This window comes from Coregonus lavaretus (genome assembly GCF_964263955.1).
Source record: "Coregonus lavaretus genome assembly, chromosome: 15".
Lineage (NCBI taxonomy): Eukaryota > Metazoa > Chordata > Actinopteri > Salmoniformes > Salmonidae > Coregonus > Coregonus lavaretus.
The window spans coordinates 21,064,805-21,136,893 of NC_140002.1; the positions used below are offsets into that span (position 1 = coordinate 21,064,805).

The following is a 72,089-nucleotide window of genomic DNA, read 5'->3' on the forward strand; positions in this document are numbered from 1 at the left end:
AACAAAGTCCACCTTCACTATTAGTGTCTCGGGATTCTTCTGCTGCATGGCATTCAAATTTGGAGAACCACTACATCAAATGACAGTAAAACCGATAGCCCTTGCTCCTTCTTTCCGTCTATCATTCGATTCAAGCGATGTGCGTATAACAGTCCTGGAATGTTTTCCCTAAATCACACAGCCTCTATGTCCAACAAGACACCAGAGATGACACCTTTAACCGGTGCCCTACTCTGAAAATCATAGCTTTCATAGCTTTCCACATCATACGTCGACATGTTGAGCCACACAGAGCTTTCTCCTTTTGCGCCTTGACACACACGAAATCAACATCATACCGCTCCTGTCCTGGTCACTCTGACCATTCCACTTTACCCAATTCGTCCTTCACCATCTTCGAGACCACAAACGGGTCACCCAAAAAAATACATCCTTGCTCGTGAATGGCACTCCAACCATAAACTGCTGTCCATTTCCAAGTAGCCCTTTTTACTCCACTCTTCTTCACAATCGTCCACTCATGCTCACCATCTGTACTCGCGCCAAGAGAATCACACAATATTTCCGCTTCCGCCATTGCTCCCCCTGACTCCCTCGCTCTTTGCTGTGAAAGATGCGAGAGTTTGTGTTCTCGAAATGGCACCGATATTGTTGGCATTCCAGCACAGCTGTTGTTTCACAAACTTTTTCTCAATTTCCTCCATTTTGTCCGCATATCTGGATCCCTTCTAGCCATACCCTCATATATACAGTGGCGACCCAACCGAACACTTTTTCGGTGCAAGGAGTTCCTATGACCCGCCCCTTTTCAAACGAACATTTGATTGGCAGTATTTTTTGCGTCATTGGTCTGAGACGGGAATTTATTCGTTTGAATGACAGTCGTCATGGTAACGTTCTTGTTCAGCTTCCATTTTGTTATCCACTTTCCTTTCCCCACACCCCCCCAAAAAAATGTACCTTCCCGCCGGAATAGTAAATTCACTAATCATAGCAATGACAGAAATGATGCCCAGACAGAAATGGATTCTAATAATCAAAAGGGTTGGTTATAACGCAGTGGATGTGTTACAACGGCGCTAAGTGAGTACGTTGGTGGACTGTAGTTTATGGTCTGCCCGGCCGGTTCGATGCGCAGGTTTGGAACGCGCCATTTTGTGAAATGTACAAAAAAAAGCCTTCAAGAAAACAGGGTCTTCAAGTTTGTAGCCGCAATTTTTAAACATGATTTGGAAGCAATGCTGCTCTCGTTACAATTAAGGTATCGATCAGCTAACAGTGTACATGCCTAGCTACATCGAAATGTTGATTTCCCTATGGTCAGATCGAATAAGTTTCTGCTGTTGGCGAGGTGACTGAGAGGCGCTGTTGATTTGGAAACAGAATTGACATCTATTCAGAGGAGTGAGGGTTGTACGTTGGGAAATCTGGTGGGCTCCATGGAGGAGATACTGGATTCAATAAATCGCCATAAGGCATTGGGGATTGTAAATGAGGATATTTTTCTGGAATAGGAAGACTGACAGGCAGCGACAAAGGTAAGTTTGCACTGTAGCTCTGACTAGCCAGTCACATTGCTACCATTGTAAACAGACACAGCAAACTAGCCAGCTACGTTACAGCTAGCTTTAGCGCCAAAGCTAGATATATAGCTAACGTTAGCTGGTAAACGGTCTGACCAACGTTTTAGAATGTTGCCTCTTTTGGTGGGAAAACGTGCACCCCATATAAATGTGACATACAATAACAAGCATTAACAATTAACATTAGGCTTATATGTATCGTTAATCACATTACTAGCTCGCTAACTGCTTAGGCCATGCTGGTGTAGTTGGCTAGTTAGCTAACTTTCCATTGCCACAGTTAACGTAACGTTAGCAAGTTAGATAATGTTAGAAACCTAGCCTTAATCCATTCCAGTAACGTAAGGTTAACTATCTAACGCGTTAGCTACTTCAATTCAGCTGGCTAACTTGGATAGCTAGCTAGATGTGAAAACTTAGCGTAGCAGCTACAAATGTAATTCAGTGGAAGGAAGTCTTGCTAGTTAACGTTTAATTAGTTTGATAACTCTGGTCCTTTGCTGTTTTAACAAACTGAAGTTAGTTATGTCATATGTTTGTGCCACACTTCTAGCTAACGTTAGCTACATAGTGTGAAAACATTGCAAGCTTGCTAACGTTACTGTTTGCTAGCACGTCATTCAACGTAGCTAAGCTAGCTAACATTAGCCGGTCCACTTTGTGTTTATGGTCTTGTAGCTAAGTAACACGATAAGGTAACGTAAACTAGCTACAAATACACTACACCTCGGGAACATGTGTTCAATAGAGACTATAGCAATCACACGTTGCCTTCCAGCTAGCTTGGTTTGTAAGCAAACACACTAGCCAGCTGGTTGGCTAACTTGACAAGTTGTCAGTTGCCACAGAGATGCGGGCATGGATTGATGGCCAGCTAGTCATATGGATGGGGAGTTTAGCCACTTCAACGCATTCTGTCTTGATATTGTGTTATCAACTAGCTAGCTTACTTATTTAGCTTACTTGTTTAACTTGGCCTGTAACGTTAGCTAATGTTAGCTAGCAAGAGATGCGAATGTTAATCCAGGGCACTTGATAGCTCAAGTTTGCATCCTTGGCCTCCTAATGGCTTAAAGCCTTCTAAAGCTAGCTAGTATAGATGAGAACGGCATAGGTACACTTTACTTTTTTCTTATTAACAGCCACAAGGTCATTGCTGGTTAGATGTACAGTTGGGTGCGTTCATAAACACAGTTTAATGCGAATATGCTAATGTTGACCAAGTGTGTCTGGTGATGGAGTTGGCTAGCTAGCAAAGTTCGATAGCTAGCTAACATGTTGACCCTAGTCTAGTGTAATCATGGTTCAATTGGACTGATGATAGCCACTGACTTGGCTATTTAGTAATTGAATGAGGAATTTCGTAGCTGACCCAAATAGTTGAATGTAAATTCCACATCACAAAATGAACATGACACAATTGATGTCAAAAGTATACGCTGACTGAAGCAGCAAGTTCAGTAGGGGAAACTAAACAAACCTCACATTACTAATTTGAGGAGAACTCACAAGAGAGGTAGCCCACCTCTGCTGTCATGCAAGTAGCCATCCCCATGACTTTGTAAATGAAAGGTGTACAAAGCTGGTACTAGTGTGTTTTTGATGGGTCAAATAAGAAGTGTTTTATTTTGTTTTTGTAGAACATTTAATGGCTGTGTTTAATCAATTCAGAAATTGAACGATTTTAGGAGAATATAACTTGAATAAATTCCTCCTCTTCAAAGGTCTTGGAGAAGGCCCATATTTTACATGTACAGTCGTGGTCAAAGGTTTTGAGAATGACACAAATATTAATTTTCACAAAGTTTTTATGATGGCAATTTGCATATACTCCAGAATGTTATGAAGAGTGATCAGATGAATAGCAAAGTCCCTATTTGCCATGAAAATGAACTTAATCCCCAAAAAACATTTCCACTGCATTTCAGCCCTGCCACAAAAGGACCAGCTGACATCATGTCAGTGATTCTCGCGTTAACACAGGTGAGAGTGTTGACGAGGACAAGGCTGGAGATCACTCTGTCATGCTGATTGAGTTAGAAAAACAGACTGGAAGCTTTAAAAGGAGGGTGGTGCTTGAAATCATTGTTCTTCCTCTGTTAACCATGGTTACCTGCAAGGAAACACGTGCCGTCATCACTGCTTTGCACAAAAAGGGCTTCACAGGCAAGGATATTGCTGCTAGTAAGATTGCACCTAAATCAACCATTTATCGGATCATCAAGAACTTCAAGGAGAGAGGTTAAATTGTTGTGAAGAAGGCTTCAGGGCTCCCAAGAAAGTCCAGCAAGCGCCAGGACCATCTCCTAAAGTTGATTCAGCTGCGGGATCGGGGCATCACCAGTGCAGAGCTTGCTCAGGAATGGCAGCAGGCAGGTGTGAGTGCATCTGCACGCACAGTGAGGCGAATACTTTTGAAGGATAGCCTGGTGTCAAGAAGGGCAGCGAGGAAGCCACTTCTCTCCAGAAAAAACATCAGGAACAGACTGATATTCTGCAAAAGGTACAGGGATTGGACTGCTGAGGACTGGGGTAAAGTCATTTTCTCTGATGTATCCACTTTCCAATTGTTTGGGGCATCCAGAAAAAAAGCTTGTCTGGAGAAGACAAGGTGAGCGCTACCATCAGTCCTGTGTCATGCCAACAGTAAAGCATCCTGAGACCATTCATGTGTGTGGTTGCTTCTCAGCCAAGGGAGTAGGCTCACTCACAATTTTGCCTAAGAACACAGCCATCAATATAGAATGGTACCAACACATCCTCAGAGAGCAACTTCTTCTAACCATCCAAGAATAGTTTGGTGACGAGCAATGCCTTTTCCAGCATGATGTAGCACCTTGCCATAAGGTAAAAGTGATAACTAAGTGGCTCAGGGAACAAAACATCGACATTTTGGGTCCATGGCCAGGAAACTCCCCAGACCTTAATCTCATTGAGAACTTGTGGTCAATCCTCAAGAGGCGGGTGGACAAACAAAACCCCACAAATTCTGACAAACTCCAAGCATTGATTATGCAAGAATGGGCTGCCATCAGTCAGGATGTGGCCCAGAAGTTAATTGACAGCATGCCAGGGTGGATTGCAGAGGTCTTGAAAAAGTATGGTCAACACTGCAAATATTGACTCTTTGCATAAACTTAATGTGATTGTCAATAAAAGCCTTTGACACTTATGGAATGCTTGTAATTATACTTCAGTATACCATAGTAACATCTGACAAAAATATCTAAAAACACTGAAGCAGCAAACTTTGTGAAGACCAACACATTCTCAACTTTTGACCACGACTGTAGACCAGGATGAACAGTCAACTGAGAGCAGCATCATTGCTATGTAGTAGCACCTGTTCACCATTAAGTTTTCCATTCCTAGTCACTCTCTTGGTCTCTTTTAGTATATCATATCAACATCATGGTTAAATCGGTGAGTTGGTAACTTAGGCCTAATATAACAGCTACAAGAGTAGTGCACAGCAAGAGCAAAGCACCTTTTTGAATAGTAAAGTTTGTGAATGGTAGGGCGGCAGGTATCTTAGTGGGTAAGAGCGTTGTGCCAGTAACCGAAAGGTCGCAGGTTCTAATCCCTGAGCCGACTAAGTTAAAAATCGGTCTGTGCCCTTGAGCAAGGCACTTAACCCTAATTGCTCATGTAAGTCGCTCTGGATAAGAGCGTCTGCTAAATGACTAATGTCAAATGTAATGTATAGAGGATGGATGATCTCAAGTTGGCCTTCGTTTGAAGTTTGACTGGTTGGTCAATCAGTTATCTTGTGAAGCTAATTGCATTTAAAGGGGCTTCTGGTTCATTCATGACATGGTTAGTTCCTTGGAAACAGAATGACCTCAGGGACACATTCTCTAACTATCTAGGCTACTTATAGAAACATTCTATGCTGAGTGTACTTTACAATAAACATTTACATTCTCCCTGCCTTTGACTTTATTCACAGTAGCAAACTCCTCAACAAGTGATTATATGGTCATCTGTGTCCCAAGATTCCTACCAGTAATTTCTATGCTGGTTCATATTTGGCTGTGTATGGGTAATATCCATGAAAGTGAAAGTAAAAACAGCTATTTTCAATAACACAAGTCTAATAAATGGGTTAGCTGACATCACAAACGATTTGTGCGCTTCCATGGGGCAGAAGTCAGCGTGTTGTGATTCTGGGCAGCCAGATTGCTAGTAAGAATGACAAACTGCCATGTGGGGAATCGTAAGTAGCTCGTTACATCTTGATCTTGATACCATGTCTTGTTTTTGAGGTGTTTTGATGGATATGCTAGCTAGCTAACCAACAACTGTAAGGATGTATTTGAGAGACAACAAGTGCTCATTGTGTAATTATATATATAAAAAAATCAATAAACATTGTCAACAATCTAAGCCAACCCGTCTGTTTTGCTCCATAGTTGCGCATGCTTTGTTTTGTTGCTAAACAACCAATCATTTATGAACGTTACATAAAAAATGAATGAGAATGGCCTGTGCCCGTACACACATAATAATTTATTATACTTTTATAGCGCTTTTCATTACAGACAGAATCTCAAAGCGCTTGTTAAGCAAAATAAACAAGTAATTAAAAAATCAATATCGGCTACAACATCAGCTAGATCATGTATTTTTCAGTGCTTCTGCTACCCAGGTCACACGTGTGCACGTAAACGGATATTGCTGCAGCAACTTTGGAATGATTTTAAAATGTAGCTAGGCCTAACCTTTATTTGCCCCATATCATAATCGGTTGAGGTTCCATGACTATCTGTGATGGAATGTCTATTTTTACTGTAGAATTGTATCATTTTCAGAAGTCCTCTCTTAGCCCTGCAATTGACCCATTGTCAAGTCCCGCCCTTCTTACTTACTGTTGCTACCCAGGTCAACATTTTCCCAGGAAGCCCAATCCCCAATTCAAGCCAATTGAGAAATACCCTCACAATGATCTCAAATTGTGTTTTTTAATACACAATGAAATTAAACCGACTGCCCCTTGCTGATCAGGAGGTTGTGGTGGACTGTCATTGAAATCGCGTTGAGAACCTATAAAAAATGAAGTTTGTACTGTGGCTTATCAAGGTTTATACACTTTTGGAATTAACTAGTGTAGGGCCCTTTAAAATCTGTGATGCGGACGGAATTGTGAAATCCGGACATTAAACGGAATTAAATAATATTCCAAATGTATTGAACTTATTTGAAATTTAATTAAATGCATTATTTTCATGAATTATGAAAAACGAGTACAATTTAACTACTTTTCTAATAATACATCAGTGATTCGTATTTCCTGCAAACATTCTGAAGAAGTAGCCTACCGCATGGGAATGAGCCTTTGTTTTGTGTAGCCAGTTAGCATGACGAAACAGTCATGTATAAAGGCTTTCACAAAAAACCTTCCCTATTAAATGTTGACTACAAAGTAGGCCTACCTGGCAAAATGATATCATGATGACTTGTATCAATCTGATGGGCATTTGTTTTGCGAACTCTGCCATCACATGTGCACTACAGAAACACTGCAAGCCAAACTCAAGTCTCTTGCAAGATGCGTACTTTAGTTAAAGGTAGACTCAGCGATATGATGTACAGTTGAAGTCGGAAGTTTACATACATCTTAGCCAAATACATTTAAACTCAGTTTTTCACAAGTCCTGACTTTTAATCCTAGTAAAAATTCCCTGTCTTAGGTCAGTTAGGATCACCACTTTATTTTAAGAATGTGAAATGTCAGAATAATGTAGAGTGATTTATTTCAGCTTTTATTTCTTTCATCACATTCCCAGTGGGTCAGAAGTTTACATACATTCAATTAGTATTTGGTAGCATTGCCTTTAAATTGTTTAACTTGGTCAAACATTTTGGGTAGCCTTCCACAAGCTTCCCACAATACGTTGGGTGAATTTTGGCCCATTCCTCCTGACAGAGCTGGTGTAACTGAGTCAGGTTTGTAGGCCTCCTCGCTCGCACACACTTTTCAGTTCTGACCACACATTTTCTATAGGATTGAGGTCAGGGCTTTGTGATGGCCACTCTAATACCTTGACTTTGTTGTCCTTAAGCCATTTTGCCACAACTTTGGAAGTATGCTTGGGGTCATTTTCCATTTGGAAGACCCATTTGCGACCAAGCTTTAACTTCCTGACTGAAGATGTTGCTTCAATATATCCACATCATTTTCCTTCCATCTATTTTGTGAAGTGCACCAGTCCCTCCTGCAGCAAAGCACCCCCACAGCATGATGCTGCCACCCCTGTGCTTCATGGTTGGGATGGTGTTCTTCGGCGTTAAGCACCCCCCTTTTTCCTCCAAACATAACGATGGTCATTATGGCCAAACAGTTATATTTTTGTTTCATCAGACCAGAGGACATTTCTCCAAAAAGTACGATCTTTGTCCCCATGTGCAGTTGCAAACCGTAGTCTGGCTTTTCTATGGCGGTTTTGGAGCAGTGGCTTCTTCCTTGCTGAGCGGCCTTTCAGGTTATGTCGATATACGACTCGTTTTATTGTTGATTAGAGATACTTTTGTACCTGTTTCCTCCAGCATCTTCACAAGGTCCTTTGCTGTTGTTCTGGGATTGATTTGCACTTTTCGCACCAAAGTACGTTCGTCTCTAGGAGACAGAACGCGTCTCCTTCCTTAGCGGTATGACAGCTGCGTGGTCCCATGGTGTTTATACTTGCGTACTATTGTTTGTACAGATGAACGTGGTACCTTTAGGCATTTGGAAATTGCTCCCAATGATGAACCAGACTTGTGGAGGTCTACCTTTTTCTTTCTGTGGTCTTGACTGATTTCTTTTGATTTTCCCATGATGTCAAGCAAAGAGGCACTGAGTTTGAAGGTAGGCCTCGAAATACATCCACAGGTACACCTCCAATTGACTCAAATGATGTCAATTAGCCTATCAGAAGCTTCTAAAGCCATGACATCATTTTCTGGAATTTTCCAAACTGTTTAAAGGCACAGTCAACTTAGTGTATGTAAACTTCTGACCCACTGGAATTGTGATATTGTGAATTATAAGTGAAAACAATTGTAAACAATTGTTGGAAAAATTACTTGTGTCATGCACAAAGTAGATGTCCTAACTGACTTGCCAAAACTATAGTTTGTTAACAAGAAATTTGTGGAGTGGTTGAAAAACGAGTTTTAATGACTCCAACCTAAGTGCATGTAAATTTCCGACTTCAACTGTAGGTGCAGAAAGTAAACAGAATAGTGGGTCAATTTCCGCAATGACTAAGAGCGTTGAAGGGCTCCTGCTCTTTTCAATTGTCATGAAAACTGTTGTATTTTCCAGAGATTTAATTTAAGAATGTTGCGCAGTGACTGGCCTTATTAGGATACATTTATTTCTGCGCAGCAATCAGCTGTGTGAGGAGTTGCGCAATCTTGCCACCAGACAGTTGTTATTCAGCTGGTAAACGACACAGCTCATGAACAGCTTCGGGAATTAATCTGGTTTTTAAACAATTATATAGGCCTAGATTACAGAATAGCATTGTTACAATATTAATTTTCTATTTGACCAAGCGACTTGTGTAAATAATGTTCATGTCTTGACAAGCAAGCAGCTCCAGTGTAGGCCTACGTAAACCTTTCTTTGCTAATAATGACATCACTGTATATGAAAAAAAGACTGAAAAGCAGGTGGACCTTTTTGAATGTGCGTGCCGATGTTCAACTCTGAATTGATGGGCTTCCCGCCTCCGCTGAAACGGGTTTTGTGCGAGTATCCAGGACGTAGCCTACTGAGGCGGGTTTCACTCGAGGCGGAGAGAGAAGGCTTTGACATTCTTGCCTCCACTTGGAAACCGAATGCTGGTTGATAACAAGTGTGAAGGATTAAATATAAATGTATTTTTTCTGTTTTTGAAAATGTACTGGCCCAAGCGGGCCATATGAAAGCTTGATTAACTGGCTTTGTGAACTCTGCAGATGTTGCCGGGCCAGCGGGCAGCCCTGAATGTCTAGCCCTGATAGTGGCTATAAATAGGCTGAAGCATAGGGTTACCTATCTGCATTTACCCTATTGAGCTAATCATTAGCTAGATCCCAAATGTGATCTTTTAACTAGTTGACATCATATTGATGAATTTTATGTCCCAAAAAACTTGCATAAACACCAGTGAATATTTTATGTAGGCCTACCTGTTAGGGTAACTTGGGGTAACACACCTCCTGTCTGTACATCTCACAGAAACCATTTCATGTTACAATTTTTTCTCCCCAACACTTTCCCTGGTACTCTTGCTCAACAAAAAATGTAATGTCTCCTCACAATTTTAAGTCACTCCCAAAAAAATGATTTTGAGGTACCCCAAGTTACCCTACAATTGAACCGTGTTAGATTTGGCCCCACTCCCCTATGCACGCACTGCAAATTGTGTAGTGCTAACATGCTTAACCATGCTGCTGCTAAAAAAATCTGGGTTTAAAATGGTGCAGTTCATGCATATTTAGGAGTTGATAAATAAAACAGGAATGGAAAGCTGGGATCCCCCTCTTTTTAACAAATGCCATTTAAAACAGTTTTCCTCGCAATTGCAAGAATTGTTGTGCATTGACTTCTTGTCAGAATGCATGTTTCTCTCCCTATGTCCTCGAGAGGAATATTTATCTTGTATAGAATACGCAACAACAAGCTGACTAGGTAAAATAGATAAATCAGACAACCCCATAGTAGAATAGTGTTTCTATTCATTACTCGCTTTGTTTGCAGAGAAGAAGTAAATGGACTGTTCTAGCATCTTCAAAGTGCGCCTCGGCAGAAATATATGTTTCATTTTTTGGGCCGTGACGGCAATGATGGTCCTCTGTAGCTCAGCTGGTAGAGCACGGCGCTTGTAACGCCAAGGTAGTGGGTTCGATCCCCGGGACCACCCATACACAAAAGAAAATGTATGCACGCATGACTGTAAGTCGCTTTGGATAAAAGCGTCTGCTAAATGGCATATTATATTTATATTTATGATTTTGCGGTGGCGCAGCGGCACAGCTAAATTACTGCAGTGGAAACGCTGGGCACATTAACCCTGTTTTGTAGGAACTTTAAAGTTAGAGCTCTAGCTGAAAAGGTGAGATGCATAGGGGCCTATAAAATCAGCATTGAGGAGGGAATCATGGAATCCAGACATTTAAAAACAGAATTCAACAATATTCCAAAACGTATTTAATTTAGTAGGAAATCAACTAAATGTATTGAACTCATTAGAACATTAATTAATTTACCAGAGTTAATCATAAGACATGAACAAGATGCATCAGTGATTTGTATTTTCCTGCAACTTTCTGAAACTGCACAGGAATGCCCCGGTCTGTTTGTGCTGTGCGCATGTAAGTCTACACTTTGTGTAGCCCTTAGCGATGATGCTAATAATAACCTTCTTCTGGTATAGATTGGAAAAGCTTTCCCAAAAACCTAAATGTAAATGTTAACTACAAAGTAGTCCTGTGTAGCTCAGTTAGTAGAGCATGGCGTTTGCAACGCCAGAGTTGTGGGTTCGATTCCCACGGGGGGGGGGGCCAATATAAAAATAAAAAAAATTATGCACTCACTACCTGTAAGTCGCTCTGGATAAGAACGTCTGCTAAATGACTAAAATGTAAATGTAAGTAGCCAATGCCTGCCTGGCAGATTTATATCATGATTATTTGCATCGATCCAGTGGCCATTTTGTTTTATAAACTCATCTAGCTATCTATCTATCTCCGTTCAAAAGTTTGGGATCACTTAGAAATGTCCTTGTTTTCCATGAAAACATGCATGAAATGAGTTTGAATAGGAAATATAGCAAAATGAATAGGAATTGTAGTCATTGACAAGGTTAGAAATAATAATTGTGTCCTTCAAACTTTGCTTTTGTCAAAGAATCCTCCATTTGCAGCAATTACAGCCTTGCAGACCTTTTGGCATTCTAGTTGTCAATTTGTTGAGGTAATCTGAAGAGATTTCACCCCATGCTTCCTGAAGCACATCCCACAAGTTGGATTGGCTTGATGGGCACTTCTTACGTACCATACGGTCAAGCTGCTCCCACAACAGCTCAATAGGGTTGAGATCCGGTGCTGGCCACTCCATTATAGACAGAATACCAGCTGACTGCTTCTTCCCTAAATAGTTCTTGCATAGTTTGGAGTTGTGCTTTGGTTCTTTGTCCTGTTGTAGGAGGAAATTGGCTCCAATCAAGCGCTGTCCACGGGGTATGGCATGGCGTTGCAAAATGGAGTGATAGCCTTACTTCTTCAAGATCCCTTTTACCCTGTACAAATCTCCCACTTTAGCACCACCAAAGCAACCCCAGACCATCACGTTGCCTCCACCATGCTTGGCAGATGGCATCAAGCATTCCTCCAGCATCTTTTCATTTGGTCTGCGTCTCACAAATGTTCTTCTTTGTCATCCAAACACCTCAAACTTCGATTCGTCTGTCTATAACACTTTTTTCCAATCTTCCTCTGTCCAGTGTCTGTGTTCTTTTGTCCATCTTAATTTTTATTTTCATTGGCCAGTCTGAGATATGGCTTTTTCTTTGCAACTCTGCCTAGAAGGTCAGCATCCAGGAGTCGCCTCTTCACTGTTGATGTTGAGACTGGTGTTTTGAGGGTACTATTTAATGAGGCTGCCAGTTGAGGACCTGTGAGGCGTCTGTTTCTCAAACTAGAAGCACTAAAGTATTTGTCCTCTTGCTCAGTTGTGTACTGGGGCCTCCCACTCCTTTTTCTATTCTGGTTAGAGCCAGTTTGCACTGTTCTGTGAAGGGAGTAGTACACAGCGTTGTACGAGATCTTCAGTTTCTTGGCAATTTCTCACATGGAATAGCCTTCATTTCTCAGAACAAGAATAGACTGATGAGTTTCAGAAGAATGTTCTTTGTGTCTGGCCATTTTGAGCCTGTAATTGAACCCACAATTGCTGATGCTCCAGATACTCAACTAGTCTCAAGAAGGGCAGTTTTATTGCTTTTTTAGTCAGCACCACAGTTTTCAGCTGTGCTAACATAATTGCAAAATGTTTTTCTAATGATCAATTAGCCTTTTAAAATGATACACTTGGATTAGCAAACACAACATGCCATTGGAACACAGGACTGATGGTTGCTGATAATGGGCCTCTGTACGCCTATGTAGATATTTCATAAAAAATCAGCCGTTTCCAGCTACAATAGCCATTTACAACATTAACAATGTCTACATTGTATTTCTGATGCATTGTAGAATAATAGTGAAGATATCATAACTATGAAATAACACATGGAAACATGTAGTAACCAAAAAATTGTTAAACAAATCTAAATATATTTTATATTTGAGATTCTTTAAAGTAGCCTCCCTTTGCCTTGATGACAGCTTTGCACACTCTTGGCATTCTCTCAACCAGCTTCATGAAGTAGTCACCTGGAATGCATTTCAATGAACAGGTGTGCCTTGTTAAAAGTTAATTTGTAGAATGTATTTCTTTCCTTAATGCGTTTGAGCCAATCAGTTGTGTTGTGACAAGGTGGGGTGGTATACAGAAAGATAGCCCTATTTGGTAAAAGACCAAGTCCATAATATGGCAAAAACAGCTAAAATAAGCAAAGAGAAACGACAGTCCATCATTACTTTAAGACATGAAGGTCAGTCAATACGGAACATTTCAAGAACATTGAAAGTTTCTTCAAGTGCAGTTGCAAAAACCTTCAATCGCTATGATGAAACTGGCTCTCATGAGGACCGCCACAGGAATGGAAGACCCAGAGTTACCTCTGCTGCAGAGGATAAGTTCATTAGAGTTACCAGCCTCAGAAATTGCAGCCCAAATAAATGCTTCACAGAGTTCAAGTAACAGAAACATCTCAACATCAACTGTTCAGAGGAGACTGCGTGAATCAGGCCTTCATGGTCGAATTGCTGCAAAGAAACCTCTACTAAAGGACACTAATAAGAAGAAGAGACTTGCTTGGGCCAAGAAATATGAGCAATGGACATTAGACCGGTGGAAATCTGTCCTTTGGTCTGATGAGTCCAAATTTGAGTTCCAACCACTGTCTTTGAGACGCAGAGTAGGTGAATGGATGATCTCTGCATGTGTGGTTCCCACCGTGAAGTATGGAGGAGGAGGTGTGATGGTGTGGGGGTGACACTGTCAGGGATTTATATAGAATTCAAGGCACACTTAACCAGCATGGTTACCACAACATTCTGCAACTACACGGCAGGACCTGGTCAATGACCTGAAGAGATCCGGGACCACAGTCTCAAAGAAAACCATTAGTAACACACTACGCCGTCATGGATTAAAATCCTGCAGCGCACGCAAGGTCCCCCTGCTCAAGCCAGCACATGTCCAGGGTGACACTGTCAGGGATTTATATAGAATTCAAGGCACACTTAACCAGCATGGTTACCACAACATTCTGCAACGATACACCATTCCATCTGGTATGTGCTTAGTGGGACTATCGTTTGTTTTTCAACAGGACAATGACCCAACACACCTCCAGGCTGTGTAAGGGCTATTTGACCAAGAAGGAGAGTGATGGAGTGCTGCATCAATGACCTGGCCTCCACAATCACCCGACCTCAACCCAATTGAGGTGGTTTGGGATGAATTGGACCGCAGAGTGAAGGGAAAGCAGCCAACACGTGCTCAGAATATGTGGGAAGTCCTTCAAGACTTTTGGAAAAGCCTTCCTCATGAAGCTTGTTGAGAGAATGCCAAGAGTGTGCAAAGCTGTCATCAAGGCAAAGGGTGGCTACTTTGAAGAATCTCATAAAATATATTTTAGTTTTGTTTAACACTTTTTTCGTTACTACATGATTCCATATGTGTTATTTAATAGTTTTGATGTCTTCACTATTATTATTACAATGTCGAAAATAGTAAAAATAAAGAAACTCTGGATGAGTAGGTGTGTCAACTTTTGACTGGTGCTATATAGTGGCTAGCTTTCAAGTGCTTATGAAGACCAGCTGACAACAGTTGAACTTGAGTCCTCACTGGTTACATTTAGTCTAGCTATTACAATAAATAAACTAGGGATGTAATCTGTTAGCCGTCAAATACATTTGACCGGTCATGCTTATCGTTAATAGGGCAGAAATTACATCCACCACAGACCCGCCACCAATCATACTTTCCTACCACAGCACTACTTCAGCTGCTGAGCCATCCAGTCATCCACACTGCACTGTCTGGTCTAGAGGCTAGGCTAATTTGCATAATTATGTGAAATTACTTTCGTTAGTCGTCATGCATTTTTATTTATCACGCGCACAGCATACAGAGCCTAGTTTGAGGAGCGGAAAAGCCTACCAACTGTCAGACAGCGCGGGAGTAGCTACTCAAAAAGCCTGTAGGCTACTGGAGTGAAAACTGCTTTTGTAAGCCCAGTCATTGCGCCACAAATAAGATTTCTAAACGCAATTGCGTGTTAACTTTGGTGGCCACAAAAAATATATAAAAGGGAGCTATTTTTATTTCTCTCTCAACTCGTAAAGCGCACCTTTTACGTAGCTCAATTGGTAGAGCATGGCGCTTGTAATGCCAGGGTAGTGGGTTCGATCCCCGGGACCACTCATACGTAAAAATGTATGCACACATGACTGTAAGTCGCTTTGGATAAAAGCGTCTGCTAAATGGCATAATATTATTATTATTATTATTTTACCTCCCATTCGGATGCGTAGGCTATAGCCTGCCTACCGTTGACTATCAGCGCGTCACCCACCACTTTGCAATGTGAGCTTGAAGCAGTATAATTGTTTGAACCTGAACATTTTACTTTACTCCAAATAATGAGGCGTCTTACCTTGCTTCAAAGTAGCCTTGCGAAAATCCATCCATAGAAACATGGAGGCAGTTATTTTATAAAGACTTCCTCATGCCATTAACCAGCATTTCTCTCCTGTTCTATTGGTTTTCATATCAACTTTATTTTTGTTGTCCAGAAGCCAAAGGCACAATCCAAGTCATATTAGCAACCCATCATAGTAGTTGCTATTAGATTCCTCCTTTTCGCATTAGGTGCACATTTTAGAACTGTTTTTTCTGGAAATTGCATTTTGGGCAAATGTTTGAAAATTGCATTTTATTAGCTGCTTCGTTATAGGAGTTGTATGTTCAATAATAGGCTATAGCCTTTGGACTGTAAGACAATAGACTTGCTATTGTTGCATGTTTCCATTAAGCTCTTGATGAAAAATGGCCGGTCCTTGTATGCATGCTTAGTATCAGAGGTTTCACTCTTGCCAAAATCTGTCCAAAATGAGTCCAATGCGTTTCTTTGGGCTTATTTTGGGCCTAAGCTTGTCGCCTGCCTTTCCGTTTTTAGGATGACTCCCAATTTTAAGGGCGGAAACATAAGCATCTCGTCATTATACAGATCTCTGATAGTGTTTTCTGTTGGTCATGTCATTTTACTGTTTGGAAAAAAGGTAGCCGTTTGTTGACCGGTTAACTTCTACGGGATCGGTGTCCCGTATACGGGATGGTTGAGCTAACGTGCGCTAATGTGATTAGCATGACTGTTGTAAGTGACAGCAAACTTTCCAGGACATAGAAATGTCTTATATGGGCAGAAAGCTTAAATTCTTGTTAATCTAACTGCACTGTCCAATTTACAGTAGCTATTACAGTGAAAAATTGCATGCTATTGTTTGAGGAGAGTGCACAACAACAAAAAAACGTATCACGGCATCTGGTTTGATACATTCACCTCTGAAGGTAAATAATGTACTTACATTCAGTAAGCTCTGATTTGTTATCCTAAGGGTCCCAGAGATAAAATGTAGCATCGTTTTGTTTGATAAAATCAATTTTTATATTCAAATGTAGGAATTGGGTTCTACAGTTTGAACCCCTGCTGTCTCTGGCGCCACACCCACCCCGCCCGGCCATCTAGATGTGTGAAAGTTAGTGTATAAGCTAATGATCTACAGTGGGGAGAACAAGTATTTGATACACTGTCGATTTTGCAGGTTTTCCTACTTACAAAGCATGTAGAGGTCTGTAATTTATCATAGGTACACTTCAACTGTGAGAGACGTAATCTAAAACAAAAATCCAGAAAATCACATTGTATGATTTTTAAGTAATTAATTTGCATTTTATTGTATGACATAAGTATTTGATCACCTACCAACCAGTAAGAATTCCGGCTCTCACAGACCTGTTAGTTTTTCTTTTAAGAAGCCCTCCTGTTCTCCACTCATTACCTGTATTAACTGCACCTGTTTGAACTCGTTACCTGTATAAAAGACACCTGTCCACACACTCAATCAAACAGACTCCAACCTCTCCACAATGGCCAAGACCAGAGAGCTGTGTAAGGACATCAGGGATAAAATTGTAGACCTGCACAAGGCTGGGATGGGCTACAGGACAATAGGCAAGAGAACAACTGTTGGCGCAATTATTAGAAAATTGAAGAAGTTCAAGATGACGGTCAATCACCCTCGGTCTGGGGCTCCATTCAAGATCTCACCTCGTGGGGCATCAATGATCATGAGGAAGGTGAGGGATCAGCCCAGAACTACATGGCAGGACCTGGTCAATGACCTGAAGAGATCCGGGACCACAGTCTCAAAGAAAACCATTAGTAACACACTACGCCATCATGGATTAAAATCCTGCAGCGCACGCAAGGTCCCCCTGCTCAAGCCAGCGCATGTCCAGGCCCGTCTGAAGTTTGCCAATGACCATCTGTATGATCCAGAGAAGGAATGGGAGAAGGTCGTGTGGTCTGATGAGACAAAAATAGAGCTTTTTGGTCTAAACTCCACTCGCTGTGTTTGGAGGAAGAAAGATGAGTACAACCCCAAGAACACCATCCCAACCGTGAAGCATGGAGGTGGAAACATCATTCTTTGGGGATGTTTTTCTGTAAAGGGGACAGGACGACTGCACCGTATTGAGGGGATGGATAGATGGGGCCATGTATCGCGAGATCTTGGCCAACAACCTCCTTCCCTCAGTAAGAGCATTGAAGATGGGTCGTGGCTGGGTCTTCCAGCATGACAACGACCCGAAACACACAGCCAGGGCAACTAAGGAGTGGCTCCGTAAGAAGCATCTCAAGGTCCTGGAGTGGCCTAGCCAGTCTCCAGACCTAACCCAATAGAAAATCTTTGGAGGGAGCTGAAAGTCCGTATTGCCCAGCGACAGCCCCGAAACCTGAAGGATCTGGAGAAGGTCTGTATGGAGGAGTGGGCCAAAATCCCTGCTGCAGTGTGTGCAAACCTGGTCAAGACCTACAGGAAACGTATGATCTCTGTAATTGCAAACAAAGGTTTCTGTACCAAATATTAAGTTCTGCTTGTATCAAATACTTATGTCATGCAATAAAATGCAAATTAATTACTTAAAAATCATACAATGTGATTTTCTGGATTTTTGTTTTAGATTCCGTCTCTCACAGTTGAAGTGTACCTATGATGATAAAAAGTACAGACCTCTACATGCTTTGTAAGTAGGAAAACCTGCAAAATCGGCAGTGTATCAAATACTTGTTCTCCCCACTGTATCATGTATGACATTCCTGGGATTGTGGGAATTTACATTTTGTATTACCATATCATTTTTGTATGTTCGGTATAGTTATGTACTTGAAAATCTATGAATTGACCAATTCGGCACATTTGGGCAGACTTGATACAAAATAGTCCAGTATTGCAATGCTTCACTGGATCAATCTGCAACTTTGCACACACACTGCTGCTATCTAGTGGTAGTCCCGTGTAGCTCAGTTGGTAGAGCATGACGTTTGCAACGCCAGGGTTGTGGGTTCGTTTCCCATGGGGGACCAGTATGGGGGGAAAAAATTTATGCACTCACTAACTGTAAGTCGCTCTGGATAAGAGCGTCTACTAAATGACTAAAATGTAAAATCTAAATTGTGCCTAAACTGCAATATTATATTGTGACCTTTCTCTTGTATTTCAAAGATTATGAAATTTGAAACCGCATGTTTTTTTGTTTGTATTATGTTTTACCAGATCTAATGTGTTATATTCTCCTACATTAATTTCACATTTCCACAAACTTCAAAGTGTTTCCTTTCAAAAGGTATCAAGAATATGCATATCCTTGCTTCAGAGGCTGAGCTACAGGCAGTTAGATTTGCGTATGTCATTTTAGGCGAAAATTGGGGAAAAAAAAGGGGTCCGATCAGTAAGAGGTTAATGAGGATCAGTTAGTCGGCAGCAAAATTGGCCAACATTTCCATCCCTAAAATAAACCCTTTGGCTGTTTTTCCTTGTTTGCTGCATGGGGTTTGTTGGTGTTTTTTAAATTTATTTTATTTGCATTTATTTTTTATAATAGAAGAGGTCCCCTGTAGCTCAGTTGGTAGAGCATGGCGCTTGCAACGCCAGGGTTGTGGGTTCGTTTCCCACGGGGGGCCAGTATGAAAATGTATGCACTCACTAACTGTAAGTCGCTCTGTATAAGAGTGTCTGCTAAATGACTAAAATGTAAATGTAAGAGTTTGATTAAACTGAAACAGGGTTTATTGGCTATGACCCCACCATGTGACCGGGAAGAAACTGTGGGACGCCCTGCTCAAATCGAACAGTAATCTGCGCCACTTGGTCATCATTGTCAACAAAGCAGCATCATGGGTTGTTCTGAAACAAGCTAAGTTTCGATAACATTTAAGTTCTAATTCTCCAACTAGTTGTCTTTTTAGATAATGTGATATGCGTTTCTATCAAGTGGAAACACTTTTTGTGAAAATACTGAATCCTAACTCATTAGTCTACTCCACTTGCTTAACATGTCACTTTGTTTTGAGCCAGCCTAGCCGTCCGCTCAAGTGTGGCACCCGGCTAATGCCCGGAAAGCAGCCGGTTACAAAATGTAATCACTTTTAACATGGTGTAAAACTCTGCCCACCCAGTGCAACAAAAAAAATCAACCTCATTTTGTTTCGGCAAGCGTGGGAATTGTAGGTTGGTTTTAGATTCTTTGTCACAGTTAGCTTGTTTGCATTTTCAAGTTATGGCACTAGGAAGGTTAAGATATGGGCAATTCCACGATAACGGAATTACGCAGAGACTCTGATTATTATGATTATTTTTTTACTTTAAAGTGTATACCAAACAAAAACCATTTGATTTCAAAGTTTAACAAGCCATATAACTACTTTTAACAATTTCCACAGAACATTTTACAAAAACACATTTGCAGGATGAGCTGTTCAGATTAAAACTTTGGTAACATAATAGAACTGATGGAGATTTTACTGTAATTCTGTTACCAAACCTTGTTTTTCCAGTAAAGGTGTTAATTTTCTTTTGCTGTGTAAATTGTCCAGAGTAGTCATTGTGCATAGTTGTATGATTTGTTAAACTTTAAATTCAGTGTTTTTTGTTTGGTATTTTGAAGTGAAAACTCGGGAGTCGCTGTGTAATTCCGTTATGTCACTAGGAAGGTATGAAAATATGTATACCGCCCAACCCTAGTAAGCAGGCATGTGCTAAATCCCAAACCAGTCCCCCCCCCCACCGACCCCTCGATTTGCATGTTCAAGGCACGCGCGCTTCCGCTATATGCAGAGGTGTACCAAAACTGAGGGGGTCAGGGCTAATTAGACCCTCCGATAGTAACTCAGATGAGCTTCTACAATAAAGTGGTATCCCAACACGCACCAGAATAGTTTGCACATTTCAATAAAAATATTGAGATGCATGCCCCAGGCACTGTTGCTGCGAGAGGTGGGATATACAGTATGTAGTAGAGAGTTGACCCCAAAATAATAGACTACTTGCCCGTCGACTTCCATTTCTGGGTGACAAGCGTATATTCCACTAGGAATTCAGTATTTTTGCAACTGAGGAGACTGCGTAGGCTAGTTGCCTTAGGCTAGTTACGTGAACACAAACTCGTGCATATTTCACAGCAAAATAAAGAGCGCACGAGGGAGAGAGGGGAGGGGCACCGCCAGGCATAGATACAGGGCATTCGGAAAGTATTCAGACCACTTGATTTTCCCCCCACAAAAAATGTCCTCGTCACTCTACACACAATAAATACCCCATAATGACAACGCAAAAACAGGCTTTTAGAATTGTTTTGCAGACACCTGTCTATAAAAGTCCCTCAATTGATAGTGCAGGTCAGAGCAAAAACCAAGCCATGAGGTGGAAGGAATTTTCCGTAGAGCTCAGAGACAGGATTGTGTCGAGGAACAGATCTGGGGAAGGGTACCAAAACATTTCTGCAGCATTGAAGGTCCCCAAGAACACAGAGGCCTCCATCATTCTTAAATGGAAAAGTTTGGAACTACCAAGAATCTTCCTAGAGCTGGCCGCCCGGCCAAAAGCTAGAAAGTCTGGGAGCATGGACTATCCACAAAAAAGGAATACAGGAGTATTTTGCCGGCAAGGCATTCATTATACAAATGTCACATAAGCTTAGTTCAACTGTCGTACCCCCATCAGAACCCAAAATATACCTTTTTTGTTTTTAATATTTTATAAACAAAAGAAAGTCGCACACTATATTAAGTGCCTTCAGAAAGTATTCAATAACTTTGACTTATTCTACATTTTTGTTACAGCCTGAATTCAAATTAGATTAGATCTCACCCATCTACACACACTACCCCATAATGGCAGTGAAAATGTTTTTAGAATTTATTTCAAATTGATTGAAAAAGAAATACAGTAATTCATTTACATAAGTATTCACACCCCTGAGTCAATACTTTGTAGAAGCACCAGCAGCGATTACGGCTGTAAGTGTTTCTGAATAATAATAATAATAATAATAATAATAATAATAATCATTTAGCAGACGCTTTTATCCAAAGCGACTTAAGTCCTGTAAGTCTCTAAGAGCTTTCCACACCTGGATTGTGCAACATTTGCCCATTTTTGTTATTTTCAAAATTCTTCAAGCTCTGTTAAATTGGTTGTTGATCATGGCTAGACGACCATTTTCAGGTCTTGCCATAGATTTTCAAGTAAATGTAAGCTACTCAGGAAAATTCACTATCTTCTTGGTAAGCAGAAGTAGATTTGGCCATGTGTTTTATGTTATTGTCCTGCTGAAAGGTGAATTAATCTACCAGTTTATGGTGGAAAGCAGACTGAATCATGTTTTCCTCTAGGATTTTGTCTGTGCTTAGCTCCATTCAGTTTCTTTTTTTATCCTGGAAAAACTCCCTAGTCCTTAACGATTACAAGCATACCCATAACATGATGCAGCCACCACTATGCTTGAAAATATGGTGAGTTGTACTCAGTAATGTGTTGTATTGGATTTGCCCCAAACATAACACTTTGTATTCAGGACAAAAAGTTAATTGCCTTGCTCTCCACTCATGCTGCACAGAAGAAACGCACTTGAATAATGCGTCACGGCATGTAGAAATGTTGAAACTGTTAATTACTGTTCGCAAAACAATGTCCATACAGGCTAGAACACTTTACCATGCAAGAAGATACCGGTAGCTTCCAGCTTTCTAGGCTAACTTTCCTTGCTAGCTGACAGCTAAAGCTAACATCAATTCGCTACCCTACTACTTTGTTTCTGATAATATTTCAGGACATAACTCATAATATGCTGATTTCAAAGCTGATTGCCACCAAAAACTTTATTCACTTATTAGGTCTCTCTCACGTCTCTCCCAAAGATTATCAGCAAACTGACTGTGCTCCGATGTGCTGCCCCCCTCTTGCCTCGTAAATTACAACATTACTGGTTAGAGAGCACACTTTTTATTTATTTAAATAAGCTACTTCTATGCAAATGTTGTTGATCAGTACAGTAAAATAAGTACCAAATAGAAGGGAAACAGATTGTTTTGTCATCTGTAGCCCCATGAAATCAGCCAAAACAAACGCAATTTTGACATTTGACATTTTAGTCATTTAGCAGACGCTCTTATCCAGAGCGACTTACAGTTAGTGAGTGCATACATTGCAATAACACAATGCATGCTCACACTTCTATTGAATATGCATTCACCTTTATTGTGGATAGGCCTAGGCTACATCTTGATTTACACAGTTTATCAATATAGATTTACCATTCAAATAAATTGCCAATATGTAGTTTGGTAAAAACAACAAAGTAAATTGATTGTATAATTGATTCATTAATGCATACATGGCTGTCTCTGAAAAATGGCCGTAAAGATTTTGAAATGTAATGATATTGAACTCCAATGCCCAACAATTGAATGGAGCAGTAGCTGAGTTTCTGACTAGATCAAGTGCCATTCTGTGACTTTGGCTTGGTATTGAGTATCGTGATGGTATTGAGTATTGTGATGCTAAACATGGTATGGGTATTTAAGTAAAAATTCTGGTATCGCGACGCAACTGCCTTACCTTTTAAGACCAGCTTTGGTGGATCTTGAATATCCCCACATACGCTGACTGAAATTGGCACCTTGTCACACTTTTTTAAGGACATACCTCAGATATTGCCACTCCTCCCACCTCGGCGCGAGCTCATGTTAGACCGGTAAATGCCAACCCTGCTGCAATGGTTGGAAAATGCCAAAGCGGCAGGTATTACAATCCGAAATTGCCAACTAACGTGCGTTTCACAATTGCGCTGCCTTAACGCAAGCCGAAAATAGAGACCTCTAACTTTTGTAGCTAGTAGTAGCGACCATAAGGAGTTCTGCAAAGCCGACTAGCCAGAGCAAGTGGAACATATTTAAGTACCACTCCTTGAAATTGATTTTTTAAAATAGTTTTTTTATTTAACCAGGTAGGCCAGTTCAGAACAAGTTCTCATTTACAACTGCGACCTGGCCAAGATGAAGCAAAGCAGTGTGATTTAACAACAACAACACAGTTACACATGGGATAAACAAAACATACAGTCAATAACACAATAGAAAATCTATATACAGTGTGTGCAAATATAGTAAGTTATGGAGGTAAGGCAATAAATAGGCCATAGTGCAAAATAATTACAATTTAGTATTAACACTGGAATGATAGATGTGCAAATAGAGATACTGGGGTGCAAATGAGCAAAATAAATAACAATATGGGGATGAGGTAGTTGGGTGGGCTAATTACAGATGGGCTGTGTACAGGTGCAGTGATCGGTAAGCTGCTCTGACAACTGATGCTTAAAGTTAGTGAGGGAGATGTGTCTCCAGCTTCAGAGATTTTTGCAGTTCGTTCCAGTCATTAGCAGCAGAGAACTGGAAGGAATGGCGGCCAAAGGAGGTGTTGGCTCGTTGTGCAGCCCAATCAGTCACACAAAATGGTCTTGAGTGGCATCAAATCTGCCCAATTAGCTTATTCGCTTTCTATACACAGACTCCTTTCGACACACCCGCTCTCCGGTCGCCATATTGGGCTGCAGCTACCCATACTTGACCAGGTTAGAGTCTTAAGGCTGTCATTTGTTTAATTATGATACCTCCTCCCATGATTTGATGAATCAATTAAAACTGCTGTAGCTATAGTTTCAATTGACCTCTGGTGGACTATAGGTCAACTGCACTTTAGTTGCCACTGAACTTCGGCACAGCTATTTTCAGAGTGTTTTCTGCTAGATTACACCTGCCTGTCAAGGAGAAATTGGAATTCCAATTTACTGTAAAAGCAGTCGTAAATGTGCTATCTCAGCCTGGTTGGATTTCCCAAAAGCATACTCATGCGGTCTAGTAGAATCAACCAAGAGAGCGTTAAATTGTGCATTAAAAAGCTGATATGTCTTTTGCTAAGATTGTATTGGTGCAGTCCAAAATGCTCCCCTCTATTAAAAAGAACAATAGCCTAAACTAAAAGTTAATAGGAAATTATTTCAAATGTGTACTCATCAAATTAACTTTGTTTATTTTCTTCTTTAAAACTGTTATTCATGTTGTATTGTCAAATGGAAATAGCCTACATTGTGTTCTGGTATCAACTCTAGATGTTTTCTGAAAATAATTTTAATTCTGATTACCAAATTCATAATATCAGGCAAAAAAGCATTCAGAATATAGGTCATTCTTTCCCATCACAGCTGTGGTACTCGGCTCCACTCCCTTTGTTAGAGCTCTGTTCTTAGAGACACTGGCTCCAGGTTCTAAACTGCCCCATACATTTCATTTAGTGAATAAGGTGTTAAAAACAGCTTGGAAATGTGACAAAGTGAAATTTCATTTCTTTATTACTTGTTTCCTATTGGACAATAGATCGGAGCTCTGCCCTGGCAACAAAAGTAGGTTATTTGCATACTGTCTTCTGATTGGCTTGTGCTTTCTCTGGCTTGCCCAATCACACAGTTTCTTCCTGGTGGTAGGCTATGCTAATTAGGTACTGTTGCTGGGGTTCAGAAGGGTGGTTACTCTGTGTGATTCTGCTGCATTGTGTTGCTTGGTGAGAGACGTTGATAAATGAGTACTTAATGATCTGCAGAATTCACACTCACTGCAGACAGACTGAGATTTCAAAATAGAACTGAGAAGATTCGATTACAGGGCTATAGCCTTGTTTTAACTGCTCGGTTGAATCAGTCAAGTAAAACAACTGATGCAACTGGAGTGTATCATCTATCTTAGCTACTACTACTTATTCACCTTATTCCCTCTTTAAAAAATGCAGTTGGGTAAATACAACCATAGATATTCTGCAAGTGGCATTTTTTGATAATTTGCACAAATTGTGTTGGCATTTTTTATTGCCAGATGCGTGTGTACATGCCTTAGAATTATAAATGTATTTACATGTGATCAGACATTAGATTATACTGTGTGTGTGAATGCTTTTAGTAGACAGTTGATCAAGTGTGCTTAGTCAAAAGCACCAATATTATTTTGGAGAACATGCCAAACCACAGAAGTCTGCTAAAAGTCACCTGTGAATTAATGACAGAATAGTTAAAATCTTTTTAAGTGCCTTTGATCAAATATAAAAAAAAAAGTATTGCTGTGATATGTGTAATGTATTTCTACTTCATCTCAAGCCTGTTTAAAGCTATGGTCCTTAGTCAGTGGCGGCCATGATTTTAAAATGCTGCTAAATATCGGGGAAACACTGTAAATATTGAATCGGTAGCAAGGTGTCCATCTTCTATGGAATACATTTATTTTCATTTTGGGTAGCCTAGTTAGTTAATTGAAGACTAATCACCTAAGTGTTTTTAGATTTTAAAGATTAAGATATATAGATTTTTATCAAATCTAACAGCCAAATCACTTCAATCACAGGCCAGCAAGTATTGTGGACTCTCAATCTTGGTTGGCTTCTGGTATAAATGGTAAAACATTTCACTAATGTAATATATAAAAAAATCTAAATCACTCTCATGCTGTTGTCGATTGATCCAGACAGATTTTTTATGTGCATATTCAGCAAGTTTGGATTACTGAAGTTCGTGATTACCTTGTATTCTTGTGCTGTTTAGGCTACATAATATCTATAATTTTGAGGCGTTCCACTGGAGGTTTTGTGGGTATTACAGCGTTTTTGTGCATTGTGCCTGTCCATGTCGCACACAAAGTGACATTTTTTCGGTATATTACAGGGATTGTGCTGTGATAAGGATTTTAACCTTATCATGACCATCTGTGCATATTAGTAGGCATACATTTGCTTGAATACAAAGATGCTAACTCGCGGTAATGCTAACAATTAGCATATATGCTAGCTGCCTGTTTTTGTAGAAAATGCTACTCTGTTGCTTACGAACTGTCAATGCCAAAAGTAATGTCTTGAACCTCTAATGTTATTTTGTTGCTAAAGGGCCAATATCGTTACCATCAAAACATTTGAATATACTGTTATTAGAAATGTAGGCCACCGCTAACACGGTCATTGATTGTACTCTTCAATTATATAATTTAAGGTCCCTCTACAAAAACAAAAAAAGGTATGTGTGGTTGGAGTAATTTGAAGCAATGTTCACGCCAAGCATTATTCTGTTGGAATAGCTTCTTGATTTAGTGAGGCGTTGTCACAAACCCAGAAAGCATATTGCCTACTTGATAAAAGCATGACCGTTAAATCTGCTTTAACTTTTTTAAACGTTTTAAAACGATCTTTCATTTTGAGGATTATTTTTGCAGTGGTTTAATTTCCATCACTACAGCAATGGGGAAACTGAATAGTAATTACAGCAGCAGGGATTAGAAAAATATAATCCAGAGTGATGCGTTGAAAGATGAGTTACCCAGGGATTTAAGGGAATATAGCATTGTGCTCGCTTGTTGTCTCACTCTCTCGGCTAGGCTGCCAGAGCAGTATTTGGGAATGAGTTGTGTGTGCGGTGACGCAGCAGTTTCTCAGTGTGAGGTGGTGGAAGGGTAGGTAAAAGGCAGGCCTGAGTTCGGCTGATGCTCCCATCATGATGCTGAGTCACTAGCCAGCAGACGACCCAGACTGAGCCTCCACAGCACCCCTCATCCCTCGTCTTTGATTTCACCAAGCATGATCAAAGATACACCCCCCCCCCCCCCCCCTTCAGTAACCCTGACAATAAAAAGAGCTTCATGCACAGATCTCTGCATGTGCCTTATAACGTTTTATTTTCCAGTGTAACTGACTGCTGATCATTCCATTTACTTTTACTGGCAAATCTCGCCAGCTAATTGAGACACCATCCGGAATGTTATCGAGAGCAACCGTGTGACAAAAGCATGACTCTGTGGGCTGTGTCCTCTGGGTTCGTACTGTTTGGGCTGAAACCTGATCTGAGGGCGATGGAGCAAAGACTCCAACGAGTCGCGCTGCGCTGTAGGACACATTAGACGCTGACATCATGTGCTGCTGCTTTTTGTGATCTGATTTCACCCTGCATGCCACTGGCCATGGAGCAACTCTCTGTGCAAAAGGACAAAGTACGTCACAGTTCATCTTTACAAAGCAACTTGGGGCCATTGATTGTGATTTGTAGTTTGTGTGGTGTCTGGGTATGTTTAGGATTTCATTTAAAAAGATATCTTAGATTATAAAACGGGTTGTTTGCATCCTGGATGCTGATTGGTTGATAGCAGGGAGTTATAGCATCACAATCCCCGTATTCTCCGGGTAATGCCTGTTAACAGTTCTATTAGATTTATCAATGTCCCACAGCCCAGCCAGTCATTTCCCCATGCTACTAGGCTAGCATTTGGTTTGCAACAGTTGGGGTTTGTCTAAACCAGGGCCAACCAAATCTCGCTTAGGGCCCCCAAAAGGCTGTCTAATGAGCTTCCCTGATATTGTCCTGAACTGTCCAATACCTTGCTGATGCATTTCAGTGACTTACTGCTGCAAATACAAATTGTTACACCTTTCCCATATTCAAGTCATTTGAAACATATTAAAGTTATTAGCCTTATGATCATAGAGCTCGCCATCTTGTAGTCCTAAAAAACGGAAATGAGTTACCTCTGGTTTGTTCAGCAATTCATATAGGGAAAATGTATGGGGAAAGAATAGGGTTTTGGTAAAACGCTGAAAATAAGATCTGAGGTTAACACATTCTTATGAGATCTTATACGTTGTCTGCTAAATGACTAAAATGTAAATGTGTTCTATGAGATATCAGTCAATTAACATTACCTTTATGAATTATGAAGCCTTTTATGTGCGTTGTGCTTTTTTTGATTACATAAATACTATACAAATGTTACATTAGCTGATGAAGATTATCTTATAGAACAAAACTTAAGATCTCCTAAGGCTGTGTTTACCAGACCTACACAGACCTTATTTTTGGCGTTTATGCCTGCAAATAGACGCCATTTGTATTGCTCTCTATAGAAAGTTGGTTGCGATTTCTGTGCCACAGTGGGTAATTCTTTAAAATAAGTATTTAATAATACTGGTCAGAATGTGTTGTGTCAAGTTATATGGCTACAATTTGATTGTTTGAAGTGTGATTTTACGACTGCTTACTAAAAAGCTATTGTTTACCTTTCCAATTTCTAAATAGATAGTCTATTTGTTTGACCCGCGGCCCCCCACTCAGATTATATTTTGGCCCACCAAGCCCAAAAGTGCATATGAACGTGACGAGACTGACAGCGTCTCTGAGCCAAGCGAAATTAATTTATCAAGATCATTATCATGTCTATATGCAAAGAAATTGCAATATAAAGAAAGGTAAAACAAACGAAAGTGCACAGTTTGCTGTCATTTTAGCTGCTTGATGTGATTGTTCACTTTAGTTGGCTAGCTAGCAAAGGATAAGTACACTATATATACAAAAGAATGTGGACACCCCTTCAAATTAGTGGATTCGGCTATTTCAGCCACACCAGTTGCTGACAGGTGTATAGAATCGAGCACACAACCATGCATTCTCGATAGACAAACATTGCCAATAGAATGGCCTTACTAAAGAGCTCAGTGACTTTCAACGTGGCACTGTCATAGGATGGCACCTTTCCAACAAGTCAGTTCGTCAAATTTCTGCCCTGCTAGAGCTGCCTCAGTCAACTGTACCGCTGAATCACGTAGCCCGTAAAAATCGTCTGTCCTCGGTTGCAACACTCACTACCGAGTTCCAAACTGCCTCTGGAAGGAACATCAGCACAATAACTATTAGTCAGGAGCTTCATGAAATGGGTTTCCATGGCCGAGCAGCCGCACACAAGCCTAAGATCACCATGCGCAATGCCAAGCGTCGGCTGGAGTGGCGTAAATCTCACCGCCATTGGATTCTGGAGCAGTGGAAACGCGTTCTCTGGAGTGATGAATCACGCTTCACCATCTGGCAGTCCGACAGACCAATCTGGGTTTGGCGGATGCCAGGATAATGCTATCTGCCCCAATGCATAGTGCCAACTGTAAAGTTTAGTGGAGGAGGAATAATGGTCTGGGGTTGTTTTATCATGGTTCGGGCTAGGCCCCTTAGTTCTAGTGAAGGGAAATCTTAACGCTACAGCGTACAATGACATTCTACACAATTCTGTGCTTCCAACTTTGTGGCAACAGTTTGGGGAAGGTCCTTTCCTGTTTCAGCATGACAATGCCCCCATGCACAAAGCGAGGTCCATACAGAAATGGTTTGTCGAGATTGGTGTGGAATAACTTGACTGGCCTGCACAGAGCCCTGACCTCAACCCCATCAACACCTTTGGGATTCATTGGAACGCCGACTGCGAGCCAGGCCTAATCGGCCAACATCAGTGCCCTACCTCACTAATGCTTTTGTGGCTGAATGGAAGCAAGTGCCTGCAGCAATGTTCCAACATCTAGTGGAAAGCCTTCCCAGAAGGGTGCAGGCTTTTATAGCATCAATGGTGGGACCAACTCCACATTAATGCCCATGAATTTCTAATGATGGGTTCGACGAGCAGGTGTCAACATACCTTTGGTAATGTAGTGTAGCTAGCCTGCATAGCTACATGCTAATGAATTTAGCATTTCAACCATTGCAAATAGAATGGATAGAATGAACAACCAGCCCATTTGGCTAGCAACTTCAGAATCTCAGAACTATCAACTGGCTTTTGTCCGTGCTATTTTGTATGGTGGAAGGATACAATGAGCACACCACATTAGAATATTCCCTGGAATATTATGTTTCCTTCAAAGGTCTCATAGGCCATGAGTCCAGCCGAGGGTCATGGTACCGTAGAAGGAAGACCCAAAATGTGTCATCATTCATTCACAGTTCGTTGACATTTTAAATGCAATGGCAATGGTCAGCTAGCTGTTTGGGACTGACTTTGTACTTTCTTCCCCTGGAGCACTTTGCTTCTGCTTTTCTTTAATCAGCCTCTTCTGTAGTTGAGTTACATTAAGGCCTACTGTATGTCATAATGCTAAAAGGTGTTTGTTATTAACATTTGTGGAAAAATCTAACATTTGCGGTATGCTGCTAATCTTTGTGTGAATATGATAGTGTAGTGTGTAAAGAAGGCTATTTGAGGGGTTAAAGAAGAACATATTTTTCAACCTATTTTCATAGCCCCATGTCTCAATTTATTGCACAGCATGGCATTTGACATTGTTGTGCTTCTTTTCTGCCCAATGAATAATGTTGCAGCTATTGCTTTGAGTCTTTTGTAATAGTTTTCCTAATCAATTATTAACTTAAAATCTGGTGAACACGCCATGCTTTCTTATTTCTGGCCATAATGCAGGGATGTGATTAAATATTCTAGTAGTGTGCAGGCATTAAATAATCTCCCTGACATGGTCCTTTTGGTAGCTTTTTTTCTTGTTGGTAAGGTTATGGTGGCGCTTGTTTTTGTGTATACAATTTGGGTCATGTGTAGGATGCAGTCTTCCAAAATTGCTACAGCTTTATGGGAAATGGGAAGTGATTGATGGTAAATGGAATAATCACTGGTAAAAGAATGATGGCAAGACTTGCTCTGATATACAGTGAGGGGAAAAAAGTATTTGATCCCCTGCTGATTTTGTACGTTTGCCCACTGACAAAGAAATGATCAGTCTATAATTTTAATGGTAGGTTTATTTGAACAGTGAGAGACAGAATAACAACAAAAAAATCCAGAAAAACGCATGTCAAAAATTGTATAAATTGATTTGCATTTTAATGAGGGAAATAAGTATTTGACCCCTCTGCAAAACATGATTTAGTACTTGGTGGCAAAACCCTTGTTGGCAATCACAGAAGTCAGACGTTTCTTGTAGTTGGCCACCAGGTTTGCACACATCTCAGGAGGGATTTTGTCCCACTCCTCTTTGCAGATCTTCTCCAAGTCATTAAGGTTTCGAGCCTGACGTTTGGCAACTAGAACCTTCAGCTCCCTCCACAGATTTTCTATGGGATTAAGGTCTGGAGACTGGCTAGGCCACTCCAGGACCTTAATGTGCTTCTTCTTGAGCCACTCCTTTGTTGCCTTGGCTGTGTGTTTTGGGTCATGGTCATGCTGGAATACCCATCCAAGACCCATTTTCAATGCCCTGGCTGAGGGAAGGAGGTTCTCACCCAAGATTTGACGGTACATTGCCCCGTCCATCGTCCCTTTGATGCGGTGAAGTTGTCCTGTCCCCTTAGCAGAAAAACACCCCCAAAGCATAATGTTTCCACCTCCATGTTTGACGGTGGGGATGGTGTTCTTGGGGTCACAGGCAGCATTCCTCCTCCTCCAAACACGGCGAGTTGAGTTGATGCCAAAGAGCTCGATTTTGGTCTCATCTGACCACAACACTTTCACCCAGTTCTCCTCTGAATCATTCAGATGTTCATTGGCAAACTTCAGACGGGCATGTATATGTGCTTTCTTGAGCAGGGGGACCCTGCGGGTGCTGCAGGATTTCAGTCCTTCACGGCGTAGTGTGTTACCAATTGTTTTCTTGTTGACTATGGTCCCAGCTGCCTTGAGATCATTGACAAGATCCTCCTGTGTAGTTCTGGGCTGATTCCTCACAGTTCTCATGATCATTGCAACTCCACGAGGTGAGATCTTGCATGGAGCCCCAGGCCGAGGGAGATTGACAGTTCTTTTGTGTTTCTTCCATTTGCGAATAATCGCACCAACTGTTGTCACCTTCTCACCAAGCTGCTTGGCGATGGTCTTGTAGCCCATTCCAGCCTTGTGTAGGTCTACAATCTTGTCCCTGACATCCTTGGAGAGCTCTTTGGTCTTGGCCATGGTGGAGAGTTTGGAATCTGATTGATTGCTTCTGTGGACAGGTGTCTTTTTATACAGGTAACGAGCTGAGATTAGGAGCACTCGCGTATGCTCCTAATCTCAGCTCGTTACCTGTATAAAAGACACCTGGGAGCCAGAAATCTTTCTGATTGAGGGGGTCAAATACTTATTTCCCTAATTAAAATGAAAAATCAATTTATAACATTTTTGACATGCGTTTTTCTGGATTTTTTTGTTTTTATTCTGTCTCTCACTGTTCAAATAAATCTACCATTAAAATTATAGACTGGTCATTTCTTTGTCAGTGGGCAAAAATACAAAATCAGCAGGGGATCAAATACTTTTTTCCCTCACTGTACAAACGCGGTGATTTATTCAAACCACAATTACATAATTTCTTAAGTTAGCATTTATGTAAAGGAACACAGTAGCAAGGGTTCACATTTTACATTACATTTTTGTCATTTAGCAGACGCTCTTATCCAGAGTTAGTGAGTGCATACATTATTTTTTTATTTTTCATACTGGCCCCCAGTATGATGACTGAGAATGGGGCCTTGTGAGAACCTATTGAATGTGTGTCGATCAGAAGCTGACATGTCCCTCTCTTTCAGGAGGAGAGACTTCAGCATGCAAACCTTCATCTGTCCAGCTTGCTCCCTTGTTTTCGTTCCACTCTGCTGGGCTTCAGATGGCTGCTCCCATGCCCCATTCACACCAGCAGTACAGTGAGCAGCACCAGCAGACTACTGACCCGTCTGTGCCGGCTCTGCACTACAGCGAGCAGGCGCAGCAGTCTATCGCCAGCCAGGTACGCTAGCTACAGCTACACACACAATCATACACTCATACTCACATGCATTGACATAAATACACACACAAACCAAAAACCTTACACATACACCAAAACACACTCGCACACAAAGTGGTACTAACCCCAAGCCCTGCGGCCCGTGCCTCCCTTACACAACACTGCTTGCTGGCCGCCTTTCCTTTCCTGGTAAAAGGCACTTCTCAAAATATATCCCGACCCCGTCGTGAACACCGGGGTTATTCTTACTGTACAGGCAACATTACGGCCAGCGTGTCCAGGACAGTGGACTAATAATAAACAGGGTAATTTCTCACTTTTATTACTGACGACAGTCACGGCTATTTCCAAAATAAACTGCAGGGTGCTGTCAAACACACCCATGACTTCAGTGTACAGTGGCTGCTGCCCATGTGTGTGTTTCGGATATCAGGCCCTCATCAAAGCTCAAATTTAGATCCACAACTGAGTTCCCTACATGATAGAGAGTCAGTGCAGTAATAGCTGACGATATAAAACAATACACGCAAAGAAAGGAAGAAATATTAGAATGTCAGAGTCCGGAAAATAAATGTACACTACCAGTCATAAGTTTGGACACACCTACTCATTCAAGGGTTTTTCTATCTTAAAAAATAAATAATTACATTGTAGAATACTAGTGAAGACATCAAAACTATGAAATAACACACATGGAATCATGTAGGAACCAGAAAAGTGTTAAACAAATCTAAATATTTTATATTTGGATTCTTCAAATAGCCACCCTTTGCCTTGATGACAGCTTTGCACACTCTTGGCATTCTCTCAACCAGCTTCATGAGGTAGTCACCTGGAATGCATTTCAATTAACAGGTGTGCCTTCTTAAAAGTTTATTTGTGGAATTTCTTTCCTCCTTAATGCATTTGAGCCAATCAGTTGTGTTGTGACAAGGTGGGGGGGGGTATACAGAAGATGGCCCTATTTGGTAAAAGACCAAGTCCATATTATGGCAAGAACAGCTCAAATAAGCAAAGAGAAACGACAGTCCATCATTAATTTAAGACATGAAGGTCAGTCAATCCGGAAAGAAGAACCTTTAAACGTTTCTTCAAGTGCAGTCGCAAAACCCATCAAGCGCTATGATGAAACTGGCTCTCATGAGGACCGCCACAGGAATGGAAGACCCAGAGTTACCTCTGTTGCAGAGGATAAGTTCATTAGAGTTACCAGCCTCAGAAATTGCAGCCCAAATAAATGCTTCACATAGTTCAAGTAACACACATCTCAACATCAACTGTTCAGAGGAGACTGTGTGAATCAGGCCTTCATGTTCGAATTGCTGCAAAGAAACCACTACTAAAGGACACCAATAAGAAGAAGAGACCTGCTTGGGCCAAGAAACACGAGCAGTGGACATTAGACTGGTGGAAATGTCCTTTGGTCTGGAGTTCAAATTGGAGATTTTTGGGTCCAACCGCCGTGTCTTTGTGAGACGCGGTGTGGGTGAACGGTTGATCTCCGCATGTGTAGTTCCCACCGTGAAGCATGGAGGAGGAGGTGTTATGATGTGGGGGTGCTTTGCTGGTGACACTGTCTGTGATTTATTTAGAATTCAAGGCACACTTAAACAGCATGGCTACCACAGCATTCTGCAGCGATACGCCATCCCATCTGGTTTGGGCTTAGTGGGACTATCATTTGTTTTTCAACAGGACAATGACCCAACACACCTCCAGGCTGTGTAATGGCTATTTTACCAAGAAGGAGCGTGATGGAGTGTTGCATCAGATGACTTGGCTTCCACAATCCCCCGACCTCAACCCAATTGAGAAGGTTTGGGATGAGTCGGACGGCAGAGTGAAGGAAACGCAGCCAACAAGTGCTCAGCATATGTGGGAACTCCTTCAAGACTGTTGGAAAAGCATTCCAGGTGAAGCTGGTTGAGAGAATGACAGGAGTGTGCAAAGCTGTCATCAAGGCAAAGGGTGGCTATTTGAAGCATCTCAAATGTAAATATATTTTGATTTGTTTAACAATGTTTTGGTTACTACATGATTCCATGTGTTATTTCATAGTTTTGATGTCTTCACTATTATTCTACACTGTAAAAATACAGAAAAACCCTTGAATGAGTAGGTGTGTCCAAACCTTTGACTGGTACTGTATATGTACACTGAGTGTACAAAACATTAAGAATACCTGCTCTTTCCATGACAGACTGACCCGGTGAATCCAGATGAGTTATGATCTATTATTGATGTCACATGTTAAATCCACTTCAATCAGTGTAGATGAAGAGGAGGAGACGGGTTAAAGAAGGATTTTTAAGCCTTGAGACATGGACTGTGTATGTGTGCCATTCAGAGGATGAATGGGCAAGACAAGATTTAAGTGACTTTTGAACGGGGTATGGTAGTAGGTGCCAGGTGCACTGGTTTTTGTCAAGAACTGCAACACTGCTGGGTTTTTCACGCTCAACAGTTTCCCACACTCAACAGTTTCCTGTGTGTATCAAGAATGGTCCACCACCCAAAGGACATCCAGCCAACTTGACACAACTGTGGGAAACATTGGAGTCAACATGGGCCAGCATCCCAGTGGAAGCTTTCGACACCTTCTAGAGTCCATGCCCCGATGAATTGAGGCGGGGGGAAGGTGTTCCTAATGTTTGGTATACTCGGTGTTCCTAATGTTTGGTAAACTCGGTGTATATGATGTTGTGTATAGATCTTATGGACAGTATATGAATAGAAAAAGTGTGTACAGCGGTAGTTGTATAGGATGAGCCTTGACTAGAATACAGTATATACACAGAGTGTACAAAACATTAGGGACATGCATCTGTAGAAGTTTGTGAGGGTCTTGGGGGGGCCAAGAATAATTTTTTCAGCATCCTGAGGTTGAAGAGGCGCTGTTGCGCCTTCTTCACCACATTGTCTGTGTGGCTGGACCATTTCAGGTTGTCAGTGATGCGCATGCCGAGGAATATTAAGCTTTTCACTCTCTCCACTGCGGCCCTGTGGATGGGGGCGCGCTCCCTCTGCTGTCTTCTGAAGTCCACGATTAGCTCCTTTGTTTTGTTGAGGGAGAGGTTATTTTCCTGGCACCACTCCGCCAGGGCTCACACCAACACACCACCTCCCTGTAGCCTGTTTCGTCGTTGTTGGTAATCAGTCCTACCACTGTTGTGTCGTCTGCAAACTTGATGATTGAGTTGGAGACATGGGAAGTCATGGGAGTACAGGAGTGGGCTGAGCAGGCACCCATGTGGGGCCCCCATGTTGAAGATCTGTGTAGCGGAGGTGTTGTTGCTTACCTTCACCACCTGGGGTCGGCCCGTCCAGGACCCAGTTGCACAGGGCGGGGTTCAGACCCAGGGCCCCAAGTTTAGTGATGAGCTTGGCGAGCACTATGGTGTTGAAGGCTGAGCTGTAGTCGATGAACTGCGTTCTTACATAGGTATTCCTCTTGTCCAGATGGGATAGGGCAGTGTGCAGTACGATGGAGATTGCGTCATCCGTGGATCTGTTGGGGCGGTATGCAAGTTGTAGTGGGTCTAGGGTGTCGGGTAAGGTGGAGGTGATATGATCCTTAACTAGTCTCTCAAAGCACTTCATGATGACAAGTGAGTGCTTACGGGGTGTTTTTTTCTTCTTCCTTCATGTTATTTAACGAAAGAGAGGACCTGTTTCTATAGAAGACGCCTATTTTAAATCTTATTTTCTAAACTAACTCATCAACATTATTTTTGAAAGATAGCTTTTCGTCAATCCAGATGCTCAGATATTTATAAGTGGCGACACAATCAATGAGGACACCATCCAAAGTATGTATACATCAGATACATTTTTTCCTGATTTAGAAAATAACATGGTTTTACACACTTAATAACACTTTGTTTTACCTGCATTAAGTGCCAATTTCAGTACAAGAAAGGCTTTCTGCAGGGCAATACAGGCAGATTGAAGCTCTGACAGAGCCTGGTCAGCTGTGGGGGCAATAGCATACACCACAGTGTCATCTGCATACAAGTGCATTTTGTTTGTCCATTTAATTTTTTATAAACCAATATTGTTAATGTGAAAAGAACCAAACCAATAATCGATCCCTGTGGGACACTGTTCTGTTCTTTTAAATCATTTGTCATGAATAGCAACATTTGCCACATAAACAACAGATTCACTTGATTAATTGATTTGATGAGAAACAAGGTGAGTGTGTGTTTCTGAAACGGTGATGTTCTCTGTGTTTGGTGCGTCTGTTTTAAGGTGACCCCTGATGTTGTCATGTTACAGAGGCGCATGCCCCAGTGCTTTCGCGACCCGTCCTCGGCTCCCCTGAGGAAGCTCTCTATTGACCTGATCAAAACCTACAAATGCATCAACGAGGTAAGTTCCACCACTCTCCCTCCACCACACACTACACCTGTACCTGGAACTCTGGTCGCTCAAGGCCTGCACTGATCACTTGAAGATTTGAATCGCAATAGTGACAACATCCCATGCAATCTCAGCTTGTACTGCACAGTGGTGGTCAGGGCCTACCTTTTAGCAACCACCTCCCAGGCTCCGTGTGCCACCTACCTGATGGGTAATCTAGTAACAACACCTTTTTGTTGGCAGGTATACTATGCAAAAAAGAAGCGGAGACACCAACAGGGCCAGGGCGACAACTCCAGTCACAAGAAAGAGAGGAAGATCTTCAACGACGGCTATGATGACGACAACTACGACTACATCGTAAAAAACGGGGAGAAATGGATGGACCGCTACGAGATTGACTCCTTGATAGGCAAAGGCTCGTTTGGACAAGTGAGTCACATGATGACATGCATGTATTGTCAACCACCAGTGGCGCAGTTACCATTTTGCAGAAGCTCACCTGGTATTGTTTCAACCACCACCAGGCCTTTTAAAGGGTTAGACATGGTCGTTAAGATTGACCTGACATGTACACTACCGTTCAAAAGTTTGGGGTCATGAAAACATACATGAAATTAGTTTGAATAAGAAATATAGCAAAATGAATAGAAAAGGTTAGAAATAATGATTTTTAATTTAAATAATAATTGTCCTTCAAACTTTGCTTTCAAAGAATCCTCCATTTGCAGCAATTACAGCCTTGCAGACCTTTGGCATTCTAGTTGTCAATTTGTTGAGGTAATCTGAAGAGATTTCACCCCATGCTTCCTGAAGCACCTCCCACAAGTTGGATTGGCTTGATGGGCACTTCTTACGGTCAAACTGCTCCCACAACAGCTCAATAGGGTTGATATCCGGTGACTGTGCTGGCCACTCCATTATAGACCGAATACCAGCTGACTGCTTCTTCCCTAAATAGTTATTGCATAGTTTGGAGCTGTGCTTTGGGTCATTGTCCTGTTGTAGGAGGAAATTGGCTCCAATCAAGCGCTGTCCACAGGGTATGGCATGGCATTGCAAAATGGAGTGATAGCCTTCCTTCTTCAAGATCCCTTTCATCCTGTACAAATCTCCCACTTTACCACCACCAAAGCAAGCCCAGACCATCACATTGCCTCCACCATGCTTGAGAGATGCATCAAGCACTCCTCCAGCATCTTTTCATTTGGTCTGCGTCTCGCAAATGTTCTTCTTTGTGATCCGAACACCTCAAACTTCGATTTGTCTGTCCATAACACTTTTTTCCAATCTTCCTCTGTTCAGTGTCTGTGTTCTTTTGCCCCTCTTAATCTTTTCTTTTTATTGGCCAGTCTGAGATATGGCTTTTTCTTTGCAACTCTGCCTAGAAGGTCAGCATCCCGGAGTCGCCTCTTCACTGTTGATGTTGAGACTGGTGTTTTGCGGGTACTATTTAATGAAGCTGCCAGTTGAGGACCTGTGAGGCACCTGTTTCTCAATCTAGACACTCTAATGTATTTGTCCTCTTGCTCAGTTGTGCACCGGGCCCTCCCACTCCTCTTTCTATTCTGGTTAAAGCCAGTTTGCGCTGTTCTGTGAAGGGAGTAGTACACAGCGTTGTACGCGATCTGCAGTTTCTTGGCAATTTCTCGCATGGAATAGATTTCATTTCTCAGAACAAGAATAGACTGACGAGTTTCAGAAGAAAGTTCTTTGTGTCTGGCCATTTTGAGCCTGTAATCGAACCAACAATTGCTGATGCTCCAGATACTCAACTAGTCTCAAGAAGGCCAGTTTTATTGCTTCTTTAATCAGCACAACAGTTTTCAGCTGTGCTAACATAATTGCAAAATGTTTTTCTAATGATCAATTAGCCTTTTAAAATGATACACTTGGATTAGAAACACAATGTGCCATTGGAACACAGGAATGATGGTTGCTGATAATGGGCCTCTGTACGCCTATGTACAGTTGAAGTCGGAAGTTTACATACACCTTAGCCAAATACATTTAAACTCAGTTTTTCACAATTCCTGACATTTAATCCTAGTAAAAAATTCCCTGTCTTAGGTCAGTTATGATCACCACTTTATTTTAAGAATGTGAAATGTCAGAATAATAGTAGAGAGAATGATTGATTTATTTCAGCTTTTATTTATTTCATCACATTCCCAGTGGGTCAGAAGTTTACATACACTCAATTAGTATTTGATAGCATTGCCTTTAAATTGTGTAACTTGGGTCAAACGTTTCGGGTAGCCTTCCACAAGCTTCCCACAATAAGTTGGGTGAATTTTGGCCCATTCCTCCTGACAGAGCTGATGTAACTGAGTCAGGTTTGTAGGCCTCCTTGCTCGCACATGCCTTTTCAGTTCTGCCCACAAATGTTCAATAGGATTGAGGTCAGGGCTTTGTGATGGCCACTCCAATACCTTGACTTTGTTGTCCTTAAGCCATTTTGCCACAACTTTGGAAGTATGCTTGGGGTCATTGTCCATTTGGAAGACCCATTTGCGACCAAGCTTTAACTTCCTGACTGATGTCTTGAGATGTTGCTTCAATATATCCACATAATTTTCCTTCCTCCCATCTATTTTGTGAAGTGCACCAGTCCCTCCTGCGGCAAAGCACCCCCACAGCATGATGCTGTCACCCCTGTGCTTCACGGTTGGGATGGTGTTCTTTGGCTTGCAAGCATCCACCTTTTTCCTCCAACCATAACGATGGTCATTATTGCCAAACAGTTCTATTTTTGTTTAATCAGACCAGAGGACATTTCTCCAAAAAGTACGATCTTTGTCCCCATGTGCTGTTGCAAACCGTAGTCTGGCTTTTTTATGGCGGTTTTGGAGCAGTGGCTTCTTCCTTGCTAAGCGGCCTTTCAGGTTATGCCGATTATAGGACTAGTTTTACTGTGGATATAGATACTTTTGTACCTGTTTCCCCCAGCATCTTCACAAGGTCCTTTGCTGTTGTTCTGGGATTGATTTGCACTTTTCGCACCAAAGTACGTTCATCTCTAGAAGACAGAACTCGTCTCCTTCCTGAGCGGTATGACTGCTGCGTGGTCCCATGGTGTTTATACTTGCGTACTATTGTTTGTACAGATGAACGTGGTACCTTCAGGCGTTTGGAAATTGCTCCCAAGGATGAACCAGACTTCTGGGGGTCTACAAAAAAAATTTCTGAGGTCTTGGCTGATTTCTTTTGATTTTCCCATGATGTCAAGCAAAGATGCACTGAGTTTGAAGGTAGGCCTTGAAATACATCCAAAGGTACACCTCCAATTGACTCAAATGATGTCAATTAGCCTATCAGAAGCTTCTTAAGCCATTACATCATTTTCTGGAATTTTCCAAGCTGTTTAAAGGCACAGTCAACTTAGTGTATGTACACTGGAATTGTGAAACAGTGAATTATAAGTGAAATAATCTGTTTGTAAACAATTGTTGGAAAAAGGACTTGTGTCATGCACAAAGTAGATGTCCTAACCGACTTGCCAAAACTATAGTTTGTTAACAAGAAATTTGTGGAGTGGTTGAAAAACTAGTTTTAATGACTCCAACCTAAGTCAAATCAAATCAAATCAAATTTTATTGGTCACATGCGCCGAATACAACAGGTGCAGACATTACAGTGAAATGCTTACTTACAGCCCTTAACCAACAGTGCATTTATTTTAACAAAAAAAGTAAAAATAAAACAACAACAAAAAAAGTGTTGAGAAAAAAAGAGCAGAAATAAAATAAAATAACAGTAGGGAGGCTATATATACAGGGGGGTACCGGTGCAGAGTCAATGTGCGGGGGCACCGGCTAGTTGAGATAGTTGAAGTAATATGTACATGTGGGTAGAGTTAAAGTGACTATGCATAAATAATTAACAGAGTAGCAGCAGCGTAAAAAGGATGGGGTGGGGGGGCAGTGCAAATAGTCCGGGTAGCCATGATTAGGTGTTCAGGAGTCTTATGGCTTGGGGGTAAAAGCTGTTGAGAAGTCTTTTGGACCTAGACTTGGCACTCCGGTACCGCTTGCCGTGCGGTAGCAGGGAGAACAGTCTATGACTAGGGTGGCTGGAGTCTTTGACAATTTTGAGGGCCTTCCTCTGACACCGCCTGGTATAGAGGTCCTGGATGGCAGGAAGCTTGGCCCCAGTGATGTACTGGGCCGTACGCACTACCCTCTGTAGTGCCTTGCGGTCGGAGGCTAAGCAGTTGCCATACCAGGCGGTGATGCAACCAGTCAGGATGCTCTCCATGGTGCAGCTGTAGAATTTTTTGAGGATCTGAGGACCCATGCCAAATCTTTTCAGTCTCCTGAGGGGGAATAGGCTTTGTCGTGCCCTCTTCACGACTGTCTTGGTGTGTTTGGACCATGATAGTTCGTTGGGGATGTGGACACCAAGGAACTTGAAGCTCTCAACCTGTTCCACTACAGCCCCGTCGATGAGAATGGGGGCGTGCTCAGTCCTCTTTTTTTTCCTGTAGTCCACAATCATCTCCTTTGTCTTGGTCACGTTGAGGGAGAGGTTGTTGTCCTGGCACCACACGGCCAGGTCTCTGACCTCCTCCCTATAGGCTGTCTCATCGTTGTCGGTGATCAGGCCTACCACTGTTGTGTCGTCTGCAAACTTAATGATGGTGTTGGAGTCGTGCCTGGCCATGCAGTCATGGGTGAACAGAGAGTACAGGAGGGGACTGAGCACGCACCCCTGAGGGGCCCCCGTGTTGAGGATCAGTGTGGCAGATGTGTTGTTACCTACCCTTACCACCTGGGGGCAGCCCGTCAGGAAGTCCAGGATCCAGTTACAGAGGGAGGTGTTTAGTCCCAGGATCCTTAGCTTAGTGATGAGCTTAGAGGGCACTATGGTGTTGAATGCTGAGCTGTAGTCAATGAATAGCATTCTCACGTAGGTGTTCCTCTTGTCCAGGTGGGAAAGGGCAGTGTGGAGTGCAATAGAGATTGCATCATCTGTGGATCTGTTGGGGCGGTATGCAAATTGGAGTGGGTCTAGGGTTTCTGGGATAATGCTGTTGATGTGAGCCATGACCAGCCTAAGTGTATGTAAACTTCCGACTTCAACTGTATACTTTGTTGACTTACAGTGTGAGGTGAAGAAAAAATGACTGAGAAACCCAGCTGGGCACTTTCCTACATTTTGATATTTGCGAGAAGCAGGCAAGGTACTTCTATTTGTGCTCAGGCACGCGCGCTCTGTCAACATTAACAGGACAGAGCGTGTAAATGATGGTATGAAATAAACCAAAACTTGTTTCTCACAAGTGTAGCCGGTTATGAACTCTGCAAACAATGTTTCTACTCCGAAAATTAGAAGTGTAAATTACTGTAATTAATACATGACAAGGATTAACGGTAAATTGCCTGTTTTACAAACGGTAGGCTACCACATTCATAAAAGTGTATTGCGGGCTGATACTGTATAGCCTAGGCTACTACTATTCTACTTTGCAGGGTTAGGAGGGCGGCAATTTTTTGGTGTCTCGTCTAGGGCGGCATATCGGCCAGGACCGGGACTGATCAGCGTTGATTAGTCTACATATTAAGGAAAGATTCCGTATCAAATTATACCATGGCATGTTGGAGAAGATAAGCGCATTTTCCATTTGACACATTAGCACGTTAGCATCAAAGGACAGTTGGAAAGAAGCTGTAGAATGTTTAATAGACAGACTAAGTTAGCAAAACAATTGCTTATAATCATTAGTAAACACTCCCTCTATTAGGTAAAGTTTATTTACATGAAAATAAAGAAAACATTTTAAAAATCCTAAAATGAATGTAGGCCGGTTATTTTATTTTCATGACTGTCTTCATCTATAACCGTCAGTTACACGGTTATTCAGCAGAGAGCCAGCAGAAGTGTGTGTGACTGAAGAGGCTGTAATAGATCAGAGCCCCACCCCCCTGTTTAGTGCATGTGTTCCCGCCTGGCTCATTGTGTTTACGATGATTTGTGTTTGGCCTTGTCTCTCTCCAGGTTGTAAAAGCATATGACCGTGTTGAGCAGGAGTGGGTGGCAATTAAGATCATCAAGAACAAGAAGGCTTTTCTAAATCAAGCCCAGATTGAAGTGCGGCTCCTCGAGCTCATGAACAAACATGACACGGAGATGAAGTACTACATAGGTACAGCCAGATTCTCCTTTTTCCCTATACACCTCGCTAGCTCGCGCTCTCACTCACATACATACATGCATGCATGCATACATACAGTGGGGAAAAAAAGTATTTAGTCAGCCACCAATTGTGCAAGTTCTCCCACTTAAAAAGATGAGAGAGGCCTGTAATTTTCATCATAGGTACACGTCAACTATGACAGACAAATTGAGAGAAAAAAATTCCAGAAAATCACATTGTAGGATTTTTAATGAATTTATTTGCAAATGATGGTGGAAAATAAGTATTTGGTCACCTACAAACAAGCAAGATTTCTGGCTCTCACAGACCTGTAACTTCTTCTTTAAGAGGCTCCTCTGTCCTCTACTCGTTACCTGTATTAATGGCACCTGTTTGAACTTGTTATCAGTATAAAAGACACCTGTCCACAACCTCAAACAGTCACACTCCAAACTCCACTATGGCCAAGACCAAAGAGCTGTCAAAGGACACCAGAAACAAAATTGTAGACCTGCACCAGGCTGGGAAGACTGAATCTGCAATAGGTAAGCAGCTTGGTTTGAAGAAATCAACTGTGGGAGCAATTATTAGGAAATGGAAGACATACAAGACCACTGATAATCTCCCTCGATCTGGGGCTCCACGCAAGATCTCACCCCGTGGGGTCAAAATGATCACAAGAACGGTGAGCAAAAATCCCAGAACCACACGGGGGGACCTAGTGAATGACCTGCAGAGAGCTGGGACCAAAGTAACAAAGCCTACCATCAGTAACACACCAGGGACTCAAACTACGCCGCCAGGGACTCAAATCCTGCAGTGCCAGACGTGTCCCCCTGCTTAAGCCAGTACATGTCCAGGCGTGTCTGAAGTTTGCTAGAGTGCATTTGGATGATCCAGAAGAGGATTGGGAGAATGTCATATGGTCAGATGAAACCAAAATAGAACTTTTTGGTAAAAACTCAACTCGTCGTGTTTGGAGGACAAAGAATGCTGAGTTGCATCCAAAGAACACCATACCTACTGTGAAGCATGGGGGTGGATGCTTTGGGGCTGTTTTTCTGCAAAGGGACCAGGACGACTGATCCGTGTAAAGGAAAGAATGAATGGGGCCATGTATCGTGAGATTTTGAGTGAAAACCTCCTTCCATCAGCAAGGGCATTGAAGATGAAACGTGGCTGGGTCTTTCAGCATGACAATGATCCCAAACACACCGCCCGGGCAACGAAGGAGTGGCTTCGTAAGAAGCATTACAAGGTCCTGGAGTGGCCTAGCCAGTCTCCAGATCTGAACCCCATAGAAAATCTTTGGAGGGAGTTGAAAGTCTGTGTTGCCCAGCGACAGCCCCAAAACATCACTGCTCTAGAGGAGATCTGCATGGAGGAATGGGCCAAAATACCAGCAACAGTGTGTGAAAACCTTGTGAAGACTTACAGAAAACGTTTGACCTGTGTCATTGCCAACAAAGGGTATATAACAAAGTATTGAGAAACTTTTGTTATTGACCAAATACTTGTTTTCCACCATAATTTGCAAATAAATTCATTAAAAATCCTACAATGTGATTATCTGGATTTCTTTTTCTCATTTTGTCTGTCATAGTTAACGTGTACCTATGATGAAAATTACAGGCCTCTCTCATCTTTTTAAGTTGGAGAACTTGCACAATTGGTGGCTGACTAAATACTTTTTCCCCCCACTGTACATACACTTGACCTCTGTTCAACTTTGTGATGGAGTCTTTACTATAGTAATACCAGAAAGACCCCAAAACATCTTGATGAAAGTGCGGCATCTACTTGATAGATACATCTGGCGGTCCTGTGTAGCTAAGTTGGTAGAGCATAGCCAGCAAGCGCCAGGGTTGTGGGTTCGATTCCTACGGGGGACCAGTACGAAATAAGTATTAAAATGTATGCACTCACTATTGTAAGTGGCTTTGGATAAGAGCATCTGCTAAATGACTAAAATGTAAATGTTTTGGAGAAGCTCAATTGAAAATGCTTTTTACTCCAGGATGAGGCTTAATCTGTGTCCAGGAAACCAGCCCATTAACATGCGCTAGTCAATGACGAGTATCCAATACGTTAACATCACTAGTGTATCATGCAATATCAACCTCACTCAAACAAATGCTCATTAGTCTTATTTTTTTCTCCCCTCCTCTCTCTCTCTCCAGTTCACCTTAAGCGCCACTTCATGTTCCGGAGCCACCTGTGCTTGGTGTTTGAGATGCTCTCCTACAACCTGTACGACCTGCTGCGGAACACCAACTTCCGTGGCGTCTCACTCAACCTCACACGCAAGTTTGCCCAGCAAATGTGCACAGCGCTGTTGTTCCTGGCCACGCCCGAGCTCAGCATCATCCACTGTGACCTGAAGCCCGAGAACATCCTGCTGTGCAACCCCAAGAGGAGCGCCATCAAGATTGTGGACTTTGGCAGCTCCTGCCAGCTGGGACAGAGGGTAAGGCTGGGAATTGCCAGGGGCCTTGCGATACTTAGGTGCCGATACGATATGTATTGCAATTCTCATGATTCTATAGGTATTGCGATTTGATGTTCCAAACATATAGCTCACTATACAGTGCATTCGGAAAGTATTCAGACCCCTTGACTTTTTCCACATTTTGTTACGTTACAGCCTTATTCTAAAATGGATTAAATTGTTTTTTCCCCCTCATCAATCTACACATAATACCCCATAATGACAAAGCAAAAACAGGTTTTTAAATTTGTTTTGCACATTTATATAAAAAAAAAAAAAACTGAAATATAACATTTACATAAGTATTCAAACCCTTTACTCAGTACTTTGTTGAAACACCTTTGGCAGCGATTACAGCCTCGAAAAAAAAAAAAAGAGAGAAAATAAATGTATGCACTCACTAACTGTAAGTCGCTCTGGATAAGAGCCTCTGCTAAATGACTAAAATGTAAATGTATTTGGGGAGTTTCTCCCATTTTTCTCTGCAGATCCTCTTCAAGCTCTGTCAGGTTGGATGGGGAGCGTCACTACACAGCTATTTTCAGGTCTCCAGAGATGTTCGATCGGGTTCAAGTCCAGGCTCTGGCTGGGCCGTTCAAGGACATTCAGAGATTTGTCCTGAAGCCACTCCTGCGTTGTCTTGGCTGTGTGCTTAGGGTCGTTGTCCTGTTGGAAGGTGAACCTTCGCCCCCAGATGGTTGTCCTTCTGGAAGGTTCTCCCATCTCCACAGATGAACTCTGGAGCTCTGTCAGAGTGACCATTGGGTTCTTGGTCACCTCCCTGACCAAAGCCCTTCTCCCCCAATTGCTCAGTTTGGCCGGGCGGCCAGCTCTAGGAAGAGTCTTGGTGGTTCCAAACTTCTTCCATTTAAGAATAATAATAATAATAATAATAATGATGGAGGCCACTGTGTTCTTGGGGACCTTCAATGCTGCAGACATTTTTTGGTAGCCTTTCCCAGATCTGTGCCTCGACACAATCCTGCCTCAGAGCTCTACGGATAATTCCTTCGACCTCATGGTTTGGTTTTTGCTCTGACATTCACTGTCAACTGTGGGGCCTTATCTATACAGGTGTGTGCCTTTCCAAATCATGTCCAATCAATTGAATTTACCACAGGTGGACTCCAAGTTGTAGAAACATCTCAAGGATGATCAATGGAAACAGGATGCACCTGAGCTCAATTTCGAGTTTCATAGCAAAAGGTCTGACTACTTATGTAAATAAGGTTTTATTTTGTTATACATTTCCAAACATTCTAAAAATCTGTTTTTGCTTTGTCATTATGGGGTATTGTGTGTAGATTGACGAGGACAATTTTTTTATTTAATCCATTTTAGAATAAGGCTGTAACATAACAAAAGGTGGAAAAGGTCAAGGGGTCTGAATACTTTCCGAATGCTCTGTATGTCTGCGGCAGAGAGACAAGGGAGCGCATGAAAAAAGTAGTATTTTCTTCATACTGAAACATGTTTTCTCACTATTTTAAAAATAAGATAGAGAGCAAGCTATATAGAGTTTTTGCATAGGTACAGCCGACTAGCGCTAGCGAACGCTACCTAGCAAAAACAATACTTGGATACTTGTATTCAAAGTATCTATATAATATTGTACGAAACAATTTTGTGATTTGTAACTGTATCGGTCCCCCCCATCACTAACAGAGGGTAGGTGAATGAGGATGTGACACTGAAGTTTGTATTTGTTTTTCCTGTAGTTTAATATGGTGAATTTTATGCCACATAAAAAGTCTTACACCAAAGCTGAGAATCTGATATGCTTGTGACCCACTATGGATTCTCAATTTAATGGACTGATTTATTATTGGATAGATGGATTGGTAGAGTATGATGTGGAAAGATAGAAAACAAAAGTTTTTTTTCAGATTTTTCTGGAAAGGGTTGCACATTACATGGCTTACCCTACACATATGGTACCAAATTGTGCAACCAGTTATCCGCTTCTTACCTTGAGGGAACAACCATTGTAGCTAACCAACTTTATTTCTGCTGATAATCTGCCGTCTGTCTTCCTTATAGTTGACCTCCTATAAAAGGATAACAAAAATGCCATGTCCTAACAGCCGTGACCCATTTCTTTCCCCTCAGATCTACCAGTACATCCAGAGTCGCTTCTACCGCTCCCCAGAGGTGCTGCTGGGCATGCCTTACGACCTGGCCATCGACATGTGGTCCCTGGGCTGCATTCTGGTGGAGATGCACACCGGAGAGCCCCTCTTCAGTGGGGCCAATGAGGTAGAACTCATGGAATGTAAAGATGCAGTCTTTATTTAGGATAATATAACTTGTCAGATAATGCTGACTTGTGATGCGTCATTGTGCTCATGTGAGAAAGATTTTCAGTTTTTGTCTTCGTCAAGATGAGCATAGATGGTGAGAACCTAATAAAGACCAACAGAGGGAGCTGTAGTGCTTTTGAACGTTTCACTAGGAGACAGGACTCCACTTTTCACCTAGTTTAGTTGTTGTATTGTTGATAAATGTCATGTAAGACCTTTGTCCTTTTTCCTATACTGAGGTACAGGCAATTTAAAACGCAGTTACAGTGCCGAAGAGGGTAAGACATTATTCTTAATTGTGGCTTCCTGATTTTTCAGATTGATCAAATGAACAAAATAGTGGAAGTTCTGGGTGTTCCTCCCAATTACATATTGGACCAGGCGCCCAAGGCCAGGAAGTTCTTTGAGAAGATGTCTGACAGTACGTGGGGTGCAAAGAAGACCAAAGATGGCAAAAGGGTGAGTTCAACAAATCGCTCTGTCAATTATGTTGTTGTGATGTCATAACTGTCCTTTGCAATAGTGAGTGTATATATCCTCAAAGTCTCTGTTCTGTGTATGTTCAGTATAAGCCGCCGGGCACGCGGAAGCTGCACAGCATCCTGGGTGTTGAGGCGGGGGGTCCTGGGGGGCGGCGGGCGGGCGAGTCTGGCCACGCTGTCGCTGACTACTTGAAGTTCAAGGACCTGATCCTTCGGATGCTGGACTACGACCCCAAGAGCCGCATCCAGCCCTACTATGCTCTGCAGCACAGCTTCTTCAAGAAGACCACGGATGAGGGGACCAACACGAGCAGCAGTGTGTCCACCAGCCCCGCGCTGGAGCAGTCTCAGTCCTCTGGAACGACCTCCAGCACCTCCTCCAGCTCAGGTAGGGAGAGCAGCGCAGCCGTAACGCTGCATGGAGAACTGGGGGTTCACTTTGAAGCATGGCCTTTGACTCATGTCTCTCAGTCCAATCCTGGGGAACCCCCGGGGTGTTCACTTTGTTTGCTCTAGCCCCTCACACTCTGGGATTCCCAAGGAATTTCTTTTTTTAACCCCTGATTAGACATGATGAAATTATAAAAATGTGTATTATTAACTAACAGCTCAGGTACAGTAGTGCAGAGCCTTAAGGGAGATTGGAACTGTCTCAAATGTTCAACATTTCTGTTTGGGTCTCTGCTCTGCAGGAGGGTCGTCTGGCACGAGCACCAGTGGGCGGGCGCGCTCGGACCCCACGCATCAGCACCGGCACAGCGGAGGTCACTTCAGTGCCGCCGTGCAGGCTATGGACTGCGAAAATCTCTGCCCACAGGCAAGTCTCACACACACACTATTGCTCCTTGCCAAGTGACCCCCACTAGATTGTCACTTAGTCTATAACCCAGGTTGACAACCTTTACCTCAACTCCCATTTGAGCTAGATGAGCAGCTTGGGGAAGTATTGGGTTCTCTAAACATAGGTGTTGTTCTTCAGACAGAGAGTTGAATGACCTGTTATCAGTCATTTGAGTTACTGACTGTTGCTGTTGTGTGTCAGGCGAAGCAGCCGTTCCCTCCCCCAGTTGGCTGGGCTGGTGGCAAAGGGGCGCAGACAGTGACAGTGGAGACCCATCCCGTCCAGGAGACCACCTTTCACGTGCCTCCCCAGGCGCCCAAGGCCATCCACCTCTCGGCCCCCGGCAACAGCTCCTCCGCCCACCATCACCACGGACACCATCACGTACACCATCACACCCACCAAGCCCATGGACATCAGGGTCTGCCTGCACGGCCCAGGCCCCGCCTCTACCACTCCCCAATCAACAGTGCCTCCACAGAGAACTCAGTGGAGGTGGTGCACGGCCACCTGTCCATGACCTCCCTGTCTTCCTCCGCCTCCTCCTCCTCCACATCTTCCTCCTCCACCGGGGCCCAGGGAAACCAGGCTTACCAGCTGCGCCCACTCCCCGCCAACGCAGCCTTGGACTTTGGCCAGAATGGCAGCATGACCATGGGACTGGGTGCCTTCTCCAACCCCAGACAAGAGACTGGCATGGCGGGCCACCCCAACTACCCCATGGGCATGAGACAAGGCATAGACAGGGAGGAGTCACCCATGGCAGGAGTCTGTGTACAGCAGAGTTCTGTCGCCAGTTCGTGACTAAACTGAGAATGTTTTTTTTTTTTAAGGTGGTGGGTATTTTTCCCAACAAAAAAAAGTGCATAAAGAATCAAAAAGCTGCTTAAAACTAGAGGGGGAGATTATCACATACCCTCTCACAGTGCAGAGCCCACCATCTCTACAACTCCTCCCCATGCCACCCTTGGGTTTCTCTCTTCAGTTTGGTTTTCAAATGGGATTTATCGATCCACCATTTTCAGTGTTCACAGGGAATTTGATTTTTACTACAAACAATTTTGCATAACATACTTCACAACAGTACTGAAACATCCATTCATTTCACATACAACTCTCACTCGTCTCTGCATGGTTTGCATTATTCCTTGTTATTGTTAGCCGAGAGCTTAAAAGTCTGGGTAGAAAATGACGTAGACATTTTTTACTGATGGCTATTTAGTAAAGAAATTGCTACAGCACCATTACATTTCCAGCAACTCCTATCCACACATTTGCACTTTTTCCATATTCGGCAAGAATAATTTTCTCTTTGAATTTATGTTCTCATTGAATGTCTCTGTTTTGTTGTGCAATTCCACTTGTGAGCTGTGAGACCTGAAGGGTATACTACAAAGCAGGATCAATGAGTTAGCCAGCTAACTTTGATAAACAACCAGAAATAACTTTATATTTTCTGGTTCATTAAGAAAGCTAAACTTAGATATGTGTTTTTGGTTGTTGTGTCATTAGACCATTCCAATGTCAAGCATATATAAAAAACAAAACAAAACAAAAAACAGAATATTTAGGCAAGTTGGCTGGCTAACTCATTGATCCTGCTTTGTAGTAAACCTGTCTATAGAGTGGCAGAGGTTTGAAGCATTATGCAGGGATGTTCCATCTCGCTGGGTTTGTCTGTGTCATGCTCTCTTTATGAGAGGGATGTGGATGCGCTGCAGCTGGGGAGCAGAGTGCCATGCTGGAAGGCCCCAGGCCAGTAAAGGCTGGCCCTCCCCTGGACTGGAAAAAGGCCACACTGAAGAGATGTACTGAGGGGCAGCGGCCTGGGCCGATTCAGCCCAAACCTACAGTACAGATGTCCGGGCCTTATGTTTTTTTTTTGGACTCTGAAATTAAGGGTGGGAGGGTGGGGTAAGAAGCTGGACATTATCGTTTAAATGAGAAAATAGCTTTCCTGTATTTTTGAAGTCTGGATAAAAAATAAAATTAATTCTTTACAAAGAAAAAGTAGGAAAAAATGTGTTTTGAGAATGGTAATTTGAGGCCTTTAACTAAAATGTATGACTTGTGAGGCCCAGTGATTGCCAGGCCTTATAAGTTCACAGAAGTATTTTTTTTGCAAGATGGGTGGAATTAGCTATGACGGTGTCCCTTCCTACTTTTTACTTGCTTTTCTTTGCTTTGTTTCTTCAGCATGTGGTTCCTCCAACAGAGCTTCTGCAGAAATGTCTTCTGTTCATCTTCAAAATGAAAACATGCTGAATTTTATGTGACTGCTTTTTTTGCCTCACAATTATGCTGTGAATTTTACAAGAATTTATTTTCCCTTTTGATAATTTATTGTACCAAAGCTGTTTTTATAGCACATAGATGTCTGTAACCAATAATGTAGCAGTTCTGCACTTTGACACAAGGTGTTCAAGACCTTTTTTTTAAATGTCAGTAAAAATGGCTGTATCTATTGCTTTAGCAAAACTGGAACTGTTGTTGAACTCAGTACATGTACTGTTAGCTGTATCCTCGACAGAATTGGTTGTAAGGTTTTTTTAGCTCTAAAAACAAAAAAACAATCAAAAACAAATCTCATTGTTATAACTATTTTTTCCGTTCTCAAGGACTTGAGGGACAATAGATGCCAACGCTGGTTGCTACTCTGCGGGTTCCGGAGTATCAGTATGGTGGCTGTGAGTTGAGGCAAGTCCTCGTATTCATGAGTCAAAAGTGCGAGAGGAAAAATGTGAACAACAGTGCATTAATCCTTCAATTTGTGACCAGGAATTCAGAGGCTGTTTCAAACGTGCCTATCTGGATAAAGCCGCCTTAAAACTACTTTCGGCAGTCTTCATGGCAGTGGCTAAAATGGTGCCTCTTTTCCCCCTCAATTTAGAAGCAACCCTTTTTGACCTAGCTAGCAGAGGCACTGTACACATCCACATTTTAGATGGGATACTGCTCTAAATTAGCTAAAATCCACGTTTGACTGAAGCTCTCACCATGGGTGTTGAATCCAAAAGGAAACTAGTAGGGACGGATGGTGTGAGAAGTGAGCCCTGCCTGCTGGAGCGTCATACTCCAGTCTCATTGTGTGACGCCTGAGGATACGGGAGAAGTGGCGTAAGTTTTGTACCCGTTGCAAAAATTAAAGGGTGTGGCAACAGCTAGAGGAAAGGTGTCCATGAATACACAGGCTTCAGGTGTTTACTTTTCAACCCCATTTTAATAGTTGAAATAGAATTTATGTATATATTTGTATTTTTTTAATAAAGGAAGTTTAGAACTCACTACTTTTTTCCTAATGGTATTTTGAGTACATTTAAGTCAATGTGGAGACCATGCAGTGGAAGTTCTTCTGTGATATTAGTCAATGGGTAACCGTGCTTCCAGGCCAAAGTAGTTGACAATGCCAGTACAAATGCAAAACTTTTAGGGTTTAAATTTTAACAGGAGAGTAGATATTCATACCTTAAATATTAGAGACAGGGTATAGTGTGTGGATGTGTCTACAAACCTGAATGACAGCTGTGTTTTAATATATAAATACATAAGCAATTATGTACACATTACAGGAACTATTTTTAGTTGCATTGAAATTGGCATAAGCTTCAACTGTGGGGCCATTTTGCAGTCGGGCTACTGATACGTGTGTGAAAGCCATGATCGTCGACACAATATAACCAGTGCATCGTCAACAAACATCCAACATTTACTCCCAAGTGTTGAATATAAGTTCTGCTCTGCTCCCTGTTTCATTTTAATAAAGGCATTTTATTGCCACCCTTGCCTTCCTGTCCCCCAGTCATCTGGTTTTGAGTGATCGACAACACAGTTTGATTACAGGACGTCTGACGTGCACTGTAAAGATTAAACGGCATGGGAAAGGAGAAGTACCACAGATTGTAAGATCTAGTCAATACTTGCTCTGTATATGAGAATGTTACAAAAAAAATAAAAATAAATGGACAAGCCCTTTGTATTATATTCATTGGTCTTATGTATGGTATAAAAAAGTGAATTAACTTGTACTGAGTCTGTTCTTTTGTTTCCTTTTTCCCTGTCACTTTCTTTGGTTCTCAGATGGGTAAAGACTGGAATACAATCACAGTAGACATGTCTAGACTGCCAACAAGTATTTTAACCAGTCTAGTTCTCATGACAATGTTATGCTACAGTAAGGATAATGAAAAGCACAATCTTCACAATACTTAACTTTTTGTCACATAATGATGTTGAATGTGTTAACCCTCCTCCTCACTTGGTCCTTTCATTATTATGAAAGGATTTCCATCATTCTTAAAATGTCCAAAGAATTTGCCAACCGATCAGTGCCTTTACTCATGGAATTTCATGCATTTTTCAGATTTTGGAGTCAAAATAGCGCTGAAGAGCCAAGTAAAACTGAATGTTCAGGCGCTGCAGAAAGTGAGACTAAAAGACTTTGGTCCTTACCGCTTTGCAATGATTTGAATACTTGCTTGGTGTGACATGCCAGGTAACACTTGTAAGATGTCTGGTGAAATCAACATCAGATACATTTTGGAGTTGCTGTTTTCTTGATGCTTGATATACTGTAAGAGGCATCCTCCTTTGTTTGACACCAGTGACTTCATGTATTTGGTGTAGTGGCTAAGGTGTTGGACTGATTGGCAGACAGCAGGATTGTATTGGTGTTAGAAGTACATAATACATATTAGGAACTTTGTCATTCATCCTCAGACCTCACCCCTCACCTAGTCAAGTCTCAACCCTGCATTGGTCAGGTATCAACCCTCTGACTCACCTCTCACCCTTGCATTAAAGCACATTGTTTATTTTAAAATCACAATGAGATTTTCTATTGACCAGCTAGCAATCATTTATCATCATGACTAAATTAATTTAAACAATACTAGCAACAATAGCTTAGGGACATCAATAGTTTAGGGACATCATTGCACGTGTGATACAACAGCAGCATTATGTACCGCAGTACATTTTACTGCGATGCTTCCCAGCTCTGCTTCGTCAAAAGAAAATGGCTGTGGGACGGACAGTGGCACTGGTTTCCCTACTGGGTGTTCCATCTTTAACTTGCTAGCTAGCTGTGTTCTTTTATTGACAAGCTAGCTAACACCCAAACTACATAGATGGGGTAGGTCTATTTACAAAGCAGGATCAATGAGTTATAGCCAATTAATTAGCTTTCATTTTGAAATGGCCATGGTTTGCTTTATTGATTAAACCAACCGATGTTATTTAGCTATGGTGATGTACCAGAATTTTAATAGGTTATCCTAGATCTGGGAAGTGGAGTGGTTGTGTTAACTTACTGCCAGTGTAGTGCCAATGTATGACATTCATATTAGCTAGCAACATTGTAATTTAAATTAATTTAATCATAGCTAATTATGACGATGATAATTGCTATCTACATTTTCCCAAGCTTATAGCTCCACGCGTTTTTTTGTTGTCAAATTTGCATGTTTTTCGGCCAATGGAAAAGCTCATCGTGCAAAAAAGTGCAGGGGTGAGAAAGCGAAATGAGGCTTGACTAGAGCAAGGATGATAACTGACAAATGCAGGGGTGAGGATTGACTAGTGCAGGTTTGATACTTGATTAGGGGAGGGTTGAAGAGAAGGGGTAATGCTTGACTTGTGCAGGGTTAAGACGTGACTAAGTGAGGGGTGAGGTCTGAGGAGGAGGAATGACAAAGTTCCTATGAGGCCATCGGAGGTGTGCCCAGGTATTAGCGACTTGAGATAATGAAGTGTGGCAAGGAAAGGGGTTGTGTATACGGTGTACATATTGGGACATTCGTAATTCATCCTTCTCAAACCAATGATATGTATTAACCCTAGATTACTTACAGGGGGTGCTGTTTTGAAGTCACCCCACAGCAATTTTGGCACTCCATTGTAAAAAAGATTTTGGAAGCATTTGGAAATGCATGTCTACATTCGTTTTTGACTAGTATATTATATTACAGACACCTGAATGAATACTTTTAAATTATAAGTGAACAGAACATGACAATTTTAACTATAATAAAATATATTTCTTAGAGAGTGCTAATCTGGCCAACCATAGTCCAGGTACCGGGTGTGCAGGCTCTTGGGATATTCATTGGGACCTTTTCATCTGCAGACCGGCTTTCATAGCTCTCCATATCTGAGGACAGAAAAAAACACAAGCTTCATTATACTAAAGTTAGACAACACTGAATATTATGTTGCTATTATCTCTCTGTCCTAATACATAGCCTTCCTTACGAGGGACTGGAACTGGATAATATTTTCATAATGTCCTCCCACACAAGTACCTGCCCTATCCAGTAGCCTACACTCTCCCTTTACTGACAGCTGGAGCTGCAGTCTTTTTCCCCCCCTTCAATGGTTGTTATCTACAAATGCATTTCAAGCTTGTGTTTTTAATTTACAATGATACATCAAGATAGATAGATAATAGGAAGTTACATTACATTTGATTCACTTAGCTATGCAAAAAATTTAGCTAGCTAGCTACCAGCTCATACAATGGCCTACTGTAGATAGCAGTAAAGGGCTTGGGCTACATATTTACAGTGTCTTCAGATAGTATTTACACCCCTTGACTTTTTCCACATTTTCTTGTGTTACAGCCTGAATTTAAATTGAGATTTTTGGTCACTGGCCTACACACAATACTCCATAATGTCAAAGTGGAATTATGTTTTTGAAATCTTTACAAATTAATTAAAAATAACAAGCTGAAATGTCTTGTCAATAAGTATTCAACCCCTTTGTTATGGCAAGCCTAAATAAGTTCAAGATTAAAATGTGCTTAACAAGTCACATAATAAGTTGCATGGACTCACTGTGTGTGCAATAATAGTGTTTAACATGATTTTTGAATGACTACCTCATCTCTGTATCCCACACATACAATTATCTGTAAGGTCCCTCAGTCGAGCAGTGAATTTCAAACACAGATTCAACCACGAAGACCAGGGAGGTTTTCCAATGCCTCGCAAAGAAGGGCACCTATTTGTAGATGGGTAAAAAAAAAACACATTGAATATCCCTTTGAGCATGGTGAAGTTATTAATTACACTTTGGATGGTGTATCAACACACCCAGTCACTACAAAGATACAGGCGTCCTTCCTAACTCAGTTGCCGGAGAGGAAGGAAACCGCTCAGGGATTTCACCATGAGGCCAAAGGTGACTTTAAAATGGTTGCAGAGTTTAATGGCTGTGATAGGTGAAAACTGAGGATGGATCAACAACATTGTAGTTACTCCACAATACTAACCTAAATGACAGAGTGAAAAGAAGGAAGCCTGTACAGAATAAAATTATTCGAAAACATGCATCCTGTTTGCAACAATGCACTAAATAATACTGCAATTAACTTTTTGTCCTGAATACAAAGTGTTATGTTTGGGACAAATTAAACATGACACATTACTGAGTACCACTCTCCATATTTTCAAGGATAGTGGTGGCTGCATCATATAATAATAATATAATAATATGCCATTTAGCAGACGCTTTTATCCAAAGCGACTTACAGTCATGCGTGCATAAATTTTTTGTGTATGGGTGGTCCCGGGGATCGAACCCACTACCTTGGCGTTACAAGCGCCGTGCTCTACCAGCTGAGCTACAGAGGACCATCATGTTATGGGTATGCTTGTAATCGTTAAGGAGTGGGATGTTTTTCAGGGTAAAAGCACAGGCAAAATCCTAGAGGAAAACCTGGTTCAATCTGCTTTCCACCAGACACTGGGAGATGAATTCACCTTTCAGTGGGACAATAACCTAAAACACAAGGCCAAATCTACACTGGAGTTGCTTACCAAGAAGACAGTGAATGTTCCTGAGTGCCCGAGTTACAGTTTTGACTTAAATCTACTTTAATATTTACGGCAAGAACTGAAAATAGTTGTCTAGCAATGATCAACAACCAATTATTGACTCAGGGGTTTGAATACTTATGTAAATTAAATTTCTGTATTTCATTTTCAATACATTTGAAAACATGTCTTTATGGGGTATTGTGTGTAGACGGGTGAGAAAAATAATCAATTGAATCCATTTTAAATTCAGTCTGTAACACAACGAAACGTGGTATAAGTCAAGGGGTATGAATACTTTATGAAGCCACTGTACTTCCATGAATAGGTTCTCCCATTTCTTTCTCAGGCGCCGCTCCAGAATCTCCCATACGTGTTCAATTGGGTTTAGATCTGGTGACTGAGACACACACACACAACCTTTAAACCCCCTCTGCTACTTTGAGACTCCTCTTTCAAAGTCACTGAGATCTCTTCTTTTAGCCATGGTAGCCAAAATAATGGGCAACTGGGCCTTTTTATACCTTGCCCTAAGCATGATGAGATGTTAATTGCTTAATTGACTCAGGAATCACACGGGTGTGGAAGAAACTGCTTTCAATATACAGTACTTTGTATCCCTCATTTATTTTGGCAGTTACCTGTATCACCAGTGAAATGGAAATGCTCTTGAAGAATTATGTTCCTCATATATGTCTAATGGCTTGTCAACCCCTAACAACACCTAACACACAGCCCCATGACAAGTATGCTGATTCATACCACTTACCCTTTCTCTAGTTTTGGGGGCAAATCAAACACACACAAACATATTTCTTTCAAACATACTGTATAAATGTATTTAAAGAATGTGGCACTATAGTTGTTTCGGTTTCTATACAATGATTGTGCTTTCATATAACATTTTACATTTTTACATTTTAGTAGACACTCTTATCCAGAGCAACTTACAGTTAGTGAATACATTTTTTTACACTGGCCCCCCGTGGGAATCGAACCCACAACCCTGGCGTTGCAAACACCATGCTCTATCAACTGAGCTACATCCCTGCCGGCCATTCCCTCCCCTACCCTGGACAACGCTGGGCCAATTGTGCGCCGCCCATGAGTCTCCCGTTCGCGGCCGGCTGCGACAGAGCCTGGATTCGAACCAGGATCTCTAGTGGCACAGTTAGCACTGCGATGCAGTGCCTTAGACCACTGCGCCACTCAAGCATGCTTTCCAAATCAAATCCAATTTTATTTGTCACATACACGTGTTTAGCAGTTGTTATAGTGGGTGTAGCGAAATGCTTGTGCTTCTAGCTCCGACAGTGCAGTAATATCTAACAATTTCACAACATATACCCAATACACACAAAACTAGTAAGGAATGGGATTTAAGAATATATACATATATGGACAAGCAATGACAGAGCGGCATGGACTAAGATACAGTAGAATATTATAGAATAGAATGCAGTATATACATATGAGATGAGTAGTGCAAGATATGTAAACATTATTAAAGTGACTACTGTTCCATTTCTTAAAGTGGCCAGTGATTTCAATAGGCAGCAGCAGCCTCTAATGTGCTAGTGATGGCTATTTAACGGTGTACATATTGGGACATTCGTAATTCATCCTTCTCAAACCAATGATATGTATTAACCCTAGATTACTTACAGGGGGTGCTGTTTTGAAGTCACCCCACAGCAATTTTGGCACTCCATTGTAAAAAAGATTTTGGAAGCATTTGGAAATGCATGTCTACATTCGTTTTTGACTAGTATATTATATTACAGACACCTGAATGAATACTTTTAAATTATAAGTGAACAGAACATGACAATTTTAACTATAATAAAATATATTTCTTAGAGAGTGCTAATCTGGCCAACCATAGTCCAGGTACCGGGTGTGCAGGCTCTTGGGATATTCATTGGGACCTTTTCATCTGCAGACCGGCTTTCATAGCTCTCCATATCTGAGGACAGAAAAAAACACAAGCTTCATTATACTAAAGTTAGACAACACTGAATATTATGTTGCTATTATCTCTCTGTCCTAATACATAGCCTTCCTTACGAGGGACTGGAACTGGATAATATTTTCATAATGTCCTCCCACACAAGTACCTGCCCTATCCAGTAGCCTACACTCTCCCTTTACTGACAGCTGGAGCTGCAGTCTTTTTCCCCCCCTTCAATGGTTGTTATCTACAAATGCATTTCAAGCTTGTGTTTTTAATTTACAATGATACATCAAGATAGATAGATAATAGGAAGTTACATTACATTTGATTCACTTAGCTATGCAAAAAATTTAGCTAGCTAGCTACCAGCTCATACAATGGCCTACTGTAGATAGCAGTAAAGGGCTTGGGCTACATATTTACAGTGTCTTCAGATAGTATTTACACCCCTTGACTTTTTCCACATTTTCTTGTGTTACAGCCTGAATTTAAATTGAGATTTTTGGTCACTGGCCTACACACAATACTCCATAATGTCAAAGTGGAATTATGTTTTTGAAATCTTTACAAATTAATTAAAAATAACAAGCTGAAATGTCTTGTCAATAAGTATTCAACCCCTTTGTTATGGCAAGCCTAAATAAGTTCAAGATTAAAATGTGCTTAACAAGTCACATAATAAGTTGCATGGACTCACTGTGTGTGCAATAATAGTGTTTAACATGATTTTTGAATGACTACCTCATCTCTGTATCCCACACATACAATTATCTGTAAGGTCCCTCAGTCGAGCAGTGAATTTCAAACACAGATTCAACCACGAAGACCAGGGAGGTTTTCCAATGCCTCGCAAAGAAGGGCACCTATTTGTAGATGGGTAAAAAAAAAACACATTGAATATCCCTTTGAGCATGGTGAAGTTATTAATTACACTTTGGATGGTGTATCAACACACCCAGTCACTACAAAGATACAGGCGTCCTTCCTAACTCAGTTGCCGGAGAGGAAGGAAACCGCTCAGGGATTTCACCATGAGGCCAAAGGTGACTTTAAAATGGTTGCAGAGTTTAATGGCTGTGATAGGTGAAAACTGAGGATGGATCAACAACATTGTAGTTACTCCACAATACTAACCTAAATGACAGAGTGAAAAGAAGGAAGCCTGTACAGAATAAAATTATTCGAAAACATGCATCCTGTTTGCAACAATGCACTAAATAATACTGCAATTAACTTTTTGTCCTGAATACAAAGTGTTATGTTTGGGACAAATTAAACATGACACATTACTGAGTACCACTCTCCATATTTTCAAGGATAGTGGTGGCTGCATCATATAATAATAATATAATAATATGCCATTTAGCAGACGCTTTTATCCAAAGCGACTTACAGTCATGCGTGCATAAATTTTTTGTGTATGGGTGGTCCCGGGGATCGAACCCACTACCTTGGCGTTACAAGCGCCGTGCTCTACCAGCTGAGCTACAGAGGACCATCATGTTATGGGTATGCTTGTAATCGTTAAGGAGTGGGATGTTTTTCAGGGTAAAAGCACAGGCAAAATCCTAGAGGAAAACCTGGTTCAATCTGCTTTCCACCAGACACTGGGAGATGAATTCACCTTTCAGTGGGACAATAACCTAAAACACAAGGCCAAATCTACACTGGAGTTGCTTACCAAGAAGACAGTGAATGTTCCTGAGTGCCCGAGTTACAGTTTTGACTTAAATCTACTTTAATATTTACGGCAAGAACTGAAAATAGTTGTCTAGCAATGATCAACAACCAATTATTGACTCAGGGGTTTGAATACTTATGTAAATTAAATTTCTGTATTTCATTTTCAATACATTTGAAAACATGTCTTTATGGGGTATTGTGTGTAGACGGGTGAGAAAAATAATCAATTGAATCCATTTTAAATTCAGTCTGTAACACAACGAAACGTGGTATAAGTCAAGGGGTATGAATACTTTATGAAGCCACTGTACTTCCATGAATAGGTTCTCCCATTTCTTTCTCAGGCGCCGCTCCAGAATCTCCCATACGTGTTCAATTGGGTTTAGATCTGGTGACTGAGACACACACACACAACCTTTAAACCCCCTCTGCTACTTTGAGACTCCTCTTTCAAAGTCACTGAGATCTCTTCTTTTAGCCATGGTAGCCAAAATAATGGGCAACTGGGCCTTTTTATGTGCTAATGTGCTAGTGATGGCTATTTAACAGTCTGATGGCCTTGAGATAGAAGCTGTTTTTCATTCTCTCGGTCCCAGCTTTGATGCACCTGTACTGACCTCGCCTTCTGGATGATAGTGGGGTGAACAGGCAGTGTCTCGGGTGGTTGATGTCCTTGATGATCTTTTTAGCCTTCCTGTGACATCGGGTGTTGTATGTGTCTTGGAGGGCGGGTAGTTTGCCACCGGTAATGCGTTCGGCAGACTGCACCACCCTCTGGAGAGCCCTGCGATTGTGGGCGGTGCAGTTGCCGTACCAGGCAGTGATACAGCCCGACAGGATGCGCTCAATTGTGCATCTGTAAAAGTTTGTGATGGTTTTAGGTGCTAAGCCGAATTTCTTCAGCCTCCTGAGGTTGAAGAGGCTCTGTTACGCCTTCTTCACCACACTGTCTGCGTGGGTGGACCATTTCAGTTTGTCGGTGATGTGTACGCCAAGGAACTTGAAGCTTTTTTACCTTCTCCACTGCGGTTCCGTCGATGTGGATAGGGGGTGCACCCTCTGCTGTTTCCTGAAGTCCACAATCATCTCCTTTGTTTTGTTGATGTTGAGTGAGAGGTTATCTTCCTGGCACCACACTCCCAGAGCCCTCACCTCCTCCCTGTAGGCAGTCTCGTCATTGTTGGTAATCAAGCCTACTACTGTTGTGTCGTCTGCAAACTTGATGATTGAGTTGGAGGCGTGCTTGGCCACGCAGTCATGGGTGAACAGGGAGTACAGGAGGGGGCTGAGCACGCACCCTTGTGGGGCCATCCATCCATTGCCCATGCACTATCACACTGAGGAACTGCATGGGGCTGGGTTGGGGGGCAGAGAGTAGAGTGGTCAGTGACAAAGAAGTAGGGTCAAACCAAAGAAAATACCAACATATAAACTTTCTACAACATCGTTTGCTGTGTAATTCTCTAGAAGGCATTGGAATTTCACAAATGAGAGGAATGGTACACTCTGATAGGACAATGGTGCCAAAGTCACCGGTAAACAGTGACATGTATTGATTATAATGAAAGGTGTGTGTGGGGAGGGGGGGTCTACAGTAGTGATTGTTGGGGCTCATTCAAGTAAAATTGTGAAGCAGCATAACTCTTTCCATGGAGATGTTAGGGAAAGGCAGAGATGGTCTATGGAAAATGACAGGTTATTATCACTATAATCTTTTACTTTTATTTCTTAAGCTGCAATAAATACAAATCCATGGAGTTTTTGTACCAGTACATTTTGATTGTTTAATGTTTGAAACATGTTACATCTATATGAGTAGGAGGGTAATGCTGACTAAAATAATGGACATCTGATAAAATCCCCTGTTCTGAAGGTCCTGAAATTCTGCCACAAAGTAGGCTACATTCACTTTCACCTCAGATTGTGACTGAAATGTGCATGGGTGTGCGTGTATGTGTGTGGCTGTGAGGTTGCATGTGTGTTTGTGTGATAGCAGATAGCATTTTAGATTCAGCGTTGGGAAATGGAAAACTTCCCCAGGTAGGCCACCCCCACCCCCGCCCACCCCCCACCCCTGCCTGCAACACAAACAATGAACTGCCAGCCGACTTGGCTGTTGTCAGGGGCAAAGTGCGTCGCTTTATTGCTTAACTGTCAAGCCCGTTCCCGGCCCTTGTTTTTATGAAAAATGAAGTCTGATCTATATTAAATCAAAATGGTGCAGAGGCGTTTTGATACCCGCTGATGTGATGCTGAAGATACTGAGGTTGTGGATGTTGAAAGGGTCCCCGCTATGAGGGAGAAAAATTTCTACAGTCAATTTGAAACTGGCATTTCAGAGCCACAGTCTTGGAGTCAGAGAGACCAGTTCAACATAGATAAAAGTCATACTGTATGGGTGAGTGAATGGAGGCCACAGTCATTGAGTCTTATATACATAGGTAGGCTTAACAATACATGTATTGGGGTCTCAATCAAAGCTGTAATATGTAGTGCTGCTTAGTCCCACTAGCTCATTAGTTGAGCATTTGCATAATAAAGCAATTCAATGCATGTACTATGAAGTTAAGCAATTATGCTGCTAAACTATCTTAAATCCACGCCCAGCCTTAATTACAATATATTATGTACTTTTTCAAGCAGCATAGAATGCTAATGAGAAGTATTGTTAAATTAATATTGACTCGACTTTGTGCAGTTGCAGTATCTTTGGGTGGCCTCCCTCAACTCTGAGTCTGTGATAATTTTGTGAGAGACAAAACAGATTCATTTCCTACTGTCAACATTTTATATACTTCAAATCAATAGCATGGCATTAGAGTTGAGAACCTCGACTGACAAGCAGTCCAGGCAGAACAAGACTTTAGCTTAGCTGTGCTGTTTGCCACATCCCCGACGCAGAGCTGGCAAACGTAGTCCCATTTTGGGGGTTGGGTGTTGGTTGGTTGTAATTCACGTAAATAATGGGTTGGTGTACTTTGCATTGGACACCCTCAGGGTTTGAGTATCACACCCCGTCCCAAAACAGTAGGTCTTCCAAAACTCTAGCTCTACCATTTCTTGGTCCTGTACTGTACCACAGGGTTTAACAAAGTGCCCTTTAGATTGAATATGATTGTCCATTTCAATGAATCATTCTCACAATATTGAGCACAGAGTATGAATATATTTCTCAATTTCATTAAATCAACATAAAAGGTAGAATACGCTTTTTATCAATTAAAGACAGTGAGATAAGTATTGGTTAAAGTATTGTCGAAGTTGATTTATGAACTGGTATGTTGGAATGTAATCATGTTAAAGTTACAACTTAATACAACCATGATTGTGGTATTAAAATGACAAATGAATAAATACAGTCAAATAAAGGAGTGGATATAATAAACATGTCTGTTTAGTTCAGCCTTTGTTCAGAGATGGAAAGAAGTCAGATTAACTGCATGTTGATGCCTGCATGTTGAACACTTTACATTAAGCTGCTTAAATACCACATAGCTGAAATATCTACCCTTTTTATAACATCAAAGTAATTACCAATAACTACACAGTAACTACACCTGTAACAAATATGGATCACAATTAAAAACAATTGAAATAGCTATAGACTAACTGCATCATATAAGGGCAACTTAATGTAAAGTGTTTCCCAAATGTTCTTCATTGACACATAGAGCCCAAAGTCATACAAGTGTGCTATCAGTGACAAGCAGAGCTAAAACGTTCTGCAGCAAAGGAATGTCACACTGTAGATGTCTGAGCAGTGTATAAAGCTATTCAGCACAAGCACTAGAACCCTGTTGTAAAGTGATAACATTGTTAGGTCATTTTACACTGTTTTATTTCAAATCAAACATTTTGCCAGAAACACAAATAAATTGCTTTTAGAAAAGTAGAGTGGGCAAAATATGTGAAAAGAAGAAAAAGAACAGCCTCGTTCTGCACTTTGTTAAAGGTGTCGGAGTAGGCCTTGATGCTGTTCCCCAACCTCCCCTCAAATGGTTTCTTTACATAGTCCCAGTGTGCTTTCATCTATGGGCCAGACACAACAGTGGGATTCACCCCAGAGACAAATTGAAAGATTGAAGCCTGTCCTTCATATTAGAAAAGTGAGCATGTTCGTCAGCGACTATAGGAGCCTTATTGAAAGCATTGTCCATCTGCCTGTGTCCATAGAGACCGCCCCTCTCCCCTCCAAGACCTACAGTTGAAGTCGGAAGTTTACATAAACTTAGGTTGGAGTTATTAAAACTTGTTTTTCAACAACTCCACACATTTCTATAACTATAGTTTTGGCAAGTCGGTTAGGACATCTACTTTGTGCATGACACAAGTAATTTTTCCAACAATTGTTTACAGACAGATTATTTCACTTATAATTCACTGTATCACAATTCCAGTGGGTCAGATGTTTACATACACTAAGTTGACTGTGCCTTTAAACAATTTGGAAAATTCCAGAAAATGAAGTCATGGCTTTAGAAGCTTCTGATAGGCTAATTGACATAATTTGAGTCAATTGGAGGTGTATCTGTGGATGTATTTCAAGGCCTACCTTCAAACTCAGTGCCTCTTTTCTTGACATCATGGGAAAATCAAAAGAAATCAGCCAAGACCTCAGAAAAAAAAGTGTAGACCTCCACAAGTCTGGTTCATCCTTGGGAGCAATTTCCAAATGCCTGAAGGTACCACGTTCATCTGTACAAACAATAGTATGCAAGTATAAACACCATGGGACCACGCAGCCGTCATACCACTCAGGAAGGAGACGCATTCTGTCTCCTAGAGATGAACGTACTTTGGTGTGAAAAGTGCAAATCAATCCCAGAACAACAGCAAAGGACCTTGTGAAGATGCTGGAGGAAACAGGTACAAAAGTATCTATATCCACAGTAAAACAAGTCCTATATCGACATAACCTGAAAGGCCGTTCAGCAAGGAAGAAGCCTCTGCTCCAAAACCGCCATAAAAAAGCCAGACTACGGTTTGCAACTGCACATGGGGACAAAGATCGTACTTTTTGGAGAAATGTCCTCTGGTCTGATGAAACCATAATGACCATCGTTATGTTTGGAGGAAAAAGGGGGTGCTTGCAAGCCGAAGAACACCATCCCAACCGTGAAGCACGGGGGTGGCAGCATCATGCTGTGGGGGTGCTTTGCTGCAGGAGGGACTGGTGCACTTCACAAAATAGATAGCATCATGAGGAAGGTAAATGTGGTGGATATATTGAAGCAACATCTCAAGACATCAGTCAGGAAGTTAAAGCTTGGTCGCAAATGGGTCTTCCAAATGGACAATGGCCCCAAGCATACTTCCAAAGTTGTGGCAAAATGGCTTAAGGACAACAAAGTCAAGGTATTGGAGTGGCCATCACAAAGCCCTGACCTCAATCCTATAGAAAATGTGTGGGCAGAACTGAAAAAGCATGTGCAAGCAAGGAGGCCTATAGAACCTGACTCAGTTACACTAGCTCTGTCAGGAGGAATGGGCCAAAATTCACCCAACTTATTGTGGGAAGCTTGTGGAAGGCTACCCGAAACGTTTGACCCAAGTTAAACAATTTAAAGGCAATGCTACCAAATACGGCCAAAACAAATGGAGAGAAAACGGTCACATAGATGTCAACTTAATTCAACTCCCTTCAGCTTCCATTCCCAACTTAAAGGGCATTGCATCAAGCCTATCCTACAGGCACAAACAAGTATTCAAGGAGGGGAGACTTGGACTCTAGGTCATGGGCGACAGTTCCCACTACCTCTTGGTGGTATGTTTAGTGGACATGCACAGTCAGGGTCTAACACATGCCTGCCAAGTGGGCAAGGATGTGAGGATGCCGTTGGTCTAATAGTCTATAGGGCTTGCATACAGAATTGTTAAGAGTTATTTTGTCTGGCCTATTACAATCAACATTATTCTCTTATGTACACAATATAGAATAAATTAACTACAGTTTTTGTACATGCTTATATATTTCTGAAAACCCCTAATGTAAAGAAAGTTTCGTACATAAGGCATAGCATATGTACAGACCTGGTCTAAATGAATCAGTATCAAACATCTTCCTGTCAAATATTCACACTTCAGCAACAAAACAAATATTACATACAAAAAATACAAATGCCCTAGAATATATACTTTTATATAGGTTTTAATCTTAAATAGGTTTTATTATTTAAAAAAATAATAATAATAGGAATTTGTATCTTGAAGATTATTTTTTTTCAAAACATGCAATTGCCCGCAGAGATTTCCAGTCCAGCCATTGTCGTTTACCAGCTATCTTTGGGGGGCAAATGACCCGATGAGGGCCAAAACTGTCGTTGTTGCAGAGCTCCTCGGACTAGACCGTCCTTGTACTCAGGGTTCCCCCTTTTCTGCCCTGGCCCTGACCCCTGACCTCTGACCTGACCTGGGACCAGCTCACCTGGTCAGCCAGCCATGAGAAGAGATGCCACAGTACGCCATGCAGCCCCCCTGGCCCTAAGTTCTCTCGCTCCCCTTTACACTTTGGACTCACTCTCTATGTTAGCAATGTCACCATTCCTCTCTGTCTGCTCCTCCAGCCCCTCCTCCTGGGTTACCAGGGTAGTAGTACTCTTCTTCTCGCGGCCTTCAGACTCCAGCACCCCCTGCTGGCTGAGCTTGCTGGCCACGGACCAGGTAAGGGGCAGGCGGGCGTGGCAATTCATCTCGGCCAGCTCTCTGGCACTGCAGCTGGGCGTGTTGGTCTCATGGATGTCGTGGAAGCTGTTGTAGTCCACCTCATAGAAGCCATCCTCCAGGGTGAGCACGGGCATGAAGCGGTAGCCCCACTTGATCTCGCTGGTCACGTACGAGCTCCTGGCCTGGCATGTCATCCCTGTGGGAACAGAGAGCAGACGGCACTTAGCCTCCTCTAGAGATGGACAAAAACACTGTCTAGTTGTGGATATGACTCATTCAATGTCAGCGTCATTACAAGATAATGACACACACAGGTATACAAGCACTTTATGAGCAATAATGTTGTATCATGTTATCATGTCATTAAACATTGTTAAGTGTTAGCAATCAGCTTGCCGATACAGTTGGACACTCAAAACTGAGCACTCATTAATATATCCAGACCTATCCAGTCCACGCAACACTCAGGAAGGGTTGATGTATTGAACATGCTGTACAGACTATTAATAACTCTTAATTATGAACATAGCCACTAACCAGACTCTGATTTGACCTTTGATGCAGCAGTACACTGTAAATGTACCCAAGAGACATACAGTAAGCATTTATATCCTCATAATTCACGTGCAAGGCTGCACTCTAAGTCTAAGTGCTGTGGATAGTGGTACGGCTGGCTCGTTAAAGCTTACGTTGCTCATGTATGTTCAGAAGACATACAAGTGGAATACAAGTGTGGCAGCTTTCCAAGTACTTATTATTTACTAGGTGCATGTGGTGGGTAAAACATCACTTTCATTTTTGCATTCGGAAGTTGATAAGCCAGCTCATTTGAAATTCCCCAACATGATCTGAATTACAATAACATGATTTAGGTCTTACTGTTGACTACTGAGCATTTGCAAGGCTACAGTATGTCATCTTTCCCAATCACAAAACCAAACCAAAGCACTTTGACCAGATTTGATTGTCACTCATTAGAATGAATGGTGCTGCTAGGCTCTGTGTGTAGGCTAAGTGAAGCCATCATTTATTATATTTCTCAAGGAAAACAGGCTACTACTTCAATTCATAATTTATTGGGTCAAATATAATGATGTGTTAATAATTACTCTAGAAAGTGTCTGAATTCCTTGCCTCATTAGAGAACATTTTTGGCCATTTAAAATATTTTCCCCATTTTACAGGAAAAGATAACGAGGGGAACTTCTGAAACATTAGACGAAAAACTTGAAACAGTAATAATTAATAGATTAGCCCTCTAATAACTTAGTGATGAGTGGCCTTGTTTGACCTAGGTTTTTTTTCCTATCCGGCAGGTTTCATAAGACATCTTAATAAGAAACAGTTAAACAGACACTGAATGACAAGCAATGTCCCAATTTAGACAGTTGTCATGGCTAACCAGCCCCTTTGACACGTTTAATGCTGCAGGGCATCGGAATGGCACAATTATTGAGATTATAGCATCAAAAGTGGAGGGAGGTCAACGGGGGATTCGTAATGAACATGCGATTCAAGAATAATTGGTGCTCTGGAGCGCAGCAATCAACAGAATATTGAGTAAAGCGAAGAGACGGTATAAAGGACTATATCAAGAGTGTGTTTGTGTCTGTATCATGGTGGGGGAGGGAGGGCTGGTACATCTCATACTGCAGTTTAATTTGGCAGATGATCCTGAAAATGTGCAGCACCAACGAGCAGCTGGTGCGCTGCAGAAACAATATGGCGTACTGTACTTAAGGGTTCCAGCAACTATGTCTAAGCATGGATGCTGAACAAAACCTGCTGCTTTGAGGTCTAACACACAGGTCTCTCAAACTACGACACAGCCAAAAAGAGAGTGTTTACAGAAATTGTAGAGAATTTACAGAAAATGTAAAATAAGTTATATAATTATCCTGCTTGGAAACCATTACAAACTGTTGTTTCCTGTCATGTACCCTAAACGACAAAAGTGGCCAGAGCCTTTCTTCTAATTAAATTCGACAAAGTGCAACATACGCATTTCACTGGCTACAACAGTTTAATAATGTCTTCAATGAAGACATGCAAGGGGTGGAATCACATACATATAAACTGGTTGGGAATGCCCAGCCGCCCAAGATGGAGACAAATTGAGTGGAGTACAGCAATTTGTTGTAGGTGTTACTCAGACCCAGCAATTACTCCTTCAGCAAGCCCCCTCCTGATCCTGACACTGTACCAATCACTGGCCCAGTGTCTTTACACAACCTGAACTAAACCAGGCAGGGGAGTGGGCTACCGAGGATGTGAAGCCTTGAATGGGGGCCTGAGACATCATTAAAGGGGGCTCAGTGCAGTCGATAGGTACCTCAGTGGCTGATTACTCTCTCACAGCCGAGAGGCCCTTGAGCAAGACACAGGAGAAAAACACTAACGTGCTCAAACGCAGGAATTTAAACAAACAGCAACAGCCCAAAAGTAAATGGAGAGAAAGGCAGGCAGACACCCACACAGTCCTAGCTGAGCCCCAGCACCAGGGCCGCTTGCACAGTGTGTGTGTGTGCGTCTGTGTGTGTCTGTGCTTGTGGGCGCATGTGCGTGTGTAACGGAGATAAGAACGTGACGTAAACTCACTCCACAGCTAGCTTAAAACGTTGCCAATAGTGCTATCGAATTGGATCCTTTTCTATAGCTCAGCTGGTTCGTACGTTGTCAAGCGGGCAATCATGTGTGTACAAAAATACAACTGAAACATGAACAATTAATTTTTACAGCAACCCAGTCTCTTGGACCTCTGCTCAGCTTCCCAACGAGAGATATACTGTCGAATGGATGACAGCACATCTCTAACAGTGGTGACAGATAGTGAAGACAAACTGAATAAAGCATTAATCCATACCACAACATGCTATTAAAATGTATGTACTGTATCTATTGAAAATGCAGCCGGATTTCCTTCTTGGATGCAATGGTAGATTTATACACTGACACTGTCTCATTCAGGCAACTCAGTCACAGGTAGATCTGTGAGGCTGAGAGTCTTTGAGCTAGCTGTTTCAGACTGCATCTGTTATCAATCATGAGCAGACTGCAGCCACTTTAAATCCCCCCATAAATTACAGTAAGTCACTGCAAGGTGGCAGTAAGAGGGAGAAGGGTCTGTCCGTTAAGTCAGAGAGGACTTTTATAACTGGAAAGCCACCCAACTTACTACTGATGCTTAGTATGGAGCCTGGCTGTGGGGTTATCTTCAAACCCTATCCTGAATGAACACTAACTTCCACTTGGACTGTGGCAATGACAATGAATAAGGACATTAGTGATGCAGAGGGAGAGAGTAGAAAGAGAAATCACCCTTCTAAAGTCCTGACTCACATCTGAGGAGCAAACTCTTCTTCTTCCTCATACCTAACACTGTCGGGTTCATTGCATCGCATAACTAGTTGGCCTGCTTCCATATGGCGAATGTTATTCCCAGAAACACCATGTGCTGTTCTCTCTCTCTGTGTGTGTGTGTGTGTGTGTGTGTGTGTGTGTGTGTGTGTGTGTGTGTGTGTGTGTGTGTGTGTGTGTGTGTGTGCATGCGTGCGCACGTGCGTAAAATAAACCTGGAACATAAATGTCTGGCGGACATATAGCCTATGACCACACAGTCTCCTCGTGTGTGGATACGTGTGTATGTGTTTGTGTTGCATACTGTACATTCACAGCCCTCATAACACAGAACAGGTCAGCTGTGAAAATGGCCACAAGCTGTTCCTGCTTCTCATCATGCCCTCCACAACCTTGCGAACCCTCCCCTCTCACCCGAAACATTCTCCTTCACGCCACTGCTGCTCCGGTCTGTACATGCCCCGGGCTGGATGACAAGGCACCGCTCCCACTATCCATCTACAATGACTTCAGTTGAGCATGCTATACAGGCCACTGCCACAATAACACACAGTGCACTGTACACTGGAAAAAGTATTCAACATTGAGTCTGGCCTCACAAAGTTCACGTCTCACCTGTTTTTACAAAGTGTAGAAGTATAGTAGAACCTTCGAATTAAGGGGGGAGGGAGTGAATTGATGGTTTCAAAGGTCATCTGTGGTTGCACCTGTCTATGTTGGTAAATCTGACTTGCATGTAGACAATATCAGCTACTCGCAGACTGCCCTCTGCCTGACCCCTGTAGTTAGCTCAACATGTAGAGATTAGAAAGACTGGCGCCCTGTCCACTCAAACCACCAAGGTGTTGAGGCAGAGGGGGACACTGTGATGCCAGGGAGTAGTAATGGCAGTCAGTCAACACCTAAAACCCCTGCCGTCCCCCTCCATTCCTCTCTCTTTTCCTGACAATGTTAGGGTTAGATTAGATACACTGTATGTGGTAGGCCATCATCCACTCAGTTGGCGTCTCCCTCTCTCCATCTCCGGCTCCTCATATACTTTACTCACAATGGTGCTAATCAGAGACTACAAACGGGACAATTACACATGCAGCCTGTCCCCTCACAAACAG

General features: G+C 41.9%; 2 protein-coding genes across 3 annotated transcripts in view; one reads left to right on the forward strand and one right to left on the reverse strand.

Annotated features, from left to right (window-relative positions):
- The first annotated feature begins 955 nt into the window (after window positions 1–955).
- On the forward strand, window positions 956–51,390 carry LOC311142366 (dual specificity tyrosine-phosphorylation-regulated kinase 1A-like). 2 transcript variants are annotated; one of them, XM_084178008.1, is made up of 11 exons: window positions 956–1,538; window positions 32,701–32,897; window positions 37,149–37,268; window positions 37,503–37,691; window positions 43,257–43,404; window positions 45,576–45,862; window positions 47,993–48,139; window positions 48,502–48,642; window positions 48,750–49,053; window positions 49,358–49,482; window positions 49,708–51,390. In XM_084178008.1, exons 2-11 carry the CDS (start codon window positions 32,778–32,780, stop codon window positions 50,308–50,310), a joined length of 2,184 nt encoding a protein of 727 aa, XP_084034134.1. In that variant the 5' UTR covers window positions 956–1,538; window positions 32,701–32,777; the 3' UTR covers window positions 50,311–51,390. The 2 variants fall into 2 exon arrangements, with proteins under 2 accessions (XP_084034134.1, XP_084034135.1); XM_084178009.1 differs by having other exon boundaries at window positions 37,176–37,268.
- Window positions 51,391–67,457: 16,067 nt separating this feature from the next.
- Window positions 67,458–72,089, reverse strand: part of kcnj6 (potassium inwardly rectifying channel subfamily J member 6) — a gene marked incomplete at its 3' end in the record, with an annotated part of 14,807 nt that continues 10,175 nt past the window's right edge. The window contains exon 2 of the mRNA XM_084177554.1: window positions 67,458–67,816. Within this exon, the coding sequence (XP_084033680.1) occupies window positions 67,458–67,816 (359 nt within the window). The remainder of the gene's footprint in view (window positions 67,817–72,089) is intronic.

What these genes read in the sequence shown, in the direction of transcription:
- LOC311142366 (XM_084178008.1), top strand. Translation starts at nt 32,778, where the DNA reads ATGGCTGCTCCCATGCCCCATTCACACCAGCAGTACAGTGAGCAGCAC. An exon ending in AGCAGTCTATCGCCAGCCAG is followed by an intron (nt 32,898 to 37,148) that starts GTACGCTAGCTA and finishes GTCTGTTTTAAG; the next exon opens with GTGACCCCTGATGTTGTCAT. An exon ending in GCAAAGGCTCGTTTGGACAA is followed by an intron (nt 37,692 to 43,256) that starts GTGAGTCACATG and finishes GTCTCTCTCCAG; the next exon opens with GTTGTAAAAGCATATGACCG.